The following is a 65,406-nucleotide window of genomic DNA, read 5'->3' as shown; positions in this document are numbered from 1 at the left end:
TTCACTTCTATTTTCTTTGAGTCTGGCTCATAGTTTTAGGCGACTTATCAATTGATTGCTTCAGCCTACAGTTAGGCAGCAGGGCAACGCTTAGAAGCACAAATGAATTCATCAAGTCAAATGATCACCAATCTATGCATCTTAGTTTTGCAAAGGCCTCAGTTCAAATTAAACAGATCATCCATATTTTTTAGACCTGCAGCAGCAAGTAGTAATAGGATACATAAAAAAAAATAGGATATAAAGAACAATAGAGCAAGTGGGGTCTATATGAACATGTGCAATGGAGAATTCCAACACTCAAACATATGAAGTAGAAATGTATGGATTCCAGCATTAACAGGATGTGCAAAATAGCATCAGTAGTATCAGACCTTACTGCAACAGAAAGACAACGTTAAGCATTTTGAGAAAGGTGAATAATTATAAAAATATATATAAATTATACATAACAGTGAGAGGAGTATGAAAATATAGAGAATATATAGAGGATGTCCAAAAATGTGCTTGTATTCACAATGGATCTATGCAGAGGTGTGTTGGGAAAACTGTACACCTTCCAAATATATTCACTTCACTTTACAGATGTAGATAATATGTTTAGACAAGCAGAGTTCTGCTAGATGGAGGAACCCTATCTACAGAAAAAGTGACATTAAGGCACATGTAAAAAATGTAACACTCATGATCAGAACATATTATGTACATTTGTACCGATGACATATGAACAGTGCAAGCAATACTCTATACCATAAAGTATATGTGGTCCATGATAGTTGGTGTAGACAGTGCAGACTGCCTCAGTTTCTCCTAGTTGGCTGAGACTGGACTTGTTGCACTGTGCACTGCACAAGAGAGACTGAACCATTGCTACTACTGCTACTGTTCAGTGGTGGAAAGTAACTAAGTACATTTACTCAAGTACTGTACTTAAGTACAATTTTGAGATACTTGTACTTTACTTGAGTATTTCCATTTGATGCTACTTTATACTTCCACTCCACTACATTTCAGAGGGAAATATTGTACTTTCTTCTCCACTACATTTATTTGACAGCTTTAGTTACTTTTCAGATGGAGATTTGACACAATGGATAATATAACAAGCTTTTAAAATACAACACATTGTTAAAGATGAAACCAGTGGTTTCCAACCTTTTTGGCTTTTGACGTCTTACAAAAAGCAGTGTGTAGTCGGGTCACATTTCAGATGTCTATGAGTTGTTAACAGCTCCACCAAATAGTGATTTTTCCCTCTAAACCTCACATGGTTTCATTTCAATAAATGTTCAAATGATCCAATATTTCAGCACAAATCAAAGATTAGAGAAAAAGTCCAAAAACTGAAAACAGATTTGTGTATCAGAACTTTGTTTTTTCTTCTTTCATCTCCCATTAATCATCTCACGACCCCTCAGATTTATCTGGTGACCCTTTGGAGGGGCCCGACCCCTAGGTTGGGAACCACTGGACTAAACCAGCTAACTGTATATAAAGTAGTTCAAACTAGCTCCACCTCCAGCAGCTACAACAGTAACATGCTGCTTACACACTGATGCTTCAGTATTAATAATCTAATGATGTCATAAAATATAAAATATCAGTCAGAGGGACCAAACCACTACTTTTACTTTAATACTTTAACTACATTTTGCTGCTAATACTTATGTACTTTTACTTCAGTGGGATTTTTCATGCAGGACTTTTACTTGTGATGGAGTATTTTTACATTGCTGTATTGGTACTTTTACTTAAGTAAAGGATCAGAGTACTTCTTCCACCACTGCTACTGTCACTACTAAAGGCTCTGTGCTGCACCTTGGGGTGCTGAGGTAGAGGCTGAAGATAGGCTACTATTACCATTACTACTAGGACTACTTCTACTAAAGCCCTCTGTGTTGCACCTTGGGGTGCTGGGGCGGGGGCTGAAGGTGCTCTGTAGCTGCATCAGCTCATCAGAGTGGGGATGACAGGTATGTGGAAGCAGCAGTAATGAGGGGCCCGAGAGGATTTCTGGGGACCCACCATGAGAAATATTATCACAGTACCATCATGGTAGTGACCAAAAACCATGCCACTGTACTACCATGGTATACCAGGATTATTACACAAACTTTGCAATACCATTGACACAATGTTATCTTGTCCAATGTGAAAACAACCCAAGTAAAATAGAGCTTCTCTATCTTGAATAGCCGGTGAAAATTAATGTTTCAGTATTAAAACCTTCATCAGAACGACCCATGTAGACACAGGAAACAATGTATTATCTACTGGTCCAATTGTAAACAAGTTCAAAGTTCAAGTAATTAGGGCATATAAATTATATACACAATTAAAAATACACAACTATACAACCATAGAGTATATTTAAAAAAAAAAAAAACATGATTTACACTATTGCATAAATAAATAAAATGACAAAAAAAAGAGAAAATAAATTCTCCCATTAAGGTGTGTCTTTGAAAGTGTGTCTCTACCCAGGGAGTAAAAAACTAAATGTGTGTTGTGTGTGTCTTTATGCTGTGAATCAGTTCAGTTCAGTCAGTAACAGATATAAAAACATAAACCATCGTAAGAAAGAAACTGTGCATATCACACAACAATAACCTGTGCTGAATAAAAGTCTGCTTGACTGTAACAGCAAAGTATATTATTATTTTAGCTTTAAAGTAACATTTTTCATATAACCATCACATTTCACTTGCATGAATTAACCTTTTACCACCACAAAATACATTTGTGAGGTAAAACTTTTACCTCACAGGGCAGCAGTAAAACACAATGAGCTTAGCTAAAAGCTTTATTTAGCAGGACACAATAGCGCTCTGCCTCAGCACCATCATGTTCCACATCCAGTGTTGGGTGTAACGCGTTAAGAGTAATCAGATTACTTTTTTGTGGTAACAATTAGCTTAACGCTTTTTTAAATTTATGTTATCAGTTATTAATTACTTTCTCAAAGTTACATTTTGCTACTTTTATTTTTTCTTTCAAATGGTTAAATGTTTAGTTAGTGCAAATTAAAAACAATTAAGGCATTGTACGCTACATATGTTATTAAAAGCAGACTGTGCAGCAGGCTGCAGCACAGTGGAGGCTTGTAGGTTATGACTCACTTTAGGAATGAACACAAAAATAAACTGCAGAACTTGAACATATTCACATTACATTGAACTGTTCGAAGAGAAGGATAAGAACATTATTGTTAACTGTAAGCTTAGCTTTCACTATCACACCTGAAGATTTGAAGTGAAAGCGCTTGTGAGCACAGTCTGCCGTTTATATTGAGACCAGACCGGATCATTTCAGGCTGCGTTGATCATTTATTTAAGTTAGTTTGTATAGCTCTGTGTTGATGGTATTATTTTTTCTCAAATTAGGCTTTTTTTTATAGAGAGGAACATGGAGCCAATGTTTCACAGTGCTGATAAAGTCAAAATCACCTGCGGTTGTGATGCAGTGACGGCAGAAAGGCATCCAGTCGGCCCAAACCCCCACTGAGTATTTACTGTGGAACCAGGTGACTGAAAGCTCCTTGATGTTTTCTTTAGACAACAGTAGCTTGTTACTTCAGTGTCCCAAACCTGATGATTAGTGATGATTTCTGTATATTAAAGGAATAGTTCACCCAAAAATGAAAATTCTGTCATCATCTCCTCACCCTCATGCCAAATGAAACACAGGTGAAATTTGTTAGTCCATATAACACACAGGGAGGCTGCAGCACAACTTGGTAGCAGCCTTCTCCAAAACAACTGAAGTCAATGGGGACCTGTTCTTTAGAGTTCCAAAACAAAAACAGCCAAACAATCACACTGTGAATAGAAAGACCTATACACCATTATTTGTTCAATCAGTTGTAGTTAAAGGCTGATTTATGGTAGGACACCTTTGATAAGTGTCGCTCGAATAATGGCAAGAAAACAGTATTCACACCCTGGCCCACCCCACCCACTTTGTGCATTTTTCTCAATTTGTTTAAAATGAAACGTTATTTCTGCCTATTCATCTGACAATACATGATTCACTACATTATTATTGGATTAAATGTGATCTTGATGTGAGCCTACTGCTCGGAACCCATTTTCATTGCCCAATCAAAACGGAATTTGTAGATTATTGCATCATAAACCTGTTGTGGAACTAATGCACCAAGTGTCCTAGATGTGGATTCTTCTCACTTTACTGTTGCAACTGATCAAGGTAAGTCAATGGTTTTCTTCTTTAATGTAGCAAAGTATCTAAGGTCCAGTGATGCTGTAACTCAGAACCAGAGGTGGAAAGAGGGGTGAAATATATGATGTTCACATATTTTCAGTCAGGTATGATTTTAATTTGACTTGAGCAAGTTTCTAGACAAGTATATTTTAACTCCAACCTCCGACTGTCTAGAAAGTTTTTCAAGTTAAACTAAAACCGTACCGACCTGAACTTGGTAGGTAGGTAGATAGGCGGGTCGCTAGGTAGGTAGGTGTTAGATAGAGAGACAGAGACAGAGATAATGAGTTTTAGGAGTGACCAAAGCCAATTTGGAGACTAACTGCAGAAAATGAGTGCTTCAGACAGATAGATAGATCCAAAATCATTTGGGAAATACAGACATAGTGTTGTAGGCTCCACTAATAAATAATGAAAATGTAATGTAGTATGTTAACATTAATTCAACCTTGATTTAGACTGTTACATAGTCTACTGACATCTGTGTTTCATTCTTTTCATTTAGTTCAATTCTTACAGTGGCCAATGTGATTTATAGATGCCTACAATCATATTAAATGACGGTTTTAGGGCAGTGACAGGCAAATACAATATTTAATCTGAATGTAAAATTACATGATAAATGGATGAAAATGGTAACCTCTTTTCTCTCTTTTCTCCCCATTTTCCTCTCAGTTTTCTGCGCAAAAACACATATTCAATACATTCAATGGAAGACAAGACTGAGAGTTCATCTCCCATTCTCCTCCTGACCCCTCCTCGCTTCCTGTCCTCCAGTGGCTCCGGCAGGTCCAGTAACTACATAGTACTGAACCACCTGGGAGAGGGGTCTTTTGGAAAAGTGACCCGATGTTTGAAACGGGACACCGGAGAGGCTGTGGCTGTAAAGACAATAAAAAACAGCCAGCAAGGCATAATTGCCACAAGAGAGGTGGGCTTGATTTTGATATTTACTCTTGCAAAAGATTGTGTCGCATTTGATTAGTTGGTCAGATTTTGCCTAAGCCATTTAAAAGGTTTGCTATGTCACACGTGAACTATCTTTTGTCAAACTTGTCATGTGTTCCCAGGAGGCCATGCTGCAAAAACTCCGAGGTTTGGACCCGGACAAGTGCAGCATCGTGAAGTTTCACGAGTCCTTCCATATGAGCGGGGGCACTAGTCTGGTGTTCGAAGTCCTGGACATCAGCCTGTTTCACTACATGAAGCTCAGAGGATTTCTGCCTCTGCCTTTCAATGACATCAGATCCATCATCCAACAGGTACAGATACCAGATAGAAAGCCAAATTCGAATGTTCAGCTGTGGCCAGTGGTGAAAAGTAACTAAGTACATTTACTCAAGTACTGTACTTAAGTACAATTTTGAGATACTTGTACTTTACTTGAGTATTTCCATTTGATGCTACTTTATACTTCCACTCCACTACATTTCAGAGGGAAATATTGTACTTTCTACTCCACTACATTTATTTGACAGCTTTAGTTACTTTTCAGATGGAGATTTGACACAATGGATAATATAACAAGCTTTTAAAATACAACACATTGTTAAAGATGAAACCAGTGGTTTCCAACCTTTTTGGCTTTTGACGTCACATTTCAGATGTCTATGAGTTGTAAACAGCTCCACCAAATGGTGATTTTTCACTCTAAACCTCACATGGTTTCATTTCAATAAATGTTCAAATGATCCAATATTTCAGCAAAAATCAAAGATTAGAGAAAAAGTGCAAAAACTGAAAACAGATTTGTGTATCAGAACTTTGTTTTTTCTTCTTTCCTCTCCCATTAATCATCTCACGACCCCTCAGATTTATCTGGTGACCCTTTGGAGGGGCCCGACCCCTAGGTTGGGAACCACTAGCTAACAGTATATAAAGTAGCTCAAACTAGCTCCACCTCCAGCAGCTACAACAGTAACATGCTGCTTACACACTGATGCTTCAGTATTAATAATCTAATGATGTCATATATAATAAAATATCAGTCAGAGGGACCAAACCACTACTTTTACTTTAATACTTTAACTACATTTTGCTGCTAATACTTATGTACTTTTACTTAAGTAGGATTTTTCATGCAGGACTTTTACTTGTAATGGAGTATTTTTACATTGCTGTATTGGTACTTTTACTTAAGTAAAGGATCAGAGTACTTCTTCCACCACTGGCTGTGGCACATGTTGACACATATTTTCTGACCGACTTTATACCTGCAGCTGGCCACAGCACTCGGCGCCCTGAAGAGTGTCGGAGTGATCCACGCAGACATGAAACCGGACAACGTCATGCTGGTGGATCGCTGGAGAAAGCCGCTGAAGGTGAAGCTGATCGACTTCGGCTTGGCCATCGAGACGCACGAAGCCGAGACCGGCTCGAAGCTGCAGCCCTGCTTCTGGAGGTGAGGGTCTAGAGAAACACGGATCGCTACCGGTTGGGACGAACGATGAATTCAGGGCTCCATGATTCTCAGCTGCTGTGGCAACCTTGTTTGTGAGGGATTCCTGCCATGTCCCGTGTTGTATTCTTTTTCCTCAGAGCATGACAACGTTTCTCATGTTGTGTGTTGCTGTTCTTCCACGCTCAGGTCTCCAGAAATCCTGTTGGGTCTGCCGTTTTCCGAGGCCATCGACATGTGGTCCCTGGGCTGTATGATGTTCGATTTGCATGTTGGCGTTCCACTCTTCCCTGGGCTGTGTGAATATGATTCGGTCAGTACCTTACTATAGCTGGACACTATTCCTAATACATCTAGTACTGCTGCATCCACATATACTCTTCCTGATAGGCCAGGCTCAGTTCACTGTGTAAAGGACGACTGGGTCTAGATGTTCATTATTGATTAGAGTCAGCAGACAAATCGCCAAAAGCGTACGGTCTTGATAGTCTAGAAAGATGATGCTATGTTCCGTTTCCAGATGAGATTCATGGTGGACATCCTGGGTCAGCCTGCAGACCATCTTCTGGACGCTGGGCTAAAGACGAAGATGTTTTTCAAAAGAACTCCTCTCTACATTTGGTGGCAACGCTGGAGGCTCCTGGTACCACAACGCCCCTTCTTTGGCTTTGCTAGCCAAGTATCATTTGCTCTTGAACATTTTCTTCTCTTTTTACGATTATTTGTTTTAAGTATAAAACAGTAAATACACCAAAGTGATTAAGAGGTATCTCAAATAGACTTTATGTTCTTTTAGACCATACAGGAGTTTACCAAAAAAACAGAGAAACTGTCCAGAGACACCAGGCTCTACGCTTTCCGCTCTCTGGATGAACTGAAGCAGGTAGGTGGTCAAGTTGGTGGAAGCTGCTTGTAACAACGCATTATGTAATAACACCGCATTATGTAATAACACCGCATTATGTAATAACGCGACAAAATGTAATAAATCTTCACTTCATTATGTAATAACACCCGCATTTTGTAATAATCTGCTGCATTTTGTAATACACAGCCTGAATGCAATATGTAATAAATTTCCCCGCATTTTGTAATAAATGATTACATATTGCGGTGGTTATTACAAAATGCGGGAGTTGCACTTTTTTTATGATGAAAATGTAATAATACAGTACATTATGTAATAACCAACCAAAATGGATGTCTTCATCTGTACACGTTATATTTTTTAACAATTAAGCTAAATTAAACTTCCCAAATATTAAATTAGACTGGCGTTATAGTTGACTCTGATCTTAGTCTAAATGTGCATAAAATATGCTATTTGCATAAAATAAACATTGTTGTTATAATGTTATAACAATTTTTATGAATGAAGACATCCATTTTGGTTGGTTATTACATAATAACCAACACATTACATATTACATTTTCATTAAAAAAAAAGTGCAACTCCCGTATTTTGTAATAACCACAGCAATATGTAATAATTTATTACAAAATGCGGGGAAGTTTATTACATATTGCGATCAGGCTGTGTATGACAAAATGCGGCAGATAATTACAAAATACAGTTATTACATAATGAAGTGAAAATGTATTACATTTTGTCGAGTTATTACATAATGCGTTGTTACACTGCTGAAAAGTGAAGACATAGCATTGGCTGAATTGGTGACTTTCATTGGCTCCTTTTCATCAGTCAGGAAGATGATTTGTCTGATTTTCTGTTGGAATTTGCTTATTGTTTCCAAATTTAGGAGAGCCCGGGTGAACAGAACAGAGCTGAGGCTGATGATAGCAGGGAGTTTGTGGAGTTATTGAAGGGAATGCTTCAAGTGGATGCCAGCAAGAGGATTACCCCCAGCGAAGTCCTCGCCCATCCATTTATTACAATGAGCCACCTCAACGGCTCCCGCCACAGCTCTCAGTAAGTGTGTGTGTTTCTATGTGTGTGGCGTGCGTGCAAGTCCATATGCCTGTAATGATCTATAAATCGATCGATCGATTGACATACGGTAAATTTGTTCCGTGATAAGTCCTGTTTCCTGAGTGTAACGGTGTGAGTTTGTTGTTTGGTAGCAGTCAAGCTCTGCCCCCTGCCACCACCGTGCAGAGAGACGGTGAGACTGTGGATGAAGAACAGTCTCAGCCTGCAGCACTGGAACCCAGCAGCAGCCAGGCCCAGACCACATCCCAAGCCACTGGGAAGAAGACCAAGGCTGATGATTGGCGGTGTTGGTCCGTCTTTCTATTTGCCTGCTGGCGCTAGAAGCCACAGCTGCTTTATTCTCAGATTCAAACCTTTTGATTTTGCTGAATCTATTGCTGCATTGCTGAATGCACCTGAACACCAAATGTGAGGGAGCAGTATGTATGTTAACTGCATGTGTCTTTCATTCATCAGCACTAGGGGAACTTCCGCCACACCACAGGCACCTGTCGTCTTGGTTCGGCCTATGTCAGCCATGAACAGCACGCAGGAGGATGGTGATAACCACCAAATGAGGTAAGATCATTTCCTCTGCTCACTCCACTCATCCCTCAGATAAGGGTGGAAGAGGAGGGAAATGGTCATTTTAGGCCAGTGAATCTCAACCTTTTTCATATGAAGGACCCTAAATTAGGCCACATTAGAGCCACGGACCCCCATTTGATGAGATTTTGTCTGTTAGATATGATTTTTACTGTTAGATATGATTTTGTCCAGCATTCCATGACTATCTGTATTGTAGGTAGAGAAATAACAGTGAAACTATGACCAAAACAGTCATTCTTCTACATTCTCTAATTATGTTAACTTGTAAATGAAATAATGGTGAAGTTTAACAATTCATCAATTTGCTGGCGACCCCCCTGGAATCCCCTCAAGGACCATTGGTGGTCCCCGGACCCCACGTTGAGAACCACTGTTTTAGGCCATAATGTGAGCAGATCAGGGAGTATGTGCACTTATGTGGGAAATTTGCATGATTGCTATAAGGCATTGTGACAAATAACATTTGAAGGAATAGTATGCTAACAGTGCAGTTGTGTTGTTCGCCACTATCAGGGCAAGCATGTCCACTAACAACAAGTTACTCCTAGCAAGATCATTTCCCCTCCACTCTGGTAAAGTACTGCTCTTTAAAACCTGTATGGACCAACAGTCACTGTGTGTGTGTGTGTGTGTGTGTGTGTTTAGCCCCCAGGCTGTTCTGACCAGCGCCCCCTGCTGTCCAGAGGCTGTGGATGATAGAGGTCTCACGTTGGAGTCTGTCAGGGAAACTGACGTGGTTACTGCAGTAACTGGCGTGACTCCCTCACTGGACGCCACAGAGGTAGGAATCACCTCTTGCTGAGCATGATTTATATATTAGCAGTATTGTACAGTAGAAAAATAGACTCAACCAATAATGAATGCCCCCAGGCTGTTCTGAACAAGACCTCCAGCTGTCCAGAGGCTGTGGATGATGGAGGTCTCAAGTTGGAGACTCTCAGTGACGCCACAGAGGTAGGAATCACCTCTTGCTGAGCGTGATTTACATATTGTACAGTAGAAAAATGGACTCAACCAATAGTGAATGTGATTCTTGTTAATAATAACAACTTCCTCTCAGGTGGGAGCTCCAGCTGTGGAGTCTGGCTCTGTGATTCCCCTGAGCAGTTCTGCTGCAGCCGCTGCTCTGAACCAGACAGCCAGCCACCTGGACAACACAGAGTCCTCTCACACCACATCTGGTAGGAGACGTTCACCTCAACTTGTGTCTGAGCTGTTGAGTCCTTCCACACCGAAGTGAATTCCATTAAGGTCGGCCGAGGCATTGACCGTGCTCTTTGGATTTTCAGAGGTCAGCGAGGCGGAGGAGAAGAAGAAGAAGAAGAAGAAGAAGGGGATCCGACACTTCTTCTCCAGGATGATGAAGTTCTTTCGCCGATGCTCTGTGCCTAAGGACCAAGATGTGGTTTGATGTTTGCTATAAAGGTTTTTCTAGCTCCACACCTGAGAACTTGCATGATGGATTTTACACTCAGAAAATATTCACACTGGGTATCTCTTCACTATAGACTACCGAATGAAGGCAAAAATGCCAAAAAAAAAAAAAAATTCTTAGACATATGTTATTCCTGTGCCCCAGGACAGTTCAGTCAACACTTATGAACATGCACCACTCTTCCCTAAAGCTATAAACTGGAGAATTTTTGGACTAAATACCAAATGGTGGAGTGATAATCTATGGCATACAAAATGAGGTAAAATGACAGCTTCCACTTGGAGCAGCCCCTGATTTTACATCCCAGTGACATCACAAATTCAACAGTTTTCTGTCTGATTTCTAGCTTTGGGAAAAAGTTTGACATTGACTGAATGTCACAGAAATAACAAATGTGAATTTTTAAAATGGGTGGCGTTAGCCTTTAATCCAAAGTCACAGAAATGATCAGTATTTGAAAAATTGCTACAGGGTTCGAGCCCATAACTGCTAATGTTGGGAGAATAAGTGTTTTGCAATTACACAAGTCACATTTCGCTATTAAATTAGTTACAAAAATAGAGCTACAAGTTGAGTTCGCAACTGTCAAACTATGCTTGTTGATTTGACACTTGCCGAGCTTGGCTACGCTACAAGACATGTGACTTGCATGGTTGTAAACATTAATACTTCAGAACATGTAGATTAAAAAAATGTGGCGTCCAGGTAAAGCAGGAAAGTGTATTGCTCATTTTCTTTCCACAGGTAAACCAGGTAAGTCAATGACTCCTTTTCCTTCCACAGGTTAAGGCAGGTAGGTTTTGGCTCATTTCACAATTCAAAATGCCTTCATGCATCGATGAGTACAAAATGTGACCTATACTTGTGAGGCCGTCATATTTTGTCCGATTAAAAAAAACAAAATCGGACAAAAAAACTGATCTTTTCTGTGACTTAAGATGAAGAACACGGGTGGCTGAATGTTTTCTGAGTGTAAAAATCCATCATGCAAGTTCTCAGGAGTTTTGCTAAGAAAAACCTTCATAGATCTCTGGGCAGCATGGAGGCTCAGTGGTTAGCACTGTCGCCTCACAGCAAGGACACCGGTTCCTTTTCTGTGTGGAGTTTGCATGTTCTCCCCGTGTTCGCGTGGGTTTCCCCCGGGTGCTCCGGTTTCCTCCCACAGTCCAAAGACATGCAGCTCAGGTGGATCGGAGACTCTAAATTGCCCATAGATCTAAATGTGACGCAGAGATGATCTTTGACAGCCAATCCTCTCGTGACATATTGAGTCAGGTGACCAATGGGCCAAATAAGAAAATGAATGATGGAAATGAGTGATTGAAGTCGATTGAGTTCCCCCTTAATAAATAATTAATAAATCCATTCACTCAAAAAAAAAATTCAAAGTTTCACTGTTGTCAGTATTATATGTTTTCACAGGAGAATATATTCACTTCTATGATGCTAGTTGTACTTACAGAGGTGAAATGTTTCATCCAGACACCACACACACACACACACACACACACACACACACCTGACATTAAGCCAGACAATTAACTTCTAAAGGTTTGTTCTCTTCTATTTTCTTTGAGTCTGGCTCATAGTTTTAGGCGACTTATCAATTGATTGCTTCAGCCTACAGTTAGGCAGCAGGGCAACGCTTAGAAGCACAAATGAATTCATCAAGTCAAATGATCACCAATCTATGCATCTTAGTTTTGCAAAGGCCTCAGTTCAAATTAAACAGATCATCCATATTTTTAGACCTGCAGCAGCAAGTAGTAATAGGATACATCAAAGAAAAATAGGATATAAAGAAGAATAGAGCAAGTGGGGTCTATATGAACATGTGCAATGGAGAATTCCAACACTCAAACATATGAAGTAGAAATGTATGAATAAAAATGTGCAACAATATGGATTCCAGCATTAACGGGATGTGCAAAATAGCATCAGTAGTATCAGACCTTACTTACCTTGGGGTGCTGGGGCAGAGGCTGAAGGTGCTCTGTAGCTGCATCAGCTCATCAGAGTGGGGATGACTTTCTGGGGACCCACCATGAGAAATATTATCACAGTACCATCATGGTAGTGACCAAAAACCATGCCACTGTACTACCATGGTATACCAGGATTATTACACAAACTTTGCAATACCATTGACACAATGTTATCTTGTCCAATGTGAAAACAACCCAAGTAAAATAGAGCCGTCTTGAATAGCCGGTGAAAATGCATTAATGTTTCAGTATTAAAACCTTCATCAGAACGACCCATGTAGACACAGGAAACAATATACTGTGTTATCTACTGGTCCAATTGTAAACAAGTTCAAAGTTCAAGTAATTAGGGCATATAAACGATATACACAATTAAAAATACACAACTATACAACGCACTAACAGGGGTGGACTGTCCATCTGGGGCCTCATTTATAAAACTGTGTGTAGATTCCACACTAAAAGCTGGATAAATTATAATTGGATTCATAAAACTGTGCGTACATAGCTTGCAAACTACAGTGCAGACACAACCATACTGTTACTTTTTTACCTTCTTGTTAAAGTGTGGATTATTAGCTCAGCTTTTTCTTCATTTTATATTAATTTTTCCGGGGGCCGCGGCTCTGCTGCTGACCCTGTGCTCACCTGGCGTCCATGTTTGTATGGTGTTCTTTGTTTGTTTTTGTGTGCTGGTCCTACAAACTTCAATGGAGTTTCCACTGACATGAAGGTGAGAAGATATTGAGTGAATATTTGTTTTGGGATGACCTATTCCTTTAGTTCTGCTGAGGTGGAGACAGACTCAGCAGAGCAATGCATGAGATTACACTGCCACCTACTGATCAAATAGGGCAGTTCATGCCATCTTGCAAGTTCTAAAGACATTTTATGCTTCTCTGTCAATTTTTTGTGATGTTACGTTTTCCAAGTATGCTTTATGACAATAGTTTCACAGAGATTATAAATTTGACAAGTATAGCATACATTTGTACAATTTAAAATCAACCATAAAGGAACTACAGCAGATATTTCTTGTTTTTTGTGAGTGTATTAGTGTGAATATCATGTCATGATTTTTTTTAAACCGTGGACCAGTTTCTTGATTTTAAAAAAAAGGGGGCCCAGAACATCTTGAGAAGTTGATCCTTACTATGAAGTTGCCTGATACTTCTGCAGTGAACTGTGGATCACTGGCCTTGATATTCTCATTTTTGTACATTAAAGCAATGGCCCTCTCTCACAAGATCATATCCTTTCCTTTTCTATCCTTCACTGTGAGGAAGAAATACATGTTCCCATAAATGCAATACTTGTGGAGCTAGTCAGAAAGAGTAGTGTGTGTGTGTATGTGTGTGTGCGTGTTCGGTCACAATTACCAATGTGCACAATTACCTTGTCATGCTAGTAACAACTACTGTTCCGTGCAGGGTCAAATTTGCGTATGTAAAATCTAAACCACCATCATCGATTTTCAATTTAGTTTGAAATCACATGTTCACTGAATAATACTAATTTCTGTCAATTTTGGTGCTTTTATTTTGAAGGCGATGTAGCTTTGAACCGGAAGTTAGTTTAAGCTAACTCTAACATAAAAATGAACAAGAAATATCGATTGAAACAGCTTCTATAACAGCATTGTTTCGATAACATGAAGTGAACCTGGTGCATGTTTTTTTTAAGTAAGCACAGCCGGTTTTAATTTCTGTCTGGCCGACCTGGAGGCGTTGTCCAGCCAGAGGCGCGTTTCGTTCCATCGCGTTCCGCTAGTCTGCAGCTGGATAGCATGGCACTCCTCCTCTGGCGGTATGCCGGCGATGATTCATGTTCCGGGGCAGGGCTGGGTCATGGCGGTCTGCTGGAGGTGAGTATCCCAGTTTGCGCTGCTGCAGCCTGAGCCAACCGAGGGAGAGATGGGATAGAAAATGGGGGACTGGGAGGGTAAGGAAGCTAATAGAAATCGAATTGCTTAAGTGTTTTAAGCATACCGCCAATCGTTATTCTAAAACAGAGACTCATTAGCCCCACTTCCAACCCAGTGAGCTGCCTGCCGTCGCCAAATGGCTGAACGAGGCAAACCGTTTGCCAAACGTTAGTGAAGTCAAATAAGGCTCGGTACAGTGCTGCTAAAGAGCCTCCAATGAATCAGTTAGCCGATAATTAGCTAGCATGATGTGTATAGTCGCATGTATTGAGGGCTAAATGTTCCGTGCTAATATATCTATCCAACTAACTAGCTTATACCGTTATGTCAATAGTCTTGGGAACCTTTAATACATTTGTAATCGGTACCATTTAGCAGCAGCACAGCCACTTAGCTGCTCTGGGCTTACGTACCGCTCTCATGGGGAGGACAGCAGTCCAAACACCATTCAAAATGTGTCAGGTTAACGCTTCCCGGTTTATCGGCAAACCAACATACATGGTAGAAGACAACTTCAGATCTTAAATTAATCTGTAGGAGCCATTCTTCATTTCGGCATGCATCCAGCACACAAAGGAGCAGTTATTTCCATTAAAAAATAACTTTTACAGTTGCTTCATCTGTTATTCTCACGGTCTTCTTCCACCTTGTAGCGAGCAATGTGAACCACTTCTAAAATGTTAAAATAAAGTGCTGCGTGGTAGAGTTAGTATCTAATTTATATGCCGAATATACTAGCGGACGGTGATGATTCATGAAAGGTCTCACGTCGGTTCTGCCGTGTGTGTAGGTTGCTGATGATCAAAGCGACATTCAACTGACAGATTTTTAATGGAGTTTGTCGTGGCGTTCTCCTCATGCAGGAGATGCTGCTTTCAAGTGTTCCTCGTAAACTCCAACTTCGGACATGCACCCCCTTGGAGTGGCCGGCACCGGAACTGATGCACCTGCACACCAGGAACGGAAGTCACGTGACCTCTCCTTTCAGGCCGTAGGCTACAATGAGTCTGCTTCGATTATGTGAAGAGTATGGGGAGAACAGTATCTCTTGAACGTACAAAGTTAAAGCCGAGATATATTAAAAAAAATTATGGTTTTCAGCCTATACCAGACAGAAATTGCCATGGCCAAGGGAATCAAACATTCAAAGAGTGAATAACACTGAAAGAAAAAATATAAATACATTAAAGCCCTGTATCAGCCCCTGCTATTATTGGCCTATGGTGCTAAGCTGGTTATCACTAAGACATGTTATCTTAGTGTAAGTGCTAGCTTTTAACCAGCCAATTATCGACCACAAATTCAAACTGGTATACTATTAAAAAACACATGGCATACAAGACGTTTTACCAATCTGTTTTACCAAGTAGTTAGATAAGTCCTCTGTTGTTAAAACAACACACTAACCAAAGTGGTTAGACACTGGTTCAACATTTAGATCCGGAAATCCGGATTCTCCTGGCTCTCGTGGATGCTTACACCGTCTGAAAAGGTAGTGCGTCTTTGAGAAAAAATAGTTCCTATCTAAGTAGAACACAACTATTGACAGAAAGCTCGTTTTTTTTTTTTACAATTTTTTCAAGATAACATACTGATTATACTGTGAGTGTCATGTTTTGCAAAACAACATTTATCATAGTTTTCAAAGACTGTCCCGTATGCCCCTAGGTTTCTATTGCAGCAGAGTGGGAGGGGGCGGCCCGGTGTTACGGGACAGGCGGGGCAGGCGGGGCAGGCGGCTAGCGAACTTATGGTTTCTACTAATAGACGGAAAACATGTTATTTGGGCCCAGGCTTCCAAACTATTTCTTTAAGTACTCTTGAGGCTTGGGACATAATTTATGAAAATAAGTGTCCCATGATTATTCATTTTGTATGGGCCCCTCTGGCATTCCTTGGCTCCAGCAGACAAACAAATACAGCCAACAGTTTGGATTTCACTCTTAAGTTTGGATACATTTATTTATACATTTATACATTATCCATACAGAATGACAAGCTCTGACCATGGTGTGGGCAGGGCTGATAGATTGGGATGACATTCTCTAAGTGAGTGTGTGTGTGTGTGTGTCTGTATGCAGTATATAGAGGAGCAGCAGGAGGATGGAGAGTTTGGGTCTGCAGGCTGTAGCCCTGAGCGACGGCTCCACTGCTTACATTGAGCAGGCTATCAAAGGTGAGACCGTTATACCAAAAGTGGTATTAAAACAAAAAAAAGGGGTTTCCCTGGCGACGTGTCCTTGTTTTGTACTCAGTGTGTTTTGTTGTTTTCCTGTAGGGCTGAACGATTTTGAAAAAATATCTAATTGCGATTATTTTGACTGATATTGCAATTGCGATATGATTTGCGATATTAGAGGGAATGATAATTTTTACATCATTATTCTCATTTTCATTGAAAAACGTATTAAAATGATTATGGTGTGATGTTTCGCGGGGATCTGTACCAAACAAAGATGTTTTCTTAAGTCTGTAGAATATGATGTGTAGGCCAGGACATCTCTGCAGCACCACAATATTTCATTTAAAATGCTATTTTGACACATTTCACCTTTAACAAATATTGCGCCTCCTGCGATTTGAAAATTGCAGTAGGCCATATTGCGATTTGGATAAAATTTCGATTAATTGTTCAGCCCTATTTTGCTGCTGCACAAGGAAAATGGGGGAAATGCACATAATAAATGACAAGTATACTTATAGCCTGACAATGTCAGATTCAATGGACGTTTGTGGTTTGAGATAAGATCACAAACAAATTTGATCTGATCTCTGTTCATTATGAGTAAGTAAAGTAAGTTTCTTTCGCTAGGCTTGTTTCATTTTTTTCTAAGCAATGTTCTAAAATGTTGAAAAGCCAGTGACAGGAACACAACCCACAAAAATGTAAATTATATTCTTCGCTGGTGTGAAATTGAGGTGAAGAAACACCGCCATTTTGTAAGGGAAATGGCATAACAGACACTGCCATGACTGTGTACAAATACAGTATCTTAGTGTTTTGTTTGGGCCTACGGTATATTATACGGAGCCCGGGAGTGGCCATTGGGAGAAAAACAATTTATGTCGTGGCAACAATTTACTGTAACGTGCACAATATGCAATTTGAGCTCTCGTTTGTGTGTTGCAGCACCTGGTTGTGTTTACATGGCCTGAGGGTTAAGTGGATAAATATGTTGCAATATTTGGGGGATTTGCCTATTCAGTGTAAACAGACAATGGATATTAACATACCAAATCCTTACTAGGCCTATTAGTGCAGGAACAAACCCTCAAAAAGGGCCTTAGTTTTTGTTCTTCCCCTACCCGGGATAGAACAAAACATGATCTTGTTTTTTCATAACTTTGACATGTCCCCTTCATGAAATGGATGGTCATAATTTTTCTTTTTACTGCAAAAGTCATTAAGTTCATCAATGAAGTGATTCACCACATAGGCAATGTGTAGGCAGTCTTACTATCAGAGCTCATCTTGACCAGTTCACACTCCTAACATTACACTTCTAATCCTAATCCTAATCCTAATCTAATAATACTGTAATCAGTACCCAATTATGATAATAATTCATTTCAGGTAGTCACTGACATTGTCTCATCAAAAACAAGAAGTAAGAGTTTGTCACTGAGCACTGTTATTGTGACTATCCAGTGAGTATAACCCAAAAAAGTACACAAAGATGCCTGCCTTGTAACAGGGAATACCAAGTTGATCCCATGTTTTTTACCCACTGGTTGTATTTACATACTTCATATTAGCACTGATGGTTCTCAGGTAGTATCTCTAGACCTCAAAGCAACCTTAAATTAACCACAATGTATAGTGTAATATGAGTATTATGAGATCTTTTCAGTGCCAAAAGGACACAACTGAAATCATGACCCATAAGTTTTAACAACAAAAACTGAAAGCCGTAACATGACACCAAGCAAAACCACTTCTGACACTGAACAAGCATTGTGGGTAGAGGATTCTAACAGCACTTAGGTCAGCTCAAAATGCATGCTGACGTAAGTAATGCTAGCATGGCAGCATGATCTCATCATTTTTTGTATCCTATTCATATCCTAATTAATATTCTAGGTCAATATTAGATTAATGTCAATATGTTAATATTCCCATGAAATACTTAGGCCTATAGATTCAAAATGTTATTTTATAATGTTAGGAGTGTGAACTGGTCAAGATGAGCTCTGATAGTAAGACTGCCTACACATTGCCTATGTGGTGAATCACTTCATTGATGAATTTCATGACTTTTGCAGTAAAAATAAATATTATGACCATCCATTTCATGAAGGGGACATGTCAAAGTTATGAAAAAACAAGGTCATCTTTTGTTCTACCCTGGGTAGGGGTATCTAAAAATTTTGTGGGTTTGGTTCCTGCTCTATATCTGCAATACCTCAAATGTTCCTTTTAAGTTGCATTTTTTCCTAAACTGCACAGTTTAACGAAATCGAGGGAATGAATTGTATCTTGTGCACACAAATGGACTAAAACAGTGGTTCTCAACGTGGGGTCCGGGGACCACCAGGGGTCCTTGAGGGCATCCTAGGGGGTCCCCGGCAAATTGAAGAAGCGTTAAACTTCATTATTTCATTTACAAGAACAATTATAGAATGTAGGAGATTGATTATTTTGATCATAGTTTCACTGTTATCTCTCTCCCTACAATACAGATAGTCATGGAATTCTGGACAAAATCATATCTGACAATAAAAATATTTTCAGATTTGGGTCCGAGAGACAAAATCGCATCAAATGGAGGTCCGTGGCCCTAATGTGGACTAAATTAGGGGTCCTTGATATGAAAAAGGTTGAGAACCACTGGAGTAAAACGTGATTTCTCTGTGTCAGATGGGAACCTGGTGGAGGGAGACACCGTTCAGCTGGAGGACGGGACCACCGCTTACATCCAGCAGGTCACAGTGCAGCAGAAAGGTCTGTAGGCGTTCGTCACCTTTTCCATATACAGGCAGCATTGTGGAAATGTTCTTGGGTGGAGTGGATTCTGACTGTTGAAGCAAATCCAGCCTAAAGCACTTTCTTAACAAAAACAGCTATTGGCGATATACTTTGTATTTCTGGATTCATTTTGTTATTGTGGATCTTTTTTTTTTTTTTCTGCATTATTGTTTTTTTTATTAATTGTCTTTTTTAATGACAGAGCCTCTACCGTTTGAGGATGGCCAGGCAGTACAGCTTGAAGACGGGACGACCGCCTACATTCACCACACACTCAAAGGTACATACATGGTACATGACTTTGTATGCAAATTAGGATAATTATTATTTTTTTCCATGATACTGTATCGATTTTCCAGCCCCTCGTATCGATACATAAAAAATGGATTTAAAATGTCCTTAAATTTCCCTCAAATCCCTTTGAATTAAATAGTTTTGACTCAATTTGTCCGCTGAGTTATCAATATAATGTGATGTACATATTAGACTACCCAGGTGGTACACAGCAAGTTGTATTTTCAGCTCTATTTTTAAATTTTCAGTAAATTATGTAGAGTATCGCAACGTATCGCGATATGTATCGTATCGCAATGTATCGTGATACGTATCGTATCGTGAGGTCCTTGCCGATACCCAGCCTTAACGCAAATTCTAATGAATAATATGAGAATATGAGAATATGAAGAAAGCAATGACCTGGCGAGCCGTCTGAACCCCCTCGCCTCCGCGCAGACGGTTACGACCGCAGCTCGGTGGAGGCGGTGCAGCTGGAGGACGGCAGCATGGCGTACATCCATTACCCGCCGACGCCGCACCGAGCCGGGGCCGGCGTCCTGACGCTGCAGCCCGCCGGCTGCCTGGAGGACATGGCCGCCGAGGACGCGGCGCTGGTGGAGGCCGACTCCATGGCCACGCTGGAGCGCTACGCCGTGAAGGTGAGGCGGCTCTCCGGGCACGGCTCCACACCTTAGACCGAGCCAGTCCAGATCGGATCGTGCGTAGGGCTGCAACTAACGATTATTTTCATTGTCGATTATTTTCTCGATTAATGGATTAGTTGTTTGGTCTATAAAATGTCAGAAAATGGTGAAAAATGTGGATCAGTGTTTCCCAAAGCCCAAGATGACGTCCTCAAATGTCTTGTTTTGTCCACAACCCAAAGATATTCAGTTTACTGTCATAGAGGAGTAAAGAAACCAGAAAATATTCACATTTAAGAAGCTGGAATCACAGAATTTTGACTTATTTTTCTTAAAAAATTACTCAAACCGATTAACCGATTATCAAAATAGTTGGCGATTTATTTAATAGTTGACAACTAATCGATTAGTTATCAATTGTCATTGTCAATTGTCAGTTGTCATTAGTCGTTGCAGCTCTAATCGTGCGGTTTTTGAAATTGTAATATGGATGGTGAGCGATGGAATTAAGCGAAAATCACGAGCAGCCTGTTGCAGCCGCTGAACATGCGTTAGAGCAGTGGTTCTCAACGTGGGGGCCAGGGACCATCAGGGGGTCCTTGAGGGGGTTCCAGTGGGTCCCCAGCAAATTGATGAATTGTTAATGTTCACCATTATTTCATTTACAAGAAGTTAACACAATTAGAGAATGTAGAAGAATGACTGTTTTGGTCATAGTTTCACTGTTATCTCTCTACCTACAATACAGATAGTCATGGAATTCTGGACAAAATCATATCTGACAATAAAAATATTCTCAGATTTGGGTCCAAGAGACAAAATCTCATCAGATGGGGGCCCTAATGTGTACTAATTTAGGGGTCCTTGATGTGAAAAAGGTTGAGAATCACTGCGTTAAAGCATAAGGTAGGGTGTAAAGTCTACAGCTGCATCATGGAGCATTTATCAATACACAGGATATTATATTATTATCCCTTGTGCCATAATGCAAGGTGAGCATTCATATAGCAGTGTTTCCCACAGGTTGACACTGTACCTGTGGCTGCAGACCTGGGCGACCACCCATTTTAAATATATTGTTATATGTATGAGCTTATTATATGTCCCGACTTATTGTCAATACATCATGGAACAGGGTCAATATGTCTTTGTTTACAAATACCGTTACCATCATGAATGCCATAATTAACGTACAGCAACATAAGACAGGCAGCAACATTCACCAGCTACCTACCTACTCTAGCTCTATACAGAAGATGTATCTTAACTAGTAAAGTGTAAAGGGAAAACTAACCAAAATGTTGTCTCAGGTTGTTGTTTTCAGTCAGTAGCACCCAGTATCACCTAGTATTAGACAGTACCACCAAGTACCACACAGTATCACCTAGTATTAGACAGTACCACCAAGTACCACACAGTATCACCTAGTATTAGACAGTACCACCAAGTACCACACAGTATCACCTAATGTCAGACAGTACCACCCAGTATTGCCTAGTATCAGCATCTGACTCCCTGTCCTCTGTCATTCTAGATGAGTGGATCACAGGTAGAGGTGGATGAAAGCAGGACTGACAGCAATGGTCTTCCTGACAATGCTGTCCAGGTAAAGGTGTGTGTGTGTGTCAGGTTGGGAAATATTCTCCATTCACCAGACAAATACAGCTCGATTATGTGTTAGTTAGTCTACTCTACAGTAGGGTTGTCGCGGTGGCATACGGTCTTGGAGTCCACACCGGTGTTATTAGCCCCACAACGGGAATACCGTTATTTTGTATTTTGTAAAATAAAAGCACATATTCAGAGCTTCCATGTTCAGGTTAGGCTACTAAATGATAAATGGACATACTAACAACATACTGATCGCTAATATCTGATCACTAATATGACGAAAGTATGAGTTTAGGACGAATAGGATTAATTATTTGTCCTTACCTAGTGACAGTAATGAGTCCAGTACAATCCAATGACAGCCTAAAGAAGGGCAATATGCCAGAATCTGCTCACATCACTCACATTACCTCCCTGAGTGTTAGAGTTAGCAGTGTTATAAATCGCTGATTAAAAATTGTTACCTTTGACAAATGCTGTTAACATGGAGTTTGGAGAGGGATTTTAAGTTTCACCTTCATTGTAGTGTCGCTGACTTTTATATAGGGCTGAACAATTAATCAAAATTTTCTCAATCGCAATATGGCCTACTGCAATTTTCAAATCGCGGGAGGCGCAATATTTGTTAAAGGCGAAATGTGTCAAAATAGCATTTTAAATGAAATATTGTGGTGCTGCAGAGATGTCCTGGCCTACACATCATATTCTACAGACTTAAGAAAACATCTTTGTTTGGTACAGATCCCTGCAAAAATCACACCATAATAATTTTAATACAAGAATGAGAATAATGATGTAAAAATGATCATTCCCTCTAATATCGCAAATCATATCACAATTGCAATATCAGTCAAAATAATCGCAATTAGATATTTTTTCAAAATCGTTCAGCCCTACTTTGATAACGCTTAGACCCTCTAGTGGCGACAGGCGGTATAACCGGTATGGCCGGTGTTGAGGAGGGAAACAACACCGGTGTCAAAATGGCACCACCGTGACAACTCTACTCTACAGGTAACCAACTGTCATATGCAGTCCTGTCATAAACATCTAGTTGCCTGCTAAAATTGTGAAAGTGCCTGGGACAGAGGCCAGGGGCCTCATGTGTAAACGTTGCGTACGCACAAAACGATTGCGTACTGCAGTTTTCACGCACACATCGGGATGTAATAAAAATAAATTTGACGGGCAAAGCAGTGAAACTCTCCAAATGTTTCAAAATCACATTCTCACTCAATTCACTGTGCTCTGTCTATGAAGTGGTCTATGAAAAACCAGAATTACTTCTGCTGATACACCATAATAGTTTGGTTATTTATGTGGGTAATGTTTAACACTAGAAAGGCCACAGCCCATCTGCCATTGTTATTTTCAATTTTAAGTTCCTCCAACACTGAAAATGCAAATTCTTCCTCCTTCCAGAACTTTTCCTAAATATAAGGGCTTTAAATAACTAACTTTTTGTAATTCTAAAGAAGCCAATAGATACAGGCACTTTTTGCAATTAGCATAAAAACCCTCTATAGCACCACGTTTTTTCCTCCGGCTCGCTTCAAGTAGGTGAACGACTTTCACTTCGTTCACCATCTTTCACTGTGAAATCTATGCAGATTTTATACAGGAGGCCCCCTGGGGTTTACCAGGCTGTAGGAACGTGTGTGCATGCAAGTGTGCTTTTTTCCAAACGTTCTTGTTTGCAGCGTGTGCAGTCATGTACGTACTCTATTGGTAATAACAGTATTTGATGTATTTAGGTTGGTGTGTTTCTCTGTAGGTGGTTTATGAGGGGAAGGCTTGGGGCTCCTCCAAAGGCCAACAGATCGCCGAGAAGGCTTTCCGCTGTGACTATGAAGGCTGTGGACGACTCTACACCACAGCACACCACCTCAAGGTACCAACACACACACACACACACACACACACACGAACATATGTACGCCTCAATACAGCTCACAGCTTGAAAGAGAGACAGCTAGACACGTACTAGTTTTGTCACAATACCTGCCTCTTGACTGTAGTATTGTCACCAGCCCAAGTATCAGCTAGATTATTAAAGATATCAAAACTAAAACAATGAAGTAACCCTAAATAAGTAAGGAATAAGGTACAGTGAGCCTGTCAGTCAATCATTTGACATCAAATATTGATGTAAAACTATTTTATTACAAGCTAAACAAATTTATCAGGTTTCAGGACTGTCTGCAGTAACCAAACAGTAAGGTCTTCTTACCACAAGGTGTCGCCAGTTCATTTGATTAGAAATAAACAAAATGGACCAGACTTCTTGACTGTAGAGTGATATGATCAGATGTAAAACAGTGATTTGTAACAGACCCCAGAAATGCAACTGGCCGATCAGAATTGAGTATTGAACAAAGCCTTGTAATAACATGAAATAATAGTAAGATTCAATTAAACTTTGTTTTTTCCATCAAAACAGCAAATGATAGCACATCTGAAGATAGAACTGAAACTACAAAGTGTTTCCCTGCATGACACATTTTTACATTACCCAAACTAAATCTAAATAAGCTAAATCACAAACACAGATCCCTCACTACCACTTAAAACTTGAAATCTAATACACCTAACCAGAATTGTGCAGCAGTGTCGAGGTGTAGCTGTCTGGCTAGTGTGTGCTGGTTGTGGTTTCAGGTCCATGAGCGGGCTCATACCGGTGTTAGGCCCTACAAGTGCGACATGGCGTCCTGTGGGAAGGCCTTTGCCACCGCCTACGGCCTGAAGTCCCACCTGAGAACACATACCGGAGAGAAGCCTTACAAGTGTCCTGAGGACATGTGCTTCAAGGCCTTCAAGACCTCAGGAGACCTGCAGAAACATGTTCGCACACACACCGGTAAGACTCAACATGTAGACTTAAGCCCTCTCCAGACAGCATTAGTATTACCAAGGGAGGTGTGGTGATTGGTAATCTTTACCTCAGGACGACAGGAATTTTATCGGTGATTTTCTGGCTAGAATTTCAGGCTGAAATTATGTCCGCCTGATGAAGGTCCGATGATCGAAACGTTGTGTTTAATTATCTTGCAAGTATAGACAGTGTGTGGGATTCTATTCCTTTTTAAGCACACAAATAACAATAATAAAAATAAAATAACAATAACATAAGCAATGAAAGAAATTTAAGAACAACTTGGTGCAAGGAAAAATTGAGAAAATAGGGGAAAAGAGTGCAGGAGCTGCTGCATCTGGCATTACAGAGATATGGAGCCAGTGGAAAAGAGTTTTGTTAGTTTTGCTGTACTGCGGGTAATGTGGCTGGTCCCTGGATTACCATGGTCTCCCAGTAGATTCCAGTGTGCAAAGGCAAAATCACATTGCCGACCTCACCTGGTAATACTAACGCTGCCCGAAGAGGGCTTTACCCATATGGGTGTCAGTGTTAACTGGTTCATTTAGCAGCCCAGTATCTCATATTTTGCAGGTATCACAGCTCTAAATTCACTTTTCTACTTGGCAGCAAGGGTTAGCCCAATCTTTTTGAAACTTGGCACCTATATGTTACTGCTATCCAGTAGTGCCAACCTTTAAAATATTGTGATGATTGGCCAACAGGGGGCACTACAATAAACAATTTTGCTTTTTGGCCTATAATTCTTGAACCATTATAAGTTAATGAAAATTCCCATGATTTTCTGGCTCACGCCGGATTATAAATTACATACACTTTGTTTAATACTTTTTGTTTGTCTGCATTTTTTTTCTGTCCAGCATTTAGAGTTTTTCGATAAACCTATTTTATTTGGACACTGCCTACCTCTGGCTCTACTTTTTCTCGTTCATCCTTTCCTGTATGTGTCCACCCATTTCCCCATCCCCCTCTCTCTGTTCATTCTCCTTCCGCGCTTTCATTTCTACCTGCATCTATCCATCCGAAGCCTTGTCTGTTTCCACGGCAAATGCACCGTGGCCGTCCCTCTATCGTCTGCCCTTTTTTTACCTCCATCTATCCTTATTATCCTCGTCCTCCAGGTGAGAAGCCCTTCCTGTGTCCGTTTGATGGTTGCGGTCGGTCCTTCACCACCTCCAACATCAGGAAGGTTCACCTCCGGACCCACACAGGAGAACGGCCCTACCTGTGTCCGGAACCCTCCTGCGGACGAGGCTTCGCCAGCGCCACCAACTACAAGAACCACATGAGGATACACACAGGTCTCACACACACACACACACACACACAGAGTTCTGGGGCTGGGTAATATCTTGGAATTTTATTGATACTGATACTATTATCAATACTGGTTATCAATACCAAACTAGTTTTCTGTAGTTGTGATGGCTGTAGCTGGACTTGTATTTATATGTAAAACTTCCTTGGTATCTATGGATAGATAAGTGAGATCAAAAAGTGCAGCTAAGCACTTGGTATTTCACTTGTTTCCCTAAGTTCACAGTACTGCACTTGTTTATTTAGACAAGGTCAAGCTGGTATTTTGAGGAATCACATTTAGCAGAAACATCTATTTCCAATTAATTACTAATTCTAAAATAAGGTAAAATGGCACTTTATTGATCAGTGTGGGGAAATTAGGTTGTCGCAATAGCAAATAGTAATAGAAATCAACAGGGAAAAAGAAAATGGAATGTAAGCACACAACTAGACTATAAAATATGCAGTAAAAAACAGTAGAAATAAAACATGTTTTTGTTGAGTTATGTAAGTAACTGTGAGCCCGGTTTAAAATTTTCTTAGCAAATTGGCTGTTAAATAAACTAATTCTGAGTTGTTTGAATGACAAAAATCTGTTCAGAATTACGCACAGGATCTTAATGGATAGCGCAACACGGAAGCAAAACTTGTTTCAGTTGGTTCAACAAACCCGAGCAGCCTTTGCGCATGCCTATATATATATATATATATATCTCCAGGGCCTACATATAACATTCTGATTATCACACCAAATAGTTTACTCCCCACCCCAATTATTAAAAAAAAACAAAAAAAAAACGTTATATCTGATACTTAGACCGGCCCGGCCTGGGCCCAAGGAATGGAGGGGAAATTCCTACCAGGCCCGGGCCGGGCCGGGCCGGGCTGGTCTCGGGTTCGGGCAGGGAATCAAACCTCTGATTCCAACACATTCAGTAGAGTAGAAGTGGGAACTGTGGGAAAGAAATGGATTTCTAACATTTGTTGCAGTTACCTACAGATGTTACGTCTTGACTGCGTACTAAAATAACGATGATTAAACATGAAATATATACAGTATATATAAATAGGTCTCAACAGTGCAGTGTTATAAAGGTTTCTGTGGTTTTGACACGTTCTGCTTCTCACTAACCATGTCTCTCTCTCCCTGTTTTCAGGAGAGAAGCCCTACCTGTGCACGGTGCCGGGCTGCGGGAAGCGTTTCACCGAGTATTCGTCTCTATATAAGCACCACGTGGTCCACACCCACTGCAAACCCTACAGCTGCAACCACTGTGGGAAGACCTACCGGCAGACCTCCACCCTGGCCATGCACAAGCGCACCACGCACGGGGACTTCGGACCTGCAGAGGAAGTAGAAGGTATGGTATGACCCTATTCAATTTCTATGGGGAAAATAATAAATCGACATTTTCTGTGGTTGCCTTTTCTGTGTTTTCTGTGTAACGCTAACCCGCAAACGTACGCTCTGATCCCTCCGGCTCTTTGTGTGGCTGTTATTGGCAGATGCAGATGTGATGGATGGGGCCTTGGACCAATCACAGGACTCCTACCTGGAAGGGGTGGAGCAGAGCGAGGGCTCCCAGCTGGGTTCCGACTGTCAGACTGTCGGTCAGGTTGGTCCTACCTCCAACTATTTATAATCTGTCTAAAATGTATTTATATACTACAGCCTATAACCTTACCCAACTAGAACATAAACACCTCTGATATCTACACTCACTTAAATCCTTCACCCAACATTGAAATTAGTCAATAAGAGGAGAACAAATGCATGTTTGTGTCATGTCATGTTCAGTAAAGCATCATTATTCATTTTTTTAAGCATTGATATACCTAGATTAAAGGATAAGGCTGGTGTTTGTTAATGCATTGCTTACCGTCAACAAATCCTATGAAAATAACAAAATCAGCAATGATTTTGTTTTGCCAAAAGTCTCGTCCATGTAGCCGGTGTCCAATGCAGCCATGTCCCAGCAGCCATAGAACTCCACTGTATTAAAAAAACGATTAAAAACACGTCGGCTGTAAACACTTTGCGATCTCAGGAAAGTAGTTCCGTAGCACAGAAAATAGTCCCCGGTATGATGAAGAATTTGTTCCCATTTGGATTTGATTTGGTAATAACTACAACAGCCTGACTTTTAGTGGTAACAGTTAGCGATTTTTAAAATGTAAACTATGTCTTTGTGAGCTGGATTTAAAGGTTTTTAGCTTACAATTGGAGCCAATGACTTCCAGGTTGAAGGCTAAAAACAGTGTGTGGGAAGTCAGAAAGTAACGGGAGTGGAGCAAACACATTGTTGATTTTGTTATTTTCATAGGATTTGTTGACGGTAAACAATGCATTAAAAAACACCAGCCTTATCCTTTAAACTGGTAAATAAATCTATAAATGAAAGCCTGATTTGAGGTCAGACAACAAAATATGCAGCTTAAAGCTGGTAACTCTCCCTACTTTATACTGTATCACAACCAATTTAAATGTAGCTTGGTTGGTAAGATGGCATGTGGTGTTGTGGCAGCATAAAACTACAAAACATATCATGGGGTGTGGAAGAACGAGGAGATAAACAAGTGTTACAATATTTTTTTGATCACATACCTTGATGTCGATAGTGTGACAGCATTTGTGCCAAAAACAACTGTTGGTGCTCTCATACTGTTCAGACAGCATAAAATATATAATGCAGGGCCTGGAAAGTCTAGAAATGTATGGAAAGGGTTTTTGATAAGTTTGGAAAAGTATGGAAAAATATTGTTGTACTGCCCTGATACATACAGATTCACATTTTCTGCGGTTTTAGAGCCCCGTAATCTGATATTTCTTGCTGTGAGGAATAACCTTCATGTACATGGACAAAGACAAATATCTGTGTAAATCACACTGAACACCAACCAAAATCTTAAAATCAAAACAAATTTGGTTTGGAGATTTGGAAAAAGTATTGGATTTTGAAATTGAAAGTGTGTATATGAGCAAATTTTACAAGCAAATTTTACTTAAAAACTCTCATAAAATGAGGTATGGTAGGAATATTATTTGAATATTTCTGTTTTGTGTGACATCACACCTAACATTACCATTCGGTTCAATGAGATGAACATTAATTTGATTATTTAACGTGATTTTGCACACACGAACCTTATCGTGATATATATTGAAATCGAGAAAAATCCTTATGATTATCGTGATATTGATTTTAACCATATCGCCCATCCCCAAGAGCAGAACCATGTGACTCTGTGATATGAAATGCATAATGGGACAATGGGGAATGGAAGAAATGATTAACTTTTGGTAAAAATCCAACATGCGGAACCGGCATATCTTAACAATTGCATAGTGTCGGCAGAGGCATGTGCTCTAATAAGTGTCATCTAGTACTATTATTAGAGGTTCACTATGTAGTAGTGAAACCCTGTAATTGCTGGAATTCCTATTATTATCAGGTTACTACTGCGTCTGCGGTGGTAACCTAATAATACTTTTGGTAACACTTTAGATTAGGGAACACATTAACTATTAATACATTTGTTATAAACATGCATATTGGTAATGTATTGGTTCCTTATTAGTCATTACAAACTACTGATTAGCACCTTATTCTGCACTACTGTCTTCTACAAGTATAGCACATTAACTATGGCTTTTCCCTCAACAGCCTCCTAATTAGTCAGTAAGGAAGTTTTTGCACATAAATTGGGCTTTTAGTGTGCTTTGGTCAGTATGGGGCTTATAAGGTGCTAGTATCACATATTATTGAGGGAAATTATGAAACTATTGAGGGAAAACCCATAGTTAATAGCTAATATGTGTTCCCCCATCTAAAGTGTTACCATACTTTTTAATAGACTGTCCTTGCATATTTATTCATTGTCCGTATTTTTATATATTTTATTCTCTCAAGCACTTTGTACTTGTGACAGCATTAATTGGAAATAAACAAAAAAAAAAAAATAACAATAAAATTATGCCAGAGCTTACCATCAGCTCTAATGACGGAGTCAACCGTCATCCAAGCCACGTTTATTCCAGTAGTCTATCATATAAAAATTATAGAGAACGTGTTGCTCACAGTTTGAATCAGAATCAGGTTTATTGCCAAGTAAGTTTTCACCTTCATACAAGGAATTTGCCTTGGTATGAAGGTGCATACAATAAACAAACATGGAGAAAAATAATAGGAAAATAATAGGGATAGGTTAGGAGGAAGTACTTCAAGAAAGTCAAGAAACATAAAGAATACAGAATATGAAACAAATATAATAAAATAAAATATGTGCAATATATCTGTTTTTATAAAGTGAATGAAAAATCTATAGTCAATCCATAAATTGTGACATAAATATACAAAATTTTCTGGCTCACCTCATACAGGTTTCATCTTCATGTGTTTTGGTTCTACCACTAAACATGTCTGATATAATATTCAATTTAATGTAGTCTGCACTGTCTTTCTTGCCGTGGCCCTCCGCTCTCCTCCACTCCACTCCTCCATCACCGCGAAACCGTTCTGTCCCAACGCCTCTCCTCCCTCCTCCCAGGTCGCCATAGTAACATCAGCGGGCGTCATGGCAGGCGGCTCGGACGTCTCGACCGCCCACTACCAGCAGGTGGCGCTGCTGGCCACGGCTAACGGCACCCAGATAGCAGTACAGGTCAGGTCTCAACCTCTTTCATATCAAGGACCCCCTAATTTAGTCCATTTGATGAGATTTTGTCTCTCGGACCCAAATCTGAAAACACGTTTATTGCCGGATATGATTTTGTCCAGAATTCCCACGACTGTCTGTATTGTAGGTAGAGAGATAACAGAGAAACTATGATCAGAACAGTCATCCTTCTACATTCTCTAACTGTCTTAACTTCTTGTAAATGAAATAATGGTGAAGTTTAATGATTCATAAATTTGCTGGAACCCCCCTCGAGGACCCCTGGCGGTCCCCGGGACCCCCACGTTTTGAGAACCACCGGCTTACATAACACCACACACACAGACACAGAATCAGGATGCATTCAGATCCATATTAGAGTTGGACTGTTAGACTGACTTTAAATGGTTGTGTGTGTGTGTGTGTGTGTGTGTGTGTGTGTGTGTGTGTGTGTGCGTACAGCTGGAGGAGCAGCAGACACTGGAGGAAGCCATCAGCATGGCCACAGCAGCCATCCAGCACGGCAGCAGTCTGGTCCAGGACGGAGAAGCGGCAGACGGAGGCTGCTGACCGAAGACCTGACCCCCAGCCGTCGACGCACCGTAGTCCGGGGGTTTACGCTGCCCACACACACTCGCTCCCCCCCCCCACCCCCCTCCCCTGAACTCCAGGCAAAGCTCCGGGGAGAACCGGGGATCGGCAAGGGAAGACGGAGCTGGGAAAACGCGTGGGGGGTTTCTTTTTCGGGTTTCGTCGGGTTTCGAAATCTCTGCCTTTCGGAACGCTTCTCTGTGGTTTTCACACTTGACTTCTCTCGGGAGTTTTTTGGGGGGGCTCCGAACCCCCCACCCCCACCCCCACCCACAGCTAAAGCACCGCTCGCCTAGCACCCGCGGGAAGAAGCAAACGGTTCTATCGATAGGACTAGAGACAGTAGGGAGAGTCTGAAGAAGAGATAGAGGTACAGTAGATGAAGGGGCTTGCCTTATTCGCTGCGTCTGCAAGTGAACGAGCAGATGTTAAAGCACAGACGGTTTCATATAGCTTGTCAAGCGTGTGTGTACCTTTTTGAAAATAAATAAGCTCTATCTTTTGTCAAGCTGTGTCATTAGGTATTTATTGGGGGCGCATTAAATTGATCAAATGCTTACTTATGATTAAAGAAAGATCTGGTATGGTGGGTAGTTTATAGAGCTGCAACGATTAATCGATTAGTTAACTATTAAATTAATCGGCAACTATTTTGATAATCGATTATTACTCGGTTTGAGTCATTTTTTACGAAAAATAAGTCAAAATTCTCTGATTCCAGCTTCTTAAATGTGAATATTTTCTGGTTTCTTTCCTCCTCTATGACAGTAAACTGAATATCTTTTGGGTTGTGGACAAAACAAGACATTTGAGGACATCATGATCAACATTTTTCACCATTTTCTGACATTTTATAGACCAAACAACTAATCGATTAATCGAGAAAATAATCGACAGATTAATCGACAGTGAAAATAATTGTTAGTTGCAGCCCTAGTAGTTTGAGGGATAAGAGAAAATGTGTTAACTGATTATTTTGGACATGCAACATCAGCTTGTTTGGTCTGAAGTCTGTTGCCTCATTTTAATCAGAAGGTGTTGGTCTCAGCCAGGTACAGTGGAAATGTTCTGAGAAACGTGTTGACCCTGTAAAACTCTGTGAAACTTGCACAACTTCCTCGTTCACAAGGTGTGAAAGCAGCTGAGGATTATTCTGAGATATTCTAGTTCTGCTTGGTCAGAAAGATCACATTCTATGACTCATAACTCGTGACTTTAATTAATCTACATTTTTGTGATAATACTACTTTATTTGTTCCAGTTGGAAGTCGAGGCAGTGCCGACATGGAGGGAGGGGGGGGGGGGGGGGGGTACATACAGTATTTATCAGTACATACAGTATTGATCAATACGACACTGAATACTCTTCACCATGAAAGCAGTCAAATTTAAAGATATTGAATATAAGCTTTATCAGTCAAGAGGCAGATTCCCTCTTCCTGCTGTTTTTGTTTACAGTTTTTTTTCAATTGCTAACAAGCATCGGTCAATACTGGAGCCACTTTTTCAAAACTCTTCATACAGTCTGCATTACCAACATGCATCTTGGCCCAAACAGTTCATCTCACCTCCAAAACTCTCTCAAACCACCAAAACACTTCATACATGTCTCAAAATAAGCTCGATAAATCAATAAATCAGTATTTCATTATAGAATAAGAATCACACCTTTTCACTTTATTGACTGTACTAAAGTATATGTAGCAAGAATGAATCAGAAATGCAGCAATTTACTTCAATATCCTTTATTTTTTCTATATCTTTGCATATAGTAATTTACTTATGAAAAGTAAAAAGTTGAAACAAAAAAAAAACAATTTCCTAAAATTCCAGGGCTGCAATAATACAGTAATTACAAAAAAAAAACCATCAACAACATGTATATTTTTGTCTGTTTGATAACGAGACTAAAAGCTTTCATTTGTGTTTGGAATGATTATTATTTCATTTTATTGTAAATATTCTAAGATTTTCTATATATGCTAAGATATTTCTATATACAGTATATATACAGTACTGTGCAAAAGTCTTAGGCACCCTAGATTTTTTATATAAATTTCTTAGAAGTCTTAGATGTGTATTTGTTTTCTGCATTAGTGTGTCAGTAGACTGCTGTTTATTGTAAATTTTTGAAAGTATCTTCGCTTTATGGATATCTTTGACATATGCCTAAGACTTTTGCACAGTACTGTATATCTATATATATACCATATTGAAATGGTTACTGCAGAAATGCACGAAATTTGCCATCATTCTGTTTTGAATGTGTTTTTAACAGTTTTGAAAACAGTGTGTTAGCATTTGAAAAATGTGCTGCAGATATATAGTGTTTTGCAGCTGGTGGAATATGAATGAGAAAAGAGTTCATGGATTTTGGAAAATGTGCTCATTGAATGCATTTTGTGTGAAAGCAATGAAAAATGATTCACAGTTTGGTCCACATAGACTTCTGTTTCACTGACTGTGTGAAGAGTTTTGACAATGCATGTTGGCAATCGAAAAAAACTGTAAAAAAAAAAAAAAAAAAGCTAGTAGATGAAGGTTGAGAACAGTAGAAGTTGATGAAAGTGTAGAAGGGACATTTGCAGAGAATGAATGAGAGTTTTCCCCTTTTTCAGCCTACCTGAACTTGTGTCTGGCTTCCAGTGATAGATGGAGAATGAATGGCAGGAGAGAGAAACATTAGGAGTGAAAATGATGGTATTACATGGCTTTCAGACTGGAAAAAAAAAAGAAAGGAAGAGAAGTTTCAGGTCATGGGAGCTCTCCAACTGTAGTTAAGGAAAGTCATGGAAAAGTCCATAACCAAGTCTAAATCCTCCAAAATATTGTTTGTTTACTTACACTTTCATATCACTTGTTCCGCCAAGGAGATGACGAAGGATCACAATGAATTCTGGGTAAGATGCGTTCCCTGTGGGGGGGGGGGGGGTCTACATCATCCTCGTCGTGGACTCGCTCCCTCTCGGGCCCTCGGAGGAATCGATCGGAAAGTTCACTTCGGTTATCGGATCCCAAGCCATCGATCCGCCGACGAGACCACCGGCTGAACCGCTAACCACCCCCACCCCCCCCTTTCTCCCTCGACAACAGCGCCCGATTGGCTGAGAGGCTGCGGCATCAGCACCGGCAGGCACCAACCAGCTGCAGGGAGGGAGGAAGAGGAGGAGGAGGAGGAGGAGGAGGAGGAACAGCTGTAGGTGAAATGAAGTGGAAGATGGAGAGACAAGGAAGGAAAGAGGGAAGGATATCAGAGCAGGTGAAAGAGAGAATGTAAGTGTAGAAAAAAAAAATGTTGGTAGTATCAAATGCAATAAAAACTGTAAATGCAGTAAAACTACTATTCTATATTCACTAGTATACTGAATAATAACTAGTGGAATTGGATGAGAGACTAGTGCTAATTAAAAGAGTGAGTTAGTGTGTAACGAAAAACTATTAATACACTAAAAATGTAGGATTCACAAAACCTTAAGAAAAAAAATCTCAAGTGCCATTTTTTTCTTAACTTTAGACTTAAGAAAAAAAATAGGAAAAAATCCTATTCTCAAAAACAGTCCTTATATATTTTCTTAACTTTCTTCTTATGTGTCTTCCTAAGAAAAAACTTAGGAATAAAGGGTATTCTTAAAATGAAAGTTCTCACATTTGTTCTTGATTTTTTTCTTAACTTTAAGACAGCCCTAAGCCTCTAATATCATATATTTAAACACATTTTAGACAAGTAGGTTATAGTTCAAAGTCTTCATAGGTAGGTTTAAATCTTTGCTCTAGTTGCCCTAAATAGGTTTTTCCCCAATTGTTGTGTAGATGGAAGCACTTTGGGTTGCCTCCTAGCCTCCTAGCCTTGTCTCCTAGCCTCCTAGCCTTGTCTCCTAGACTCAATGGCAGTAAACCTAAAGTTTATTAACCAGAATTAATTCAGGCCCTATTTTGAGAAGTTCTTAAGTAGGAAAATTAAAGATATTCATAAGAAATGAGACTGTTACTAAGAAAATATTGAGGAATTGCACTTAAGAGCCTTCTTAAGAACGTCCTAAAATTTCCTCTTATGTCATTTCTTAAGATCTATCTTAAGAACACATTGGTGAATCCGGCCCCTGGTTTATATGTGAATAGTTACTATCAGTCATTTAACACTATACTAAAAAATATTAGTCATTAGTACTTAAATTAGAACTTTTTATACAAGCCAAGGATATTTCTCATACCACCTTATTCACGGTCATTTTAAGAATAAGGTTTTGCACTGAGAACCCAAGACAAACATGGGAGGGACTTCACTCCATGATGGGAAGGGGCCCTACAAAACAAAGAAATACTAATCTGGAAAGTCCTGCGACTGTTCATGATCATAATGTGTTTCATGGATGTTTTGATTCTGCTGAGAGAATATGAGCACAGGTTTTTTGTGACAACATTCCTAAATGTCCTGTAGATATCAGAGGAGGAGGTGGGCCCCCTGCCCCGCACACATTACACCCCATAAAGTCCTGATGGGCTGCAGGGCAGAGTTCTGAAACTGAGCTGTATCATCTAACTCTAACCCTTGTTGATTTTAGTTAAGCTTTAATACAATGCAAATTCACACACTGCTGCAGCTATAATGGAATGCTCTCTGATGTGGTTGTTTTAAGTATGTGTGTTTTATCACCTGTGCTATTTTCTGTATATACAAACTTCACAACAGCACTGTACACTTATGTATGGAAACCCATTTCTGCCAGTGTGATGAAAAAAAATAGATCCTGTAAGTCATTATAATGAGAAACTTTCTCAAAATAACGACTTAGTATCTCAAAATAATGAGAAACTTTCTCAAAATAGTGACTTAGTATCTGAAAATAGTATTTGAGAAGGTTTCTCATTATTTTGAGATACTAAGGCATTATTTTGAGATACTAAGGCATTTTGAGATACTAACTCATTATTTTGAGATACTAAGGCATTTTGAGATACTAACTCATTATTTTGAGATACTAAGGCATTTTGAGATACTAACTCATTATTTTGAGATACTAAGGCATTATTTTGAGAAAGTTTCTCATTATTTTGAGATACTAAGGCATTATTTTGAGAAAGTTTCTCATTATTTTGAGATACTAACTCATTATTTTGAGAAAGTGTCTCATTATAATGACTTACAGGACCGTTTTTTTCATCACACTGGTGGAAATTGGCTTCCATACTTATGTACAGTACTGTGTGAAAGATGAAAAGTTCCTAAATATCCAAAAATGTACTATAAAGAGCAGTCTACTGACACACTAATGCAGAAAACAAATAAACATCTAAATAAAAAATCTAGGGTGCCCAGACTTTTGCACAGTACTGTAAGTATGCAGATGATATGGCTCTTGTTGGTCTATTGTACAAAGATCAGATAGGGAGTGACCATCTTTGATCAAGGATGTCCTTAAGGGATAAGTGGGTGATTTTGGACCTATATGTAATTTGTCTCTTACATACCTGTAGTACTTGGACCCACAGACAATATTGACTCCGGAGTCAGCTGTTGGTTGAAACAGTGAGCTCTGTTGCTCGGCCTCTTGCTGCAAACAATGAGTCCAAATGGAGTTTGTCAAAATATCTCTAGAAAAGTTGATAAGATAAGATAGACTTTATTGTCCTGAAGGAAATTTGTCTTGGACACATACAGTATCTGCTGTTAAAATACAAATAACATAGTGCATACATACAATACATACATACACAGGCTGTCACCTACAGTATACACATGAACACACAGTACCTACAGTACATGCACAGACTGCCATCAACCAACACATTGCACACCACCCACTGTACAACACTCCTCTAGTCGAGATAAAACAGCCTCATCGACATAGTCTTCATAGAATATACATATGTACAGTTCAAATTAAAAGCAGCTTTACAGGGGTTGGCCTCTGGCTAACTTGCCATTTAGAGCTTTGATGGACAGGGGGACAAAGGAGTTCTTGAAGCGGTTTAGCCTGCACTGGGGGACTCTGAAGCGTCTGCCTGAGGGAAGAAGCTGGTAATCAGGGTGGAGGACATGGGGTGGGGTCTGAAATAATTTTTTGGGCCTGTCTGTTGATTGTTTCATCAAAGACAGCCTGGAGTGTGGGACGCTGCCTGACTCCCATGATTTTCACGGCTCTCTGTGTTAGCCGAGTAGTCTGGGCTTTCTGTACACTGAGGCCAAACCAGACTGAGATGCCGTACAGCAGGACGCTCTCAGCTAGGGCATGGTAGAAGAGGAGCAACACTTTCCGGTTGACACCAAAGACCCTCAGCCTACAAAGGAAGTGGAGCCGCAGTTGGACCCTAGAGTAGACACGACACGATTCCGACGCAATGCACACTTTGATCAGGAAATCACGGAACTGTTTTTCTCTGCCGCAGCACAGACTGCCGCGGGGTGAAAGGTCGTTACTGGCGGAGGGATCTAGTTTCGGACGGAAATGGTGCACTGCTGGATATTTCCTCTGTGTGTCCCCCTCGAAGAGACGGACAAGAGTCTGACTTTTTCACCAGCACGTGAACGCACCACACGCTTGTGGATCGGAGGACCGCGGTCAGACTTGTCCGAAAAAATCCACAAATAAATGCGACCGTATCAACAGGTGTGTGGTGATTTGTGAATGCGGATTTGACGACCTGTCAATATATGCAAAAAAAAAAACGTTTGGAAAAATCTACTGCCAATTTGGAAATATAGTGGAAAAATAGTATATGTGGAAATGTGGAGATTTATTCAAGTCGTGATATACTTTGTCATACTTGATTTGTGACTTGTGTGTATTTATTTATTTTATTTTTAAGACAAATCTGACTCCATACTATTCTGATGTGCAATAACAGGCTGCATGTAAACACTCCCAATCAACCCAAAACATCCCTTTAAAAACTGTGATCCCCCGCCCCCCCCACTGGAATAATGGCAAAGAGAGTGAAGAAAAGAAACTGCAACAGAAATATTGACTGGTATTGGTTGCTGAGGCTGAGCCCAACCAAAAGCCATTGTTTGGTTCTGATTGTTGTCAGAAATGAACAGAAAATGGTTTGATATTAAACTTACTACAAAAAAAAAGTGCAAGTGTGGGCGTTAGATTATGTCTTACATTATAAGGCTCTATGTCCATGTAAATTACTGTAGAACTGTAGAATATTCATAACTAACAAACCTGTACCATACTGTGAGTAAAGGAGTAAAATCTTGAATGAATAGAAGGATTTCATTGGTGGAATCTGTGATGAATCATAGCTTTTACCTTTATATTTCCTTGGTATAGCTGTTGTATTATTTGCTTTCTACTCTTTGTTGTGTTACATTTGCTCTGTTTTCTGATCGTGTGCAAGTCTTTTTCATGCTTTGGCAACACAAATGCCAATAAAGCTGGATTGAATTGAATTTAATAGAACTGAATTGACGAATTGAAGGCATGACCAGTGACAGCAAAGTTAGATCAATCAAAATAGGCAGAGATGAGATTTTCTTTGTGTGGAGGTCCAGCTTTGTTTCTTTCTCAGAGTGCAGACAGATTTTATTCCCTGGTTGAAAAACGTAGCATCAAGTTTGGCTCTTGAGAAACTCACTTATATAGTTAGGAAGAAAGCTTCTGAGTTTTATAACATCTGGGAGATGTTTTTGGAATTTTTAAAAAAAAATGGTGACATTGAAGAGGCATTGGAAGTGTGAAGTTACAGTGAAAATAACTAATCTATTGTGAGGAATGTGTGCTGTATGCTGCTCTATGTTGTGATTGTATTCTTATTTTATTTTTTCTATTCATTTTATTTATTTACTTACTCAAGTTTTCTTTCCATTGTAAATTTTTTAACTTGATTATTAGCAAATGAATTATTTTTAAGTGATATTTTATTATTATTTATATACTGCCATATGTTTTTTTGGGGGGAAGGTTCAGTTGTTATGTACAATGTGTTAAATGTATGTATGTATGTATTGCATTTCAAAGGCCTCGGGTGGATGGTTGTGACTGTACAGTATGGTCTCAGCCTGGTGAATGAACGGGCGCCAGAGAGCAGACATCATCCAAAAGTTTCACTTTGTTGCGGGGAAGGAAGGAGGCGAAACCTGCCCGGATACAGCGCTGGCCCTGCCGGCCAATCAGCGGGCAGGCCCGTCTATAAACAGTTTTGACAGCCCCAGCAGCTGCCTTGAGGTCAAAGGTGGCTCATTCAGTCTCAAAGGCCCTTTAACCACCCCCACCCCCACCCACCCCCCACCTCCACTGAGCACGGCTGGCTGGGAAAACCCGGGGGAGGAAAGAGGGGTGTGTGGGATTTGCCCTGCAGACAATAACACAGCCACTGGTTGCTTTCAGACACACTGGAGTTAGCAGGGACTACCTGGGCTTCAGCTGGGCATGGTGAGCATGTGTTACTGTCCAAACCTTCTTATAAGGGAGTCCACATTGGAAACTTTTTAGGTTGACCTGTAAAGAAACCCGCTCACTCACCCACATCCTCACAGTTAGTGGCCTCAAAGCACATTTTAGATACAATACAAAAGTTTCCAGACCTATCAAGCTTATTTCATGATGTTTTTAGTCAAATGATCTCACTGCACTGGCAGATAATCTTGCCGGTTTCACAAAATTTCACTTGATACATGCCAATATGATGAAGAAATCATCATTAAACAAAGAAGAAAAATCTTTTTACTTTTTACTTTTTACCAAGTAAATGTCCTGAAACAAGTTACACGCTCCTGAAAAAAGTCCAATTTGTTGAAACCGGTAAAATGATCTGCCAGTGCAGTGAGATGGTTTCACACAAAAGGCAAGGCAGCTTTATTTGTATAGCGCATTTCATACACTGAGGCAATTCAAAGTGCTTTACAGAGTAATATAAAATACAGTAAAGGTAAAAAAAAAAAAGTACAATTAAAAAGTGCAAAAGAGATCCACAAGATAAAAGACTTAAAAAGTAAACTAGTGCAGTTCAAATCAAGTGAAATCGAAGAAAAGACAAGTGCAAGAGGATTGGAAAAGTGTATTAAAATCACATTTAAAAGAAAAAGAAAAAAGATCTAAATAAATATAACCCGATTAAAAAAAAAACAGTTTACTCCCCGTTCACGGCCTGGAGGAGGGGCGTCAACATGGGGACACCGCAGGGCTTTCACACCTCTATTCCCACCTAACGCCCCTCACACGGCGGTCATGTGACCTCAACGACTTCACGGTGCGAGTCACCAACAGAGATGAAACGCCCACGGGTGCCGGAACGTCTTCAGCTGGTCAAACCTCGGGGGGCCGGGGGGGGTTTCTATTTTTTTGGACATCTGACTGAAATGATTCTATGTAGACGTATTTGTGTCAAAGCGCAAATAATAGAGTTTAATAATTGTAATTGCAGAGGAAACATTCAACTGAATAGAGTTTGTTTTTGTTCCCCCGGTCAGTCAGAGAGAGAGAGGGAGAGAGAGAGAGAGAGACAGACAGAGAGAGAGAGAGAGAGAGTGTGCCGTGTGCAAAAAGTTCTTATTTATGAGAGTCAGGTTGTGAATTTTGTAGCAAAAATGAATCGATTGCTGTCACAGGAAAGAGAAATGGATAGAGATACTGAATGAAGAATATCATTATATCAGAATGTCATTATAGTTAATCTACTTTTTTTTTTTATTGTTATTCTATCTATAGTGAATCGAATTTGCACTTATCTATCAGATGTGACAGTAGCTATTTTAGTAGTCACGAATTCCACGGTACAATAAGAGTCTCTCCAACCTCTTCCGTTGACTCGGAGAACACAGACACACACACACACACACACACACACACACACACACACGCAACCTGATACCAACCAAGCCTTCCCTTTCTCTCTTTAAAAGCAGTAATGTATCCCAGAGTTTCCCTAGCATTGAATAGGTGAGCGGGGGTGGGGTGGGGTGGGGTGGGGTGGGGTCACTCTGCCTTAAAGAGCTTCTAACCCCTAAAGGAATGTCATTAAATCTGGGTTTCCAATGGAGTTTTAATATTAGTATGAAAATGGTCAAACTTAAAGATACTGGATATCAGTGTCCAAACAAATCTGATTCCAGTCCCTGTAACTTGGCCTGTGCTCTTCTTCTCTAGTGTGCATACCAGTTAAGAAATAGCTGTATGTATGTTTTTTGTTTTTTTTGTGTGTTTTTAGTATGTGTTAATGTGCTTATTTAATATTTTTGAGTATTTGGAGATTTGTCATACACCATTCAAATATTTTATTTATGTGTATAGGGGGCGAATATGAGCGTGTGTGTGTGTGTATATGTGTGTATGTACGCATGTGCATATGTGTGTACATGTGTGTGTATATATATACTGTGTGTGGGTATTTGTATGTATAGCCATATATGTATATACTTTCTTATGTTTTGGAGGAAATCTTTAGAGATGGTGTATGTTTTGTACCAAAAACCCCAATAAAAAGAGTAAAAAAAAAAAAAGAAAATAGCTGCATATGAGCATCAGTCCAGACTTTGTTTTGTTCTGCTAGGCTTTCCGAGCATGAGGAACTGCTGGCTATCACATGGCAGCATCTGTCTCCTTGCGTTTTGGGGTCATTTCCTGTAGTTAATTTGGATTAGGCTCTCGCTCCTATAGCAAACCTCACCACGGCTCTCCTGCTGGAGGACTGAGACTGAGAGTTTCACATGGACTGCGATATTCGGGTTAAGACTAGGGCTGGGTTTAAAAGATTTTCCGATTTAATTCAATCTTAATTTGAATGATCCGATATCGATTCATAAAATCCTGAGATCGATCTTTTAATATATGCCTTTTCCCATGGATGCTTGAAGCTTGAAGCTACACTGCACTAAAGAAAGCTCTTATCTGGTCACTCTCACTGACTGTAGAGTCTGTAGAGTTGCACAACTTGCACTGTATTGTGTTGACTGCTGTAGTGTGTTGGTCATGTTAAATAAAAAGTACATTAATGTAACTGCTTTGAGGTCAATTCTAAATGTAAACATTAATATTTTTAATAATGCACCAGGTTAGAGGGTTCCTTGTACAATTTACAGCATTAGTTCTCTGAGAATCTCTTTCATATCCAAGCAAAATTGGTATTGTACCTGAAATATCCCTAACCGAATCGATATTGAATCGAATCGAATCGGAAATCGAATCGAATCGGGAAATCAGTGGCGATACCCAGCCGTAATTAAGACAATACTCTGAATAAGACACTGCCATGTAAACAGCATTTTCTGATTACCTTAACCCGAATAAGGCCATAGTCGGAGTAAGCAATAGTTGAATTAAGACATGTGGAGTATTCTGATCTTAGTCGCATTATTGCAGTGCATTGTAGACATGTATACACCTTAATCGCACTATGACGTCCTATCAGAGTTTTCGTAGCATTTTGCGACACGTACGACAATCCAACTGCCTGCCGTAGCTTCCAAAAAATAACCTCTCGAAGCACAGTTTTTTCCAAATTAGCAAGAAAATATTCATAAGAGTATATACCACGGCAGCAACATGACAGAAAGGCTTTCAGGTTAAATTACAGAGGGAAACTCGGACGTAGGACTTCGGGACGTAACGTGGGCGTGCGTCTTCAGTCATTAATCGGACTCTGCTCTGTAGCATGTGAACGGGAATATGAATGGAATATTCTATAAGGTCAATCAATAATAAGTCAGTGGCATTGAACAGAAACACAGACAAAGACACCCTGTTAGAACGTTTTAGCCTAAAGTGTCTAAAGTGAAACCTGGGCTCCATAGCTCCTCATTACTCTGCGGGCTTATCATGGCATTTTGGGATTATATTATGTATTATGAAAACAAGGCATATTATGAAAACAAGGTTAAGTTTTGAAAAGTTGACATTTTGGAGATCTAGCTCTTCAATCTTCTAGTTCCTCAGCCTTAAAACAATGATGTGTGTGTGTGTCTGTAGGTTTCTTTTCTCAGTGTCATTTGTCTAGTGCGTTGTCATGTCAGTGACTCCACTACAGACATGAATTACACCGATCCCCCCCCCCCACTCCCGTCTCTCTCTCTCATCCCACAGCAACAGCAACATAATCCACCTCACTTGTTGCTGCGGGAAAAGAAAAGGCATAGGGAGAGAGAGAGAGAGAGAGAGAGAGAGAGGGAGAGAGAGAGGGTGTGTATGTTTTGTGTGGGAGAAAGAGGCAGGGCGAACAAGAGACTAGAGACAGATGGTGTGGTAACTATAGAGAGGGAGGGGAGGGAGCCAGGATGCCCCCCCCCCTCCCCCCCACATCCAAACACCAGATGCCCCCTTCCTCTGAATTAGGCCGGTGAGGCAGCCACCCCCCCCCCCCCCCCCCCCCCTGTCTGTGTTGGGGGATTTTTTTTTTTTTTGGTGAGCATTGCTTTGAGTACAGGAGGCTATACCACACTCTCAGTACAACAGGTGCAGACACACTATGAGTTCAAAGACAAAAAAGCTTCTGCACACTGTCTCCAATGCAAGTTTCATATTCATATATATAGGAATAGAAGCCACACAGAGTGCACAGAACAGATAGAGGCTATAAAAGGGCCATTCGTTCATCACAGGCAGTAATTCCACCTGTGTGGAATCAAGAGAAATTTTCATTTTGGTATCATTTACATTTTATCACCTCATGCATTTAGCAGTCATACAATTCACTTATTTTTGAGAGAGTCTAGAGCAGTGCTTCTCAACCTTTTTCATATCAAGGACCCCTAATTTAGTCCACATTGGAGCCACAGACCCCCATTTGATGAGTTTTTGTCTTTCTGACAATATTTTTATTGTTAGATATGATTTTGTCCAGAATCCAATGACTATCTGTATTGTAGGTAGAGAGATAACAGTGAAACTATGATCAAAACAGTCATTCTTCTACATTCTGTAATTGTGTTCACTTCTTGTAAATGAAATAATAGTGAAGTTTAACAATTCATCAATTTGCTGCGGACCCCCTGGAACCCCCTCAAGGACCCCTGGTGGTCCCCGGACCACGCGTTGAGAACCACTGGTCTAGAGAATACAATCTTGAGGATAAGTAGGTTATTTACATTGCAGTCAATTCACAATAGAGGCCCCGAGAAACACGATCAAGAGAGTAGAGACACTATGAGGCTTCTAGATGCACAATGATCATAAATCATATAACATAAAGAACATTATACTTAAGCACTTGCATCTTCTTTCCTCTGACCTAAAGTTAAGTTCACAATTTAAAGATCCCTCTTTCTTGTATGATGTGGTAAATAATGTATATGAAGTATGTATATGACCTAGTATAGGATGTATATGATGTAGTATGGTATATGACATGTATATGATGGTATGTAAAGCCCTTTGAGACTTGACTGTGATAAAGGGCTATATACATAAACTAGACAAGACTAGAGTGTACGTGTTCCATAACTTGCAGTAGATTAACAAAAACATGAAATATGAACTTTTGGACTCTTAATGTTTTAGAAGACATGCCCGACCAGTTTTAACAGATTTATTGATGACACTTTTTAAGTCTCAAATTTGACTTATGACAGTCGTGAAGTGAGTTTCCTCTACTGTAGGAACCTAGACCTATCCTGGATCTGCATTCTCTCAGCTGTATTGTGGAGAGACCTTTCCACATGCTCACTACCAAGCACCCATTGGACTGTGTGTGCAGCCAGTAGACCGGTTCACAACAATAGACCTATTTCCATGTGCCTATCCTCCCAAAACAAAGGAAATTCCTAAGTTGTGCCTTCCAGGGGACAGTGTATAACTCTCTCTCTCGGGTCTGGAGCCACTCCACCGGCAGGGTCTGAGAATACTTCTTTCTATCTGGATGACCTGATCTTAATGGCCCCCACAGTGGAGTTGGCTATGTCCCCGCACAGCCCAGTTAGTGAGCCATATCAGCCTCCTGGGATTTGCAATCAAGTGGAAAAAGTGCTCGCCAATCCCCAGCCAACAGGCTGCCTATCTGCGTGTCCAGCTGGATTCCTCCATTATGAGAGCCAAGCTCATAAAGCCTCATAGAGCCATGGTGGGATCTCCCTCTGGTGCTGTGTGGGCAATCAAGCGTTTGAGCCTATTGCTCAAATACCTCTGAAATGGCTGTCAATCAAGACAGCCTTGTTGCTAGCTTTGACGTAGGGCTGGGCGATATGGCTGAAATCAATATCATGATAATCATAAGGATTTTTCTCGATGTCAATATATATCACGATATGGTTCATGTATGCAAAATCACGTTAAATATGGTAATGTTAGGTGTGATGTCAAACAAAACAAAAATATTCAAATAATATTCCTACCATACCTCATTTTATCAGAGTTTTTAAGTAAAATTTGCTTGTCATCATCAATTTAGACAGCAGAAATGTGTGTCACGATATCAAAATATCTTCATATCATCACGATATGATTCCACTAAAAGACGCTAAACGATAATATTGAATTATCGCCCAGCCCTACTTTGACGTCAACAAAACACTGCACACCCCCAAGCTGTCTGGCTATTAATGGAGATCGAAGCAGGGCAGTGCTGAGGACCCAAGCATGCATTGATTCTTAAAAATATCAGGAGTTCATTCAGGTCTCACGCCGTTACCCTGAGCGCCTTTTTCCCTCCCCCCTCACAGGGAAGGAGAGAGAGGAGAGTCTCCACAGAGTCTGTCCAGAGGCGTGTTATGTGGAGCGCACAACTGCTGTCAGATCAGCACAGCAGCTGTTTGTGCGTTACAGTGAGACATCGGTGGGGAAACCCCTCCCCAAACAGCGGCTGGCACACTGGCTGATTTTTCTGACTTGCAATAATAAGTAACAAGGATTACGAATGATGCATTGAACATTATATCCCTCCCCTCCCCTCCCCACACCGAGAACTCCCAACCCCCATACATCACCCACACGAAAAAAAAAGGGGGGAACAAAATACATACAAAGGACATAAACAATGAAGGAGGCAACAAAAAGTAAAAATAAACCAAATCTCTACGATTAGGTGGTGATAATCCACAATATTCTCTAGGTTAATACATTTGTTTATATTAAAAAACATCAGAATCTTCCCCATCCACAAGCATATTTTTTAATATTGTTTGCCTAAGATGGGTCATCTTCTCTAACGCCATACTTGATGCCATCTCTTTGATCCACTTGCCTATACTAGGTCTGTTCGTCCTCTTCCAGTTAAAGGATTAGCCTTAGTGTACTAGTACTAATATGGCTTGGTGGATCTCTTTAAAATGATCTGTCTGACCAACCTGTAGAATTTCAAGTGGATTTTACAGTTAGGTTGAGAGATAACAGTGAAACTATGATCAAAATAGTCATTCTTCTACGTTCTCCAACTTCTTGTAGATGAAATGCTGCAGTTTAACAATTCATCAGTTTGCTGGGGACCCCCTGGAACTCCATCAAGGACCCCTGGTGGTCCCTGGACCCCACGTTGAGAACCACTGCCTTAGAGGGTAAAGTCCCTCATGGGCCAGTCAGTAGTATTCTTTGCATCCAGGTAATGAGTGACCAAGACTATGTCCCTAATTAGAAAACAGTTACTAATCTATGCAGAGTTATTGGACTGGGTACATAATAATCCATAGAAACATAATAGGTTCACCTAATGCAGCATTAGACTTCCAAGGCACAGATCATTGTCAACAACTGTCAAACTGCCAATGCCCACATCAAACACTTGAAGACACTCCCTAACCAGTTATGTGGCCTGAAACCACTTTATGGGCCACAATTAGTGTATTCATCAAAAACTCTGACATCAAATAGTCATTAGTGTTTTCCCAGATGCAACAGCTGTCCCCAGGTCAGTTCTCTACAAAAATATTTATATGCTGCACATAGAGGTGAGCACTACTAATTGGAATTTACCCCCCAGACGTTTTAAAACTTGTCTTATGAAAAAAAGTGGCATGGCATTTATACATCACTATTAAGCAAATGCAACACATGGCCCAAAACAAATCAAGACAAAACCCACCAACAAAATATTTCAATTTCATACGGTTTATTGTCATAAAAATTGTGACACAAAACTGTACAAGTGTCTGATCGACTTACTTTAAAAAAAAAAAAAGAAGTACATTAAATGCATACTGTGGTTCACATAGCTTACAAAGTCTACATCTTTTCAAATCCCTGTCTAGTACAGTAAACAATTGGACTGCTCAACAGTCCGTAAGGAGAGGGTGCTACAGGACGACTGAGGTCAGCGCATACGGACGCTGGTAATAACATCACTAACCAACCACCTCACAGCTTATTCGCTAAAGAGAGCCTGGAGGGGGAGGACAAAAGCTGGCAACCCCTCAAAGTGAAAAGATTCGCATAAGTTAGGCTATTCATCTTTGCCCCCCCCCTTTGACCATGTGAACAGTAAAGCTTTCCTTTAAAAATACACCCAGCTACTGGGATTGAAAGAGTTAAAAATTATGTCCCACTGCTAAAGAGATTTTGCCAAATTCAAGTTCATCTGAATACTGACTATTGCACAACAGGAACTAAGAAGGGAAAATGTTTTGGCAGCAATATAGTTAACACAGTGTTGTTGCTTTAAGGCAGTACAACAGAAAGGAGGCAGCTCTCTGTGGGAAGCCAGACATTTCACTAACAGCACAGGTAGGCTCAATGGTCCCATAGCAAACCAGCAGTGCATTGGATTACACAAATCATTAGTAAAATAAATCTGGTAAATGTATAGGTACCTGAATATTTTCCAGTTCTGATTGCTTTTACATTCATGTAAAGGTGTTATGAGGAATGACTATTGCACCATTAGAAACTATTATATTAGCATCTCAGTATTTTGGCTATGTGCAGCTCAGGCTTGTGGATTAGTGACACAGGAGAGACAACACAATACAGTACATATCCAGAGTCCCTGCAGTGCAAAGTAAGCCTTACTGGCTGCTAGTTAAACAATATTCAAAATTGCTGCTAACCCAACAGAAATGATGACCTATCAACAAACCAGTGTTTTTTTTTAAATGCCCAGATTCATTTCAATAGGTGATGGAACAGAAAACTAAAAGAGAGGACTGTAGGTGGTCAATGGCCAGAGACGCAGGCGTCTTCAGCTGCTGGTGGTGCCCGGTGCAGTGCAGTGTTAACCGGCCTGCAGCACTAGCTGGACACGGTCATCAGGTAGTTTTTCGGGGGGCTTCGGCGGCCGCTCATCAGGAAGCCGTTCTTACAGTTCAGCGTGTTGTTATAAGGCGACTCGGCCAGGCTGACGGGCGAGGCTGCGGGGCTGGGGGTGGAGGGGGCCTCGGTCTCGTACAGGACGCAGATGGAGCCGTCCTCCCCGATGCGGTAGGAGACCTCGTAGGGATCCACCCACAGCGTCAGCTCCCGGGGCAGCAGTCCGAAAAGCTGGTCGGGGGTCAGTCCGATCCGACCGGCCGCCCGGCCGATTAGAGGGTCCATTTCGTGGTTAATGCGGATGCAGCGGTAGCCGGAGCCTTTCTGCGGTCTGTCGGGGAACCAGTGGTGCTGATAGTGTTCTGCAACAGTAAACAACAGCCAGTCAGACCACTTGTTGAATCGACGCAACTAACTCGTTTACCTCAGTTATCAAGTTACATTAACCGCACTTTACATTAACAACATTGATAATCTTGGGTAGTTCAAAGCTTTTTTGTATTCGGCCCCGTTAGGTGCCATTATCTCTTGAAAGGAGAGGACATCAGGACAAAGGAGTAGTGTAATGATACCCTGCATATCGGCAAACAACGCTACGTAGCGTTAGCTGGTAGAACCTGATTTAAACATTTTACGAATAGTTAGGAACTACTCTTCGATTTGATATGCAGGTAATACACCAAGCGGTACTTGCGCCAATAAAATGTAGACATAATAACCATGTTATTCACATCATCCAAAACACACCATAAAGGGCGGTAGCGAACAGTGGGAACCAAAGTTGATGCTTCATTGAAATAAAGTGCTGCTTGGTGTATTATACTATGCTGACTATGCTGCCAATTCTTTCAGTCATTCGTAAAATGGCTCAAATCATAGAGTGGAGTTTGGCGTGACGCTCTCACCACACGAAAACAGGATTTATTTGGCTCTGACCAGCCTCGAGAGACTTAGCAAGCTAACCACTAGCCAGATAAACAAACATTGGCCTTGTGGGTTAACCGTGCAGACAAAGAGCACAACCCTAGACTAAAATTAAACGTAAAACCATCAATATAACGCGAAAAGAAGTGATAATTGCCTGCTACCCGTCGAATAGACTATCTTTAGTGAGCGTTGTGAGCGAACGCTCACTAAAGATAGCTAGCATTAATATGCTAGCATGGCTGTATGTGTGGGCTAAGACAAAAGGCTGACTGTAACAACAGGGTTAGCTAAACTGTTAGCATGAGCAAGCAGCTGGCGTCGAACGTTACCAGACTAACAGAAAACGAATCGTTACTTTTCCATATAATTTACAGCTAAATTGCGTATTACAGCAGATTATTTTCTTACCTGACAATGACTGTTGGAGACAATCCCTGAAAACCTGGAGCTGCTGTTCGTTCAAACAACCTCTTGTTCTCAAAAGTCTGGATACGAAGGTCGCCGCTGCCGTTACTTCTGGCATCATTTCGGTTCTTGATCCGTATCCTTGGTTCATATTGCCCACAATATAGTCGTCTCCACAACTGAAGCAATCTTTTTCGGCAGGAAATAAACAAAGTGAATTGGTTGGAGTCAAGCCAGCCAATTCACGGCCTTACACCGAGACGAAAAATGTCGGTAATCTTGGGAAATCAGAAGTAATATCAACAAGTCGGCTTCGGCCAACAATGGAATTCCTTGTATCGAATATATTCCAAAGAAATCTTTACGCTGCCATGTAGCGACCTGCAGAGCTCTTCGACCAAAGTTGACTATTAGCTAGTGTTGTCGAGTCTTTTATCAAGAGCTACAGAAGGGATGATGTCACTTGATTGTTTCCTTGATTGATTGGTGAAGGAAACCAATAACATTTATCGAAACCGCCCCTAGTAGCCGTATTGACTTGTGATTGGTTTGTGTCGTGGAAAACACTGGAGGGGTGGGGTTTGTGTGTAAAAAAAAATGCAAATACAGTTTCTTCCGTCCACTGCCATATATGGAGATTCACGTCAGCGCTCAACGGTGTTCATGACGTCAGTCCAACGGAAACACCCTCTTACCGTAAACTTCCACAGAAAGCTGCTGTGTATCAGAACATGTACAAAACATTCATTCAACATATATCAATCATATATTAGCAGTGATTGAAAAATGAGATGTCATGCAAGAACGTAAAAACATTTAACAGGGGAGGGTATGAGTGGATAGTAGATTATAGCCTACTAGACTGGATTCTAGCACATTTGGTGTAGGCTACATGTTTTGAGTCAAGGACACTAGAGAGTAGGTGTAGCCTAGTGGAGAAAGTCTACTTTCTGGAATACAGAAAATCGTTTTTTTTTCCAACAGCTGAATCCAACAAGTGATTTAAACACATCCTTTCAACACAACAATACTCACACTGCAGTTACATATGTCTTTAAATAGCTGCCACTGAACAATTATCACAACATTTCAGTTATAATAGTCCATTTGCTACTTTTTTTTTTTTAGCATTGCTCACACACTTCCTTGTTTACTTTGCTTGCTGCTGCTCCTCTGCCACAGATCAGAAGAAGTGGAAGAACAGGATTTTGTTGCTTTAGTTTGAAAGCAGTCATGTCATGACATGTCATTTTTAAAATCAACCATAAACAATCTACAGCAGATGTTTCTCGGCTTTTGTGAGTGTGGTTGATTGTATTAGTGTGATTATAACTGGAAATAGTGATTTTTCCTACCTTAACTGCCAACACTGGTGGATTTGCTGCTATTTTTTACTGTTTGTGTTGACACACCGACACAACTGAAACTGTCAACTGAAAAGTCCCACAGTCAGTTTGTATACTGAACATCCGATGAATGCATCATTGGTCTACTTGCCAAGGAGCTCATAACATTTCTAATACGGCAAGTTTCAGGCAATGGATAATGGGGCATTGGATGTAGGAAGGTCCCACTGCAGTGTGAGTGTTATTGTGTTGAAAGGTGAAGTAAGTGATGAAATTTCCAACACAATCAATTGTCATGATGGCAAAAACTTTGCCTGGTGTCCATCCCCCATGAATCACAGTCTTTAGAACTTTTTGAATTTGCATGGCGATTCATAGCGGTCTGGACGCAAGCCTAATCCATGACTGATTCACTGATGTCATTTCTCGCCCCAACCGATTGTTTGGTGTTAGTTGTCGGTTATCAAAATCTTTGACCAATCACAGTAGCAGATTGACGTAATCTGGAAACGCCTCAGAGCGACAACAATCATGGCGGCGTTCACCTCTGAGCTTTTAAACATGCTGATTGTTTCTGTGTTAATTCATCGATGGCATTCCGTTTTTTAAAGGACACAGCTGGTGTTTTTAAATACATTTCTTATCGTCGACAAATCCTATGAAAATAACAAAAATCAACAATGCGTTTGCTCTACTCCCGTTACTTTCTGACTTCCCATGTACCGTTTTTAGCCTTCAACCCGGAAGTCATTGGCTCCAATTGTAAGCTAAAAACCTTTAAATTCAGCTCACAAAGACATAGTTTCTTTTAAAAAAATCGCTAACTGTTACCATGAAAAGTCAGGCTGTTGTAGTTATTACCAAATCAAATCCAAATGGGAATAAAATCTTCTTTACGCCGGGGACTATTTTCTGTGCTACGGAACTACTTTCCTGAGATCGCAAAGTGTTTACAGCCGGCTTATTAAGTTGTTTGAGGAAAAAGTCGGCCGGCCCGGTGCATGGTGATGATGGCTCTGTGACGGGTTTTTAATCGTTTTTTTAATACAATGGGGTTCTATGGCTACTGAGACATGGCTTCATTGGGCTTCGTCTACATGGACAAGACTTGTTGGCAAAACTGAATTTGTTATTTTCATATGATTTGTTGACGGTAAGAAATATATTAAAAAACACCAGCCTTATCTTTTAAGGACTGATGAAATCGCTAAATCTAGCTGCCGATGGATAGGCTCGTGTCCAGAACCCTATGAATCACCATGCAAATTCAAAAAGTGATAAAGACGGGGTGATTCATGGGGGCAAATAAGGCTCCAGGTTGAAAACAACTGGAATTATCCGGTAATTTCACTTGGAGAAGACCAATGACAGACTGGAGACGGGATTGTGCTTTCGCTACCTGAAATTTTAATGCCATTAACAGAAATTTTGTTGAGAGAGAAGAGACTCTGGAAGGGAGTTTTCTTTTAGCAATGTCAAACTGCCATCGGGGATCGAAGAAATGACAGTGGCACATTCTTCAGAGGAAGCATTCAGGTTCTATTTATTAATGAAGAGAGTAAAGTCTAGAACATTTAATCCTCCATCACAAATTTGGTTAGTGATGGCATCTTTGTGCAGTTTATTTTTCCATATGAAGTTATAGGAATGTCAAGAGATGAGAAGAGATATGATGCTCTACACAAACCTTTAGATTTAGATAACATACCAAGATAGGTCTTTCTGCGTTTTTTTTGGGAGCAGACTGTTGACAGGAGCTTCAGTCAGTTGAGGGCATCAAAGTTTCCATGTCTTGTGTTTCTTATGTTCTTATGTCATATGTCACCTTTTGCTTTCTTTTCCATTTAGCGGTACCTTTCTTTCCACTTTCCTCCTCCATTTTGTTCCTTTTTCCAGTGCTGACCTATGCTGAGATTGAAAATGACGACACAGAGCGAGTGATGTTCCCGTCCCATCTTGCCGGAACTCCCCGTGCATCTATAAACACGCCATCACATGTCCCAGATCATACTGACTATTTGACCTTTGTAGTATGCAAATTCTTTTTGATCTTCCATGCTCTGAGTTTTTGAATTGATGCACCTGGGACATTCTTTGTTTGTTTGGACTTGTCTAAAAGAGCGCAGACATTCTCACGTACTTACCAAATCATGTATACAGTTTTGGAAATTATCATTATATTTCTAGATAATTCTAGCACAAAGTGACCTCATGTAAAGCCACTCGTTCAAGTGTATTTGCACAGCGACCCCTACTGGCTGAGGCCAAGAAAGATCTGCCAATACTCTGGATCTACCATCATGTACTTTTGCTAATTACAATCAGAATCAGAATCAGAATTATTTATTATGTCTAGTATGTTTGCACATACAAGGAAAGTGACTTGGTGTGGTTGGTGCATAAGGTACATAAGCAATATATTAACAAAATATCGTGAAATACAAAAAATAGCGAAATATGAACAAAATATATACAAAAAATAGCAAAATATTAATAACATATGAGGTATTGCACATGTTAATTGTAAATTGTATGGTGAGCTAGGAGATGTTGGTGTTGCAGGAACAACAGTGCATTTGTGTGTGTGTGTGTGTGTGAGTGACTGTGTGTGTGTGTGTGTGTATGTGTTCAATGTTGTTTGGACAACAGTGTTGTTCTACTACAAAACCAAAACCCTTAATTATATCCCTGAAATGGTCTTCATTTCTCTATTACATAAACATTAATTATCCATTACAAATAACATAGCTTTAAAAAAAGTAATGTTAGTATTATGGGTTTATTCATGGATGGCTTCATGGAGACACTAGAAATTAAGGGATTTTTCATGCCTTTTATGCATGGTTTACAGGATTATTAAGTGGAGATTAATGGAAAGTTCCTGTCTCCCTGATTTTTTCATGAAATTAGAAAGTAAGGAGTCAAAAATTAAGGGGTGTTTAAGGATGTTTTGATGGGATCTCTTCCATTAATAACTCCCTTAATTAATTTTAAGGGGATTTTGCATGAATTAAGGGGTGAATTCATGTAAATGTAAGGTTATTTTATTATTGCTGGTTCGTAGAGATGGTCCATGGAAGTCCAGCCCTGTGACTCTGTTGTCACTACAGCAGCTCATTATCAGGACTAACTTTGATAGATAGACAATACAAAACAATACAATCATATTTATCCATCATGGGTCAGTTTAAAGGATCATCATTTTGAATAATCAAAAATGAACATAGAATACACATATTACATTACAAAAAGAGACAGCACTGACAAATTAGCAGTTATGCAGTTAACAGGAAGCTGTTTCTGATCACAGAACATGTGTGGGCTCTTCACCTTCATAGGTTGTTCTGTTAATATACAGTAATTCATAGATAACATTCAGGACAACCTCAAACTACAGGACACAGAAAGCTACAGAACTACTGAAAAAAAGCATTTTTATAGATTGGACACAATATCAGTGCTACTGAAGACTGCTTTTTATCATATAAGAGATATTACAAAAGTGAGACCTTTCATATCAATAGAAGATGCTAATAAGTTGACACATGCTTTTATCTTTTCTCATGTGAATTATGTGTCCCCAGCATGAAAGGGTTAGGTGATGGAGGCATGACAGGAAGTAGTCTCACATTGAAATAGCGTAGTGGAAAATAAGGGTGTTCAAAAATAAAGTTTCTTATAATTATTTGGATATCTGCACAGTGAAAACACAGCTTGTGCTATTCTTATTATGTCAATCTCGACCTGGAATATGCTGTACATGTATATGAACATATCAAGTACAGTGTAGTTGCTAAATCCAGTACAGTAGATGTATGTTTCACCCTATGGTTGACTGCCTGTTGCTAACGCTGCAACCACATAGACAGGATGTTCTCATGAATTGCAAATGAATGTGGGCATTATGCACACATGGAGGTGGGAGTGAGAGAGAGAAAGAGTACCTTTGTGCATGCATGTGTATTGTTCAGCCCAATTGCAAATGAATGGCAGTATCATTCAGCGTATTTGCCTGCAAAGTTTCAATGTGCTTGCCACTTTTGTGTCTAGCAATGTTTCCCCTGTATGCATTCACTAGTGGTGGGCGACCACTCCTGTTACATAAAAAAATCATTGTAATTTAGCCATATCACTCAAAACATAGGTCATTCTAACTATTGGCCAACATCGGTGTTATCATAAAAGTATCCAAATATGAACACATGTACCTGCTCTTGAATCAAAACCAGGGAATCAATCCACTAAACTGTCAACTGTGGTAATGTCCTGCATCTTAAAGTCACTTCATTTAATATAGTTTGACACCAAGACTTTACCGCTGTTTACAACTATTTATATTTTACAGAGCCCCGGATACAGAGTCTGTCTAGTTACATTGTCACATGTTAAAGGAATAGTTCACCCAAAAATGAAAATTCTGTCATCATCTCCTCCCCCTCATGCCAGTTGAAACACAGGTGAAGTTTGTCCATATAACACACAGGGAGGTTGCCAGCACAACTCCATAGCAGCCTTCTCCAAAACAACTGAAGTCAGTGGGGACCAGTTCTTCAGAGTTCCAAAAAGACCTACAGTATATTTACACCATCATTTAGTGCAAATCTGAACTACAGCTGATTGATTTGCAACAAATAATGGTGTATAGGTCTTTCTATTCACAGTGTGATTGTTTGGCTGTTTTTGTTTTGGAACTCTAAAGAACTGGTCCCCATTGACTTCAGTTGTTTTGGAGAAGGCTGCTACCAAGTTGTGCTGGCAGCCTCCCTGTGTGTTATATGGACTAACAAATTTCACCTGTGTTTCATTTGGCATGAGGGGGAGTAGATGATGACAGAATTTTCAATTTTGGGCGAACTATTCCTTTAATAAAATAATGCGTGGAAAGGGATCCTAATAACAGGTGAGATGGTGGGTTTTTTAACTGTTGGGAATGAGATCTACGTTATGAACAAGACTTACTAACTTGTGGAAACAAGATCTATGCCATGGCCACATCTTACAAACTCGTGGGAACAAGATAAAAAACACCCTTTCACCACCGGGGCTCTGTATTGAACTTAATATTTACTGAATATCTGGTGACTGACAAGATATAATTTTTTCATTTTTTTTCATTTCACCTTTATTTATTCAGGGAGGGACAGTTGAGAGCAAGCTCTTTTTCAGTGACGCCCTGATTACAAGAACATTTAACATATAACTACACACAGCTTAAAACGACTTAATGCACATACAAGACACAAGTTACAACTGACAAATAAGACATCAGCTCATAGGGCACATGTACATTCAGATTGCACAGTATCATACAGAAGACGTTTAAAACGATCAAATGGAATCAAGTTATTCAATTTTAGCAAGTTCTGCAGGCTATTCCACTTATGTGGGGCATAATAACCAAATGCATAACCACATAGTAAGATAACCAGGTAATTGATTGAGCAATGCTCTGTAGATAAACAGAATGCAGTGCTACTCCCGTCTCAAAGCCAATGAAGGCCAACCTACTTTCTGGTATAAAATGCAGTGATGTGTTCTGAATCCATCCCCAGTTATAAATCTAAGGGCAGAATGATAAACTGCATCAAGAGGCTTTAGTGTAGAGGCAGCAGTATGCATATAAATGACGTCCCCATAATCTAAAGTTGATAAAAAATGATGCTTGAACAATCTGTTTCTACAGTTCTGAGTAAAGCATGCTTTCTTTCTATAAAAGAATGCTAATCTTGTTTTCAATTTCTTAGTAAGTTCAACGATAAGCATTTTAAAAGACAACTTGTCATCTACCCAGATGCCCAGGTACTTGTATGAAGATACTCTTTCAATTGGTGTCCCACTAATAGTAGTAATGATTCCATCAGTTAGCATTGTAGTCGTAGTGTTTGGTCAATATGATAAATTATTAGATGTAGGGACTGAAAAGATTTTTTTTTGGTCAATGTGATTAATTATAAGATGTCCTGACTGACGAGATATTATTTGGTCAGTGTGATAAATGAATAGACGTAGGGACTGTCTAGATATTATTTGGTCAATGGTCAATTACGTAAGAGGAAATTTTAGGAAGTTTTTACAGAGTGAACCTGTTTACTAAATCACAAATCAGTTTACTTAATCGGTTCACTAAATCCTATTTTTTGAGCTGTAAACAGTTATTGTCACAGAGTTGCCTGCCTCACTTCCTCCCTAGCCCCAAAGGGACGCTAGATCACTGCGACATTAGCGTCCCAATGCACAACTATAGGGGAACTTCATTTAGCATCGCCTTCCAAACGCCTGCTCCTTGGTGTCCGCTTGAATCTAACCTCATTTTAAGTCGACACTGATGCAAAAAAACATCTCCCCTTTGAATAAATGCCTTCAAAGCAGAGTGCTGTTTGGATTTCAAAGTAATTGGTACTTTTAATGGATTTAGAACAGCCTGGATAGCAGCGTCTATCTTGTCTATAGCGGTCGCCATTGTTGTTATTACTCCTCCTTGGTTCCGGCGCACAGCTTGACAACAGCTTGACAACAGCTTGACAACAGCGTTAGTCCCCCTCGTACTGCACAGTGCATCTTTACGGAAGATGACGGAGGATGGAGGAGCGCCCGGAGTGCCTCTGTTTGGGCTAGCAAGCTAGTACTAGCTACCTAGAGCTAAGGTAGCGAGGTACCGAGCTATCAATAGTAGCTCTAGCTTGCTCTAAACAGTAATCTGTCTTATAAAACAGGTTATTTAGATTCAGATTTATTTTCAGCAGGTACATATGCACATACTAGAAATTTAGCTTGGTACAAAAACTAAACAATAAAACAATAACAGTAAAATGGCATCCAGTGCAATATACTGACACAAGCAATAGCCAAATAGTCAGTACGCATATACTCAAGCAGTGCTATTAGCAGTTAAACATGAAAAAAAAAGGAGCGAGAACATATTTTCATCACAATATTTTATTTATGCTAATGATCACTACAAGCATCTTTAATAAAAAGTGAAATAATAAAATATGTATTAAAAAAGATTTATTTATTGAAAACATACATTGTTTACTAGTTGCTATGTGAACCATCACTTCCAGTTGAAAACAACAGAATCACTGACAGTCCACTGCCAATGCAAAGTTTGAAACGTTAGTATCCGTCACTCCGTTGTGAACGGATCCGCTGTCCACCAGGGGGCGTTGCATTTCTAGGAGGCAGAAATTGCGGAACGTGGCCAGCCCAATTGGCCTGCACATGCCCATGGAAGAAATGATTCATTTTGGCGGTTCAGTGTGGACATGGGACTTTTCGGAAACACTAGTGAAAATGCTAGTGTAGACGAAAACTTTCAACACGGAAACAGCCTTTTCAAATTCATCCGCATTACGGCCCTGCTCCACTACAGCCATCGGGTGTCAGGCATTGCCATCAGTTGTCACTCATCAAAGGAATGATTCCTTTACCAGCACTGAAAGATGCTCCACTGGTTGCGTTCGTGTTGCGTCCGATGGCTGCATCCAAGCTAAAAAAAAAAATTGCAGAGGTTCAATTCTCTATGGCTGACGCATGTGTTCTCCCTTGGTTCTGCATCATTGAAATAAAGAAAAATAAAGTTGATATTGATTGTTTTCTGGTGTATCCATTCACATAAATATCATATCAATACACATATACACTATGATCATTTGAAAAAACATTTTGTGGCCTTTTTCTAACAATACAATAATATATACTAGTATAATCTGATCAAAATTGATCAAAATGTCATTACATGTGGTGCGTTAGATATTTGAATATGTGTTAAAATTAAAAATAGATACTGCTCTGTTGCTTGCTCCATCTAGTGTTCAAAATGTGCAGTCAGTGGTCATTACTAGTGGACTTATCTTTGGAGCCTATCCGTGTTCTTTTTCCCGGAGGGACAGCTCATCACCATGGATGACGAACGCGTAAATAATCGAGGTGGAAAAGTACAGACTGTTTAGCTTTACAATATGCAGAAACGTAAATAATATTAACTTATGTAATTGCAAAGTTTATAAGAAAGTTTAGAACAACCAGTGGTAATTATTAAATTACTTGGAAAATATCAAAAATATACTCACACATCGATGAATAGATGTATAAAAATGGCACAGCAAAGTCAAAACAACGTCACAGTGACACGTTTACAGCAACACAACATGACGCTGGTAGTGGAGCTCTAACATTAGTGTGGACAAGGCCTTAGTGCCTAAGCGTCTAGTGTTCTGTGGTTATATATACATACATACATACATACATAAATACACACACACATACACACAACTACTACCAAGCACCAGGTAGAGGTCAACACAAGACTTTAAAAAGGTTCTAAAATTGGACAGTTGGGAGCCACCACACAGACTAAACACCAAGCAGCGTGGTACACAGGAAAGATTAAAAACAGGTCGAGGTAAAATGACGATGAGCTGAAAGACTGATAATGACTGTTGAAGACAATCCCTGAAAACCTGGAGCTTCTGTTCATTCAAACCTCTTGTTCTCAAGTTTGGATATGAAGGTCGCCGCTGCCGTTACTTCTGGCATCATTTCGGTTCTTGATCCGACAAAGAGAATTGCTCTCAAGCCAGCCAGTTAACACCCTTACACAGAGATAAACATTTTCTGTAATCTTGGAAATCAGAAGTCGGCTTCGGCCAACAATGGAATTCCTTATATCAAATATTTTCCAAAGAAAACCTCTGAGTTAAGCTGCCATGTATTACAGCAACCTGCGGAGCTCTTCCACCAGAGTTGACTACTAGATATTGTATGTGGAGTCTTTTATGCTGACGTGATTGTCATGTGATCAATCCAGGTTGTATTGGCTGTTTCAATGCCGCAATACACGGAGTGGTGGCACAGTAGAGAAGAACAGCTCCCATATAAGCATAAGCACACCAGTCTACTTTCCTTATTGGTACTCCAGTTGTCCGTTCCTCCTGTCTTTAGTAGAGGTTTCCTTCCTTTTTTTTTTTTTCCAGCAGAAGTTTCGGGAGGGAGAGTTGTTCCGAGGCCTCACGGCAAGGAAGCTGTCCTCTGGTCCCACGGCTCTGAAGTCAGTCAAATGAAAAAAGTGCATGCTGCTCACAAGAAGTCATAGCAAACATCATTAGAGAAATGATGTCAAAAATGTATGCTCTGATGGCAGATGAAGCAAGGGACAGGCATACTGAACAACTAGCATTGTATGTGCGCCATGTTACACCTGAGAGACAGAGAGAATACACATAATACTCACGATTCCTAAAGTTGGAGAGACTTTTGAACTGATAGGTGAATTAAGAACTATTGGGCGCAGTATATTTATACACCTCCGCACAGCAGTGTAATGATGAAGTAAAGCTAGGCTGACTTGTAAACACGTAATTAAACCTAACAGTACTGACCACACGTAAACAAACTTGTAGCCCTGTATATATATCCTGACTCAATACATATAAAACAACAATTGCCATGCGCAAGTTGAGGTCATGATGTCAGCATTTTCAAAAAGCTCAATTTCACCAGTCCACACGAATACACCGAACAAACACGTGAAAGCTTTTTTGTTTTATGGAAAACTGGTGTTCCAATTATTTTGGCCAGTGAGCGCAGACAATAGTGTTAGTTGTGTCTATGAATCTTATTGGTCACATCTAACCTAGTTGTCATCAAAAATAATGTATTGCGATTAAGTCGGAAACTTGGAGAAAATTTGGCTTCCCAAGTTTCCCAGTTATGACGAAATAAGACCCTTTAACCTTCTCAACATGGCAGAGAATCACGTTTTTTTCAGCATTACAAAAACACATTTTATTACATGCTTCTAGCTAGCCAGACTAAGCATCACAACTAATATTTCTGGAAAGGAAGTTTATCGTTTCATTTTCTAACAAAATCATGTGAATGTGTCACATGTGAACCCAAATGCAGAACACACAGACAGGAGGAAGAGAGTAAATGCAAGGACAGTTTATTAACGTGGCTGGAAGTGGTAAACCTGGAGCAGGTGAGGTGTGAAGCTGGGCCAAGGCAGGACAGGGAAAGTGCAGAGGAGAGTCAGGCTGAGCAGGTTCCAGACAGCGGGGATCCAAAGCGGGAGACAGACCTGGCAGGAAGACTGGAGGCGAAGACTGGAGTCTGGCTGAGGTCTAGGCATGGCAAGGTGTATGATCCGGCGGAGAGTGGCTGGCAGACTGGGGTTTTTAAAGTGTGGACTGAAGGGAAGCAGGTGAGCAGACGGTGACGAGTGATGGGATTCAGGTGTGCAGGATAAGCTGAGCTGGGAGCCAGGAGAACAGGGAAGGGAGACCACGCCCACACACACACAAAGCATGGACAGGGAAAAAGACAGACAGGAGAGCACTAGGAACACAGGAAAGGAGAAACACAAGGAAAACACAAGGGCTAGGCAGGGATCATGACAGAATGCAACACTGTTTAGCAGCTGACTTGAAAGTCCCGGATGTGGGACTTTCCCACCAGCACATGAATGCACCATGTGTGCAGTGAGACAAAACAAGCACAGATCCTGTACAGACCCACAGCGCGTGTGTTCAATTCTATGCTCTGAAGCACTGCGACACATTTAAATTACCTAACTCCACTAATGTTACATACCACAAGATGACACGTCACCTACCGTTAAAGTTTGTAGGGCAGCGAAGACGAGTTACTGTGGAATGTTAAGTTTCACTTTTGTTTTCACACCGGTAGACTCTGTGGACTGAGCTCAGTGCTGCTGGTCTGCTGTCTGTACATCTCCAAATTACAGACATGACATGATGCGCACATCAGGCGCATTAGAGATCGATTTAGATCCATTTCTATACACTGAGCAACTTTTGATTTTGTGCCTCTATATGGGAAACATTGCATCTCACAGTCAAAAACGCCCTCTAGAGGCCATCTGACCAAGCGCATCATCTCACTAAGCGTTACCTGACTGACTGACTGCCTGACCTGAATTTGCCTTGTGATGCCCTCGGCTGCGCAGTGGGGAAAAAGGACAGAGAGCCGATGGTAGATTGAAGTCACGATCACGAGTGTTAGGTTGATGAATTTGTAAATGCATTGTAATTAAAGCTGGGTATTGGCAAGGACCTCACGATATGATACATATCACGATACATGGGTCACGATACGATTGTATCACGATACATATTGCGATACATTGCGATACGATACATATTGCGATACATTGCAATACTCTACATAATTTACTGAAAATTTTGAAATAGAGAAAATATAACTTGCTGTGTACCACCTGGGTAGTCTAATATGTACATCACATTATATTGATAACTCAGTGGACAAATTGAGTCAAAACTATTTAATTCAAAGGGATTTGAGGGAAATTTAAGGACATTTTAAATCTGTTTAAAACATGAATATTTTTTTTTATGTATCAATATAAGGGGCTGGAAAATTGATACAGTATCATGGAAAAAAATATTGCAATACTCAGCTGTATCAATTTTTTTGCACAGCCCTAATTGTAATAATAATAACTAATAGCACTGGTGCGTTCATAGCAAGTGAGCCTATAGCCACAGGAATCGCCATTAGCTGATAAGCTGATATCTGTGTGAGTTGAACAAATAAGATTTAAAGAGAGTTCTTTGTTCTTTGTTGATTGATCTAGTTTGTGTGACATCGCGATATGTGCAGTGAATGCTTAAAATTAATTAGAATCATTAACATTAAACACTACACTTCTATTTTACCATCTTTTCCATATGTACAAAGTCTGTAGATCTCTGCCCAAACAATAACAAACTGCTTATCAATGGAAATATGCAACACCTGCACTTCTCAATCTCACCTAGAAGATATGCATACATGAAAAACAGTACTGATGATGCCTCCTGTCAGGACTCTATAACCCAATGACACTAATCCTGAATGTCGGCCTATATTTGGATCAGATGATGTCAATGTCACCACAGTAATGGAGCACTCTAGCAACTATCACCATGGCAACCACACAGCCAATATAAAAGCAGTTGCGTGTTTGTCATTTGTGTAATTTTGGTTTTGTCATTGCACACCCTAAGATTACATTTCTAATGTTCTTAGTGTGATGTGTGTGTGTGTGTGTGTGTACGTCAGTGTGTGTACGTCAGTGTGAGCCCCCACACATGTGCATCCACTCGCAGCATACTTGTACACAGATGATTAGCTCTGCAGAGATGTAGTGTTTGAGATTGCAGATTACAGTATATTGTCACATCATGTCACTCCTCCAGAATGTCTTTCCACTCCATGACTGTTCGCCCCGCTAGTTCTGAGGACAGAGATAGATTTTCCACATGAGCTACTGGTCATGGATGTCAAAGTCTTTAAGAATTTGAAATCTTTCCCCAATCACACATGTAGAGTAAAATGGGTCTAGAAGGAACATACTGCCAGGGTATAGGCTGCTGTGAACACCCTAGTGACGGTGACCAAATGTAATAGAAGACACATCAGATGTTACAGTTTGTTGTCCGACCAGCCATCAGGATGTGAAAACCTGGGGAGAGAAAGAGAGAGACTTGATGGACAGATGGACAGAGTAGGGCTCAGACAGCATGGGACAACAGAGATAACAAAGCTACCACTGGGGCAGATACAGAAGGCTGTTCCAGTATGTTTACATATGATTAGATTAGATAAAACCTAAGAATATATACGTAAGAATTCAGCAAATTGGGGGTGTTAACAGGGTATTAAGCAATCTATGACCTATTGGCGACCAGGAGAAATCACCTAGCAGCCGCCTAGCAACACCTTAGCAACCACTAGTAATTACCTAGCAACTGTGGGAGCCTGGAAACATGATGAGGCTTTGATTTCATTGTATTTACAAAAGTCAGCTTTCATTCCACTCATTTCTATAGCCTCACAGTTACAGTGATAAACTGCATGAAGACTTTCTTAAAATGTTTGAAGTCAGACTTCATTCTTACGAAGAATTAGCTCCGTCATACCTTGACTTCAAAGTTTCATGTCTGTACTTTGTTACTAATTTATTAGTGTGCTTGCTTCAGCAAAAATACTTGTACACTATTTATTAGCTACTACTTGAGCAACCACTGTTAATCAGCTACAGCCATCTATGGACACAGGACTACATTTCCCAACTCTTTGACATTGCTGGCTAGCTAACTTGTCTGCTAGCAAACCAGCCCTTGAGAGGTATGGAACTTACCGGAGCCTGCTCAACCAAAGGGCCTTTTCCAGTAAGTCTTCAGCCCTTGTTCCTATTTTTTTCACGTGCGTCTAGCTTCATTATTGCATTGGGCTCCCTCTTATTGGATAGGATGACCACATTTTCAAACCCCCAAACCGGGACCCTTAAGTGTACCGCACGTTCATGTATGCGCTTATGCATGTTTTCATCAGGATGGGGGACAAGTATTTCAGCACTTAGCACACCTAGTGACTGCACCTTTCAACACCATGGACACACAAACCACAAATGATGTTTTGTCTCCAAAAATCCACCAAAACATAGTTTATTTAAAAACTGTATAATAACACTAGATGGTGACTCCATCCAAACACACTGCAACAAATGCGTCATCTCATCGTTGTTCCTTCCAAGAAGTTTCCCAACTAACTGTAGGGGAGACCGGGGATGATTGTAACGCTTTTCACATTTCTGTCCATATCTCCTTGATCATTTGAGATAGATTTTTCTAAATCTGGTGTAAACTTTTTATATCTGTCTGTTACAAAACTGAGCAGTTGCCACATCTCCATGGTACACAGAAAAGGAGTTATTCAGTCTCAAAGACAGGGAGAGAAATGTTATATTCTACCCCACATCCTGGGTTAGTTGTAACAACACTTGGGGTAAAATGTAACACCTAAGGTAAAATCATAAACTGGATCCAAAACACACCATTCCAACTAGTATTCTTTATTGTTTATTAATGGTGAACAAATAATGGAATACACTGACCTTTTGGCACAATCTATCAACCTCTGTGTGTGTGTGTGTGTGTGTGTGTGTGTGTGTGTGTGTGTGTGTGTGTGTGTGTGTGTGTGTGTGTGTGTGTCAGAGAGAGAGAAAGAGTGAGTGTATGTGAGTGAGCGCATGTGTGCATGTGCACATTTAAAATGAACAACACATTTATTCAGTATAACATTAATAAACTGTGTGTTTGTGTCTTTAATCTGAATCTTCAGTGTCCCTGGAGTGCATGCTTTGTGGGCCCATCCATTGCAGTAGACACACTTTATC

General features: G+C 40.2%; 2 protein-coding genes across 11 annotated transcripts; one reads left to right on the top strand and one right to left on the bottom strand.

Moving 5' to 3' along the window:
- Positions 1–14,426: 14,426 nt before the first annotated feature.
- znf76 (zinc finger protein 76) lies at positions 14,427–31,925 on the top strand. 9 transcript variants are annotated; one of them, XM_071519287.1, is made up of 13 exons: positions 14,427–14,442; positions 16,584–16,678; positions 19,361–19,444; positions 19,671–19,748; positions 20,201–20,403; positions 21,923–21,994; positions 23,774–23,890; positions 24,655–24,856; positions 25,993–26,172; positions 27,328–27,531; positions 27,677–27,786; positions 30,719–30,832; positions 31,289–31,925. In XM_071519287.1, exons 2-13 carry the CDS (start codon positions 16,606–16,608, stop codon positions 31,394–31,396), a joined length of 1,545 nt encoding a protein of 514 aa, XP_071375388.1. In that variant the 5' UTR covers positions 14,427–14,442; positions 16,584–16,605; the 3' UTR covers positions 31,397–31,925. The 9 variants fall into 9 exon arrangements, with proteins under 9 accessions (XP_071375388.1, XP_071375394.1, XP_071375389.1 ...); XM_071519288.1 differs by lacking the exon at positions 14,427–14,442 and adding an exon at positions 14,454–14,519 and having other exon boundaries at positions 27,683–27,786; XM_071519285.1 differs by lacking the exon at positions 14,427–14,442 and adding an exon at positions 14,455–14,519.
- Positions 31,926–47,436: 15,511 nt separating this feature from the next.
- On the bottom strand, positions 47,437–53,416 carry btg2 (B-cell translocation gene 2). Of its 2 annotated transcripts, XM_071519295.1 has the most exons (3): positions 53,396–53,416; positions 49,861–49,993; positions 47,437–48,887 (listed from the first exon to the last, which is right to left on the bottom strand). In XM_071519295.1, exons 1-3 carry the CDS (start codon positions 53,414–53,416, stop codon positions 48,508–48,510), a joined length of 534 nt encoding a protein of 177 aa, XP_071375396.1. In that variant the 3' UTR covers positions 47,437–48,507. The 2 variants fall into 2 exon arrangements, with proteins under 2 accessions (XP_071375396.1, XP_071375395.1); XM_071519294.1 differs by lacking the exon at positions 53,396–53,416 and having other exon boundaries at positions 49,861–50,277.
- Positions 53,417–65,406: the final 11,990 nt, after the last annotated feature.

The sequence above is a fragment of the Centroberyx affinis genome, unplaced genomic scaffold, assembly GCF_046629955.1.
Source record: "Centroberyx affinis isolate AG114_WGS23_722 - 3 ecotype Tasmania unplaced genomic scaffold, CSIRO-AGI_Caff_v1 ptg000680l_1, whole genome shotgun sequence".
NCBI lineage: Eukaryota > Metazoa > Chordata > Actinopteri > Beryciformes > Berycidae > Centroberyx > Centroberyx affinis.
Note: the sequence above shows the minus strand (reverse complement) of the source record. Positions and strands in the feature narration are given on the sequence as shown.

Excerpts from the sequence above, each read along its gene's own strand:
- znf76 (XM_071519287.1), top strand. The coding sequence starts at position 16,606 with ATGGAGAGTTTGGGTCTGCAGGCTGTAGCCCTGAGCGACGGCTCCACT. Across the intron at positions 19,749-20,200 it reads CATTCACCACACACTCAAAG|ACGGTTACGACCGCAGCTCG; the intron begins GTACATACATGG and ends GCCTCCGCGCAG. Across the intron at positions 20,404-21,922 it reads TGGAGCGCTACGCCGTGAAG|ATGAGTGGATCACAGGTAGA; the intron begins GTGAGGCGGCTC and ends CTGTCATTCTAG.
- btg2 (XM_071519295.1), bottom strand. The coding sequence starts at position 53,416 with ATGAGGTCACTTTGTGCTAGA. Across the intron at positions 49,994-53,395 it reads TGAGGTCACTTTGTGCTAGA|GGATCAAGAACCGAAATGAT; the intron begins ATTATCTAGAAA and ends AACCAAGGATAC. Across the intron at positions 48,888-49,860 it reads TCTCCAACAGTCATTGTCAG|AACACTATCAGCACCACTGG; the intron begins GTAAGAAAATAA and ends TTACTGTTGCAG.